This window comes from Hemiscyllium ocellatum, chromosome 13 (assembly GCF_020745735.1).
Source record: "Hemiscyllium ocellatum isolate sHemOce1 chromosome 13, sHemOce1.pat.X.cur, whole genome shotgun sequence".
Lineage (NCBI taxonomy): Eukaryota > Metazoa > Chordata > Chondrichthyes > Orectolobiformes > Hemiscylliidae > Hemiscyllium > Hemiscyllium ocellatum.
The window spans coordinates 12,232,791-12,286,881 of record NC_083413.1 but is presented as its reverse complement, the minus strand read 5'-3'; the positions used below and the strand labels follow the sequence as shown (position 1 = coordinate 12,286,881).

The window sequence follows — 54,091 nt, the reverse complement described above, 5'->3', positions numbered from 1 at the left end:
TATGCAACTTTAAGACAATTAATACAGGAGGAAAGAGTTGAAGCTCAGCTATTGAATGGTGGAGCAGAGTCAATTGGCCAACTGCATTCTCATGCCATATAGTCTTCCAATTCACATTTAATCGCCCGTTGTTATCATCATCCAATGATACTAATGCTTGTGAACACTGATGAGAAACATCAGATTTTTAAAGAGCATAAAATAATATCCTGATTGGGTGAACTCCAAATATACCAAACTTCCAAACCTTATTATGGTTAAAGTCAAGTTTTGTTGGGCCTTTTCCATAGGTTTATTCAATAGTCACGAGACTACATCAGTATCTATGGAATAGCTTTTGTCAGCCATTTTACATGGACTTACAACTCTCTTCAAGTTGATGTGTAACCATCACCCAATCTAAACCAAATAGTCCTTCAATATTCTTTAATCTTACAGGTTTCCTCACTATTTAGTGATTTATGGTAATATATTCTGTTGAAATGCAAGCACTACTTAGTATTGCACAGTTAAGTGGGTCAGCAACCAACATTTTTATGACAGGATTCGTATGGAAGTTTTCTCTTCTGTTGGCATAACCAGGTTTGATTGTGTTGATGCATGTGTCAAGCACATGGGGATTGAGACCTTTTTGAGTCCTCCATTCTTTGTTTCATCATGGAATGTCTGACTTACTCCACAAGAGCTGAAGGATAACTTCCCCCTGGAATTCTCTCAAGGCAGCAGGCATCTGACCCAAGAGGACCTGCCTCTCCAATAAGTGAATATAAATGAATATAAAAAGGGTCTGTACACCTTAGCCCAACACTGGTGCTAAACTAGGGAAGTTCAGGTCGAATGCTATCAGTCTTTTATACCCTGAGATGATAAGACATAGGAGCAGAATTAGGTTATTGAGCAAGCTCACCATTCAGTGAGATCTGATCTGATCTGATCATTCTCATTGTGTGGGTGGCACGGGTGGTGCAGCGATTAGCACTGCTTCCTCACAGTGCCAGGGACCCAGGTTTGCTTTAGCTGCGGTGACTGTGTGGAGTTTTTATGTTCTCCCCGTGTCTGCGTGGGTTTCCTTTGGGTGCTCCAGTTTCCTGCGGGTGCTCCAGTTCCCTTCCATAGTCCAAAGATGTGCAGGTTAGGTGAATTGGACATGGGAAATTGCCCATAGTGTTCAGAGATGTGTCGTTAGATGCATCAGTCAGGGGAAATGTAGAGTAATAGGGCTAAGGGAATGGGTCTGGTTGGGATACTCTTCAGAGGATCAGTGTGGACTTGTTGGACTGCATGGCCTGTTTCCACACTGCAGGGATTCCATGATTTCAACTCCGATTCCCTACCTTTTCCCATAAATCTTGATTCCCTTCATGATTAAAAATCTGCCTATCTCAGCCTTGAGTACACAATGACCCAGCATCAAGAGCCCTCTGTGGCGAAGAATTCCACAGATCTACTACCCTTTGAGAGAAGAAATTGCTCCTCTGTTTTACATAGCCATCTCCTCCCTATCATACAAATCGATGCATTTCAAGGAGAGTTTTGGAGGGTCTGCAGCATCTTCAGAGATTGATAGATTACTGTTGTCTCTAGGAATTAAGGGCTACGGGGAGAACGCTGGTAAGTGGAGTTGAAATGCCCACCAGCCATGATTGAATGGTGGAGTGGACTTGATGGGCCAAATGGCCTTACTTCAACTCCTATATCTTATGGTCTTATGGTCTTATCTTCTTTGCCCTCTTCTGGAATGCTGACCATCTGAACATTGAGAAAATGGGGCGTCAAATATCTGTCATCGTTGATTTTGAGGGGACTGTGACTGAATACTTCTGCAGCTGGCTTCCGGAGGACACTATAACCTTGTGACCCAACAACCGCAGCATTAGTCTCAATGTATATGAGGCTCAAGTGAACAGCCAGCTCTTGCCCACGATCTGCACACTGTTAATATTCAATGGACAAAAATAGTCAATGTGCTTGCCTTGAATTGGGGATCGCCAAATTAGATTAGATTACTTACAGTGTGGAAACAGGCCCTTCGGCCCAACAAGTCCACACCGACCCTCTGAAGAGTAACCCACCCAAAATCATTCAGGGTGAAAGTGAGGACTGCAGGTGCTGGAGATCAGAGTCGAAAAGTGTAGTGCTGGAAAAGCGCAGCAGGTCAGGCAGCATCTGAGGAGCAGGAGAGTCGACATAAGCTCTTCATCAGGAATGTCATCACCAAAAACAGGCATCTTCCCTAAGGTTTGCTGTGATAGAAGATCAATTATTGCAAAATGTTAAGCGCCATTTGGGACTCCTCAGATACTGAAGTAGTCCATGTTCAAATGCAACAAGATCTAGGCAATATCCAGGCTTGGGTTGACAAACGACAAACAATGTTCACGCCACACAAATGCCAGACAATGAACATCTCCAATAAGGGACGATCTTATCACTGTATTCGCCCACTGTCAATATCCTTAGTTATTATTGACCAGAAACTCAACTGGACTCACCACATAAACACTGTGGCTACACATCAGAGGCTAGGAATACTGCAGCGAGTAACTCACCGTCTGACTCCCCAAAGTCTGTTTATCATCTACACGGCACAAGTCAGGAGTGTGATGGAATACTCCCCACTTGCCTGAATGAGTGCAGCTCCAACAACACACAAGAAACTTGACACCATACAGGACAAAGCAGCTCACTGAATTGGCAATATATCCACAAGCATCCACTCCCTCCGCCACCAGTGCTCAGTAGCAGCAGTCTGTACTATCTGCCCGATGCACTGCAGAAATTCACCAAAGGTCCTTAGGCAACACTTTCCAAAACCATGACCACCTCCATCTAGAAGTCTACCCACAACACATGGCCAGCAGTGGTTAAAGAAGGCAGCTCACCACCACCTTCTCAAGGGCAGCCAGGGACAGGCAATAAACGCTGGCCCAGCCAGCAACGCGTAGGTCTCATGAACGGATTTTTAAAATTTAAAACTGTGTGATGCAAAGGAATGATTATATTTGGTGTCTTTGTCATTTTTAATTGATTGAATTTCTGAGAGTACTCACAAAACAGCAAAAGGGGACCATTCTAGTTCAGGAAATACAAATGTTTGAGTGGTAGAAATATGTTTTCTTTATGTAAAACTGCTTAAGTATACAGAGTTAGCATTCAAATGGAATACTGCAGGAAGTATCACTGAGTCCTTCTGCGTTGTGAGGGAGGGCATTGTTCTGGTGGATGGATTAAAATGGTTTATATGGCCTTCCACAACCTTTAAATATTTTCTGAGCGTTGCTATGAGCCCTGTGGAGGCGCATAAATTTTAAGAGACATGAAATCCCTCGCAACCACTGGAACAAATTCCATAACAATAGATTAAATATTCCTTAATAGGCACTAATAACCTAAACCACAGAAAACCACTTCCTATTAACTCATTCACTCAACCAAAATACTTTATGACCCATTTGTATGTTACACCACACTGTCAGCAGATACATAGCCCTGCACATCCAACCCGAAACTTCTCACCAATTTTCAACATGCTCCATTCTCCCATTCACCAATCTTCCTACATCCTTTGAGAGTCATTTCATTCAGACTATTCAAACAGAAAATCAACTTCCATCAACAAATTGCTCAATAGCAAATATAAAACAGTCTTTTTCTGTTATGCTTATCGACAGCTCTTTTTGGTCTCTTTCTCTCATTTTTTGAATCTGAGTCTATGTCCAGAGGTAAACTGATCTTCTTTTGTGTCCATGTATGACAATTGGCAGTTGATTTGCTGTGGGATTTGGGCTAGGCCTCATTCCCCTGACAACCAAGTCACATGGGCCTGTCTCTTGGCAGAATTATAACATTCACATCATCCTCCTTTCAGAGTGTTCTAAAGGAGAACGGAGGTATTGACATGATGAGGTCAATTCACTTCAACTATTCACCTAAATCATGACTGATATTCTACCTCAGTACTGTTTCCTTGCATGACTTTCATTTCTCTTAATATCGTACCCATCTTTGTCTTGGATATATTCAACACCCCTCTTGGATTCCAAACATTCACCCTTCCTCATCTCGGTCCTCAACTGACTGCCTCTTCTGAGATTTTGTCCCCTAGCTCTTAGCTCCACAGCTTAGGGAGACATTCTTCTTACAAAATCCTTGAAGATATTGACAAGATATGCTTCAGGGAGATCATCTCTGAGTCTTTCTAAGTGCTACAGAATACAGACTCAGTCTCCTGACTTCCCCCTTAAAGGGAAATCCCATCATCCTAGGGAACAACCTGGTAAGCTTTCTTTGCATTCCTTATATGACAAGTATATAAAGTCCTCCCACTGATGAGGAGATCCAAACTGTACACAACGCTCCAGGTGTGACCTCACCAAGACTACCTACAAACGCAGCAAGGAATCTTTACTCCTGTACTCAAATCCTCTTGCAGTTAAGACCAACATACACCATTTGCCTTCCTAAATTGCTTGCCTTCCCTGTATGTTTTACCTTAAACTGGAACAAACTGTTTAAAATCCGACGGTCGTATGAAGTCTCACATTCGCGACAGCATGCTAGAAAAGTTGGACAGAAGCCTATATCTTGCCATATATTTTATCGTCTTTTTGTGTGCCTCTCTGTGCCTACGTTTTTATAAGTGGGCGTGTTGTGTGTATTGTGTAACTCTTATCTGTGAAATCAACCACTGCAACCAAAAATGGATGAGATTAATAACAGTTCATCGCACTCAAAAGTTCTGTTTGATTTCCAGCAAAGAGAGGCTTCAGATTTCTGTGTGTGCTTTTTACCTTCACTAAACAATTATTTAATCTCACAGCTTTTGTGGGTTTGTTATTATCAGAGGATTTGATTTGTGATATAAACAACATTCAAATTATCTCAGAGATAATATTTGTATGAGTTCTTTTTATGAAAAGCTACATAAGTGCTTTATAGGTAAATATTGTGTGGATAATAATCACAAGTAGTTCCTTTATTCACTAATCTTAAGCTGTGCTGCACCCACTAGAGGTTCCATCTAATGGCTTTCAGGTCAGGCATGTGGGATTTTCAGTTCTTTTCCTGCCTTTATTTTCAATTCATGATGGTGACCAGCTGAAAATATAGCTGGGTGAAACACTGTTTGAATTGTGACACCAAAAGTTATACTTGAGGATCTAATTTCTCCTGACACCACTGACAGCAAACTGTTCATGCTTCCTGAATGGTGTGGTGGATAAATCCACTGTTTCACAGGGTCCTGAGCTGTACTATCTGAGCAAAAACTACATTCCAACCCCCCCCTCTCAGTCCAGAGTGAGTTCTCTAATCTCAGAATGGGCCAGGTAAAAAAATCCTTCCAACATCAAGAGCACGAACAATGGCCTTAGTATCTCTCAGCTGGGAAAAGGCTGAATAGTCACCCACCTCAGCCTTCAGATTCCATTTTTTTATGTTCACTCGTGGCACAAGGGTATCGCTGGCTGGGCCAGCATTTTTATTGCCCATCCCTAGTTGCTCTTGAGCTGCCTTCTATGTGCTGTAGTAGATCTACAATGCCATTAGGGAAGGAATTCCAGGAGTTTGCCTCAGTGACTCTGAAGGAACAGCGATATATTTTCAATATCAGGATGGTGAGCGGCTTGGAGGGGAACTTGCAAGGAGTGGTTTAGATTAGATTACTTACAGTGTGGAAACAGCCCCTTTGGTCCAACAAGTCCACACCGACCCGCCAAAGCGCAACCCACCCATACCCCTTACCTAACACTACAGGCAATTTAGCATGGCCAATTCACCTGAGCCGCACATCTTTGGACTGTGGGAGGAAACCGGAGCAACCGAAGGAAACCCACGCAATGAATGTGCAAACTTCACACAGTCAGTCACCTGAGGCTGGAATTGAACCCGGGTCTCTGGCACTGTGAGGCAGCAGTGCGAACTGCTGTGCCACTGTGCCGCCCACTATGGCATTCCTATGTATCTGCTCCCCTTGTCCTTCTAATGGAAGTGGCTATGGTAGGTGCTGTCTAAGGAGCTGTGGTGAATTTCTGCAGTGCACCTTGTAAATGATGTAAGTTGATGCTTGAGGGTGCTAATTAAAATGGGTTGTCCTGGTTGATGTTGAGCTTCTTGAGTGTTATTGGAGTTGCACTCATCTAGGAAAGTGGGGTGTATTCCATCACAGTCCTAACTTATGTCTTATAGATTGTGGAGAGGCTTTGGGGAATTCGAGATGAGTTATTTTCTGCTGTATTTCTAGCCTCTGACCTGCTCATGCAGCCACTGTATTTATGTGACTAGTCCAGTTCAGTTTCTGGTCAACTGTAACTTCCAGACTCAGTAGTGGTAACACCATTGAATGTCATAGGGTGATGATTAGACTCTTTGTTGTTGGAGATGGTCATTACATGCACTTGTGTGTTGTTATGTGGCAACCCAAGCCTGGATGTAGTTTGGATTTTGCTATTGTTGGACTGGTAAAGACTGCATCTTGCTATTTTTCGTTATTTCTGACTGTGGGCGATAATGGGGCAAAGGATATTTTAGATCTGAAGGGCTGTTGAGGAGATTACTGCATTTTTTTCTAAAGGCAAGTCAGCTGACTCTCATTACACAGCTTCTTGTTCAAGCTGTGGGGAGAGGACTACAGGTAGTCTGGAGCAAGTGGGTGTGGACAAAGGGAGATTCAACTGGTAGCAACAAGCTGATTGGTTGGTGGAATGATGACCAGATATTTTGCCTGCCAACAGCTGTATGATTGGCTTTTAGGTAACTAAATAGCCTTGGGGCATGAATGTTCAGTCTGAAGCCATTAGAGCTCCAGAAAGGGTCTCGGCAGTAAAAATAAACCCAGTTCAAGTTTGAATAAGCCAGTTTATTTCTCCTCATCAGTTATTGTGAACTGTGACTTTAAGCAGTGAGTTAGAGACTTAAAAAATTTTAATGTGAAGCAATCGCTCTGTGTTTCCTGCAAACAAATGGAAGTATCTAGAGAAGGAAGATTGAGGGGCAGCAGGTTCTGATAAACCAAGAGGAACCCTGTGGACAGGGACCATTGAGCTGGGATGGCACGGTGGCTAGTGGTTAGCACTGCTGCCTCACAACACCAGGGATCTGAGTTCCATTCTATCCTTGGGTGGCTGTCTATATGGAGTTTGCACATTTTCCCTGGGTCACGTGAATTTCCTCCAGGTGCTCTAGTTTCCTTCCACAGTTCAAAAGATGTGCAGGTTAAGTGGATTAACCATGAGGAATATAGTGTAGGGTGTGGTCTGGGAGGGGTGTTACAATTCTTTGAAGAGCTAGCATGTAGGTTAAACCAGGGAAATCCAGTGGATGTTATCTATGTAGACTTTCAAAAGGCCTTTGATAAGGTGCCTCACAGGAGGCTGCTGAGTAAGGTGAGGGCCCATGGTGTTTGAAATGTGCTACTGGCATGGATTGAGGATTGGCTGTCTGACAGAAGGTAGAGAGTTGGGATAAAAGGTTCTTTTTCAGAATGGCAGCCGGTGACAAGTGGTGTCCCGCAGGGTTCAGTGTTAGGGCTGCAGCTGTTCACTTTATATATTAATGATCTGGATGAAGGGACTGGGGGCATTCTGGCGAAGTTTTCTGATTATACAAAGTTAGGAGGACAGGCAGGTAGTTCTGAGGAGGTGGGAGGCTGCAGAAAGAGTTAGACAGTTTCAGAGTCGTCCAGGAAATGGCTGATGAAATTCAACGTAAGCAAACGCGAGGTCTTGCACTTTGGAAAAAAAGAATACAGGCATGTTTTCTAAATGGTGAGAACATTCATAAAGCCAAACTACAAAGGGATCTGGGAATGCTCATCCAGGATTCTCTAAAGGTTAACTAGCAGGTTGAGTCTGTGATTAAGAAAGCGAATGTAATGTAGTCATTTATCTCAAGAGGGTTGGAATATAAAAGTAGCGATGTGCTTCTGAGACTTTACAAAGCTCTAGTTTGGCCCCATTTAGAATACTGTGTCCAATTTTGGGCACCGCACCTCAGGAAGGACATACTGGCACTGGAGTGTGTCCAGCGGAAATTCGCACAGATGATCCCTGGAATGGTAGGCCTAACGTACGATAAACGGCTGAGGATCCTGGGATTGTATTCAATAGAGTTTAGAAGGTTGAGGGGACATCTAATAAAACTTACAAGATACTGCATGGCTTGGAAAGGTTGGATGTTGGGAAGTTGTTTCCATTGGGTGGGGAGACTAGGACCCATTGGCATAGCCTTAGAATTAGAGGGGGTCAATTTAGAACGGAAATTAGGAGACATTTCATCAGCCAGAGAGTGGTGGGCCTGTGGAATTCATTGCCACGGAGCACAGTGGAGGCCGTGACGTTAAGTGTCTTCAAGGCAGAGATTTAAATTCTTGATCTCGCAAGAAATTAAAGGATACTGGGAGAGTGCGTTGAAATACCCATCAGCCATGATTGAATGGCAGAATGGACTCGATTGGCCAAATGGCCTTTCTTCCACTCCTATATCTTATGGTATATGGTCTTATGGGAGGACTTTAGCTAATCAGTGTGGACTTGATGGGCTGAATGGCCTGCTTCCACACTCTAGAAATTTTAAGAACTGCTATCCCAGTTTTTCCTGCCACCCATTACATTCTTTTTTATTATAATGTTTTATGAATGTGTTAGCATTTTAACTCATGGAAATATGTGTCAACAGTTCATAATTGTGATAGGGTTAGGGTTACTTATCTGTGCGAAATAGTAACCCTTGGTAAGTACAGAGGTTCATCCATCTCTCAACTTGGGTCTAAGAGGTAAGTTAATTTGAGAGTTTTACTTATTTTTATAATATTTTTTGAGGTGAGACTTAAGGAATAATGGGGCTTTATTTCCAGAATGCTGCGTCAGTGAGGTGTAGCAATGTGGACTGTATCAGTATCAATGGAACAAACATCCCTGTTTCTGATATTATGATGGAGGGTTATTGATGAGGCAGCTGAAGATGGTTGGGCCTAGGACACTACCCTGAGGAACTCCTGCAAAGATGTCCTGGAGCTGAGATGACTGACCTCCAACAATCAAAAGATCAAAGGAAATGGATAAGAAAGCAGGAACAGGAGACTCAGCCATGATCATACTGAATGGTAGAGTAGGCTTGAAGCACCAAATGTCCTACTCCTGCTCCTACATTTGATGTTTCCGTCCAAAACCATGTTAAGACCATAAGACCATATGAAATAGGAGTGGAAGTAAGGCCATTCAGCCCACCGAGTCCACTCCGCCATTCAATCATGGCTGATGGGCATTTCAACGCACTCTCCCCGTATCCCTTAATTCCTTGCGAGATTAAGAACTTATCAATCTCTGCCTTGAAGACATTCAATGTCCCGGACTCTACTGCGCTCTTTTGCAATGAATTCCACAAGCCCACCACTCTCTGGCTGAAAAAATGTCTTCTCATTTCCATTCAAAATTGACCCCCTCTAAATCTAAGGCTGTGCCCACGAGTACTCGTATCCCCGCCTAACGGAAACAATTTCCCAGCGTCCACCCTTTCTAAGCCATGCATTATCTTGTAAGTTTCTATTAGATCTCCCTTTAACCTTCTGAATTCTAATGGGTACAATCCCAGGATCCTCAGCGGGGAATTGTATATTAGGCCTTCTATTCCAGGGATCATCCATGTGAATCTCCACTGGACACACTTCAGTGCCAGAATGTCCTTTCTGAGGTGTGGGCCCCAAAAATGAACACAGTATTAGACCCCAAATGGGGTCTAACTAGAGCTTTATAAAGTCTTAGTAGCACCTCACTGTTTTTACATTCCAAACCCCTTGAAATAAATGACTACATTACATTTGCTTTCTTAACTACAGACTCAACCTGCAAGTCAACCTTCAGAGAATCCTGTACTAGCACTCCCAGATCACTTTGTACTTTGACTTTATGAATTTTCTCACCATTGAGAAAATAGTCCATGCCTGTGTTCTTTTTTCCAAAGTGCAAGTCCATGCATTTGCTCACATTAATTTTCATGTTCCTTTGTGCTGTGTATGTTTGGTACGTATCTTTCATGGCTTATATGGTGTAAACCTTAAATTATTTCCACCACGATTAGGGGTGCAAGTTGTTGGACAGCTGTTAAATGACTGAATTCAGACTGAAAAGTTTCTCTAATAAACTTAACCATTGACAGGAACATACAGCATGTTGATAGCCTTCAACTTTCATTTTGCCATGAAACACTAACACTTTTGCAAAGGACCTAGCAACACACAAATTATCAGCAACCTCCAAAATATGCTACACATTGCAATCTTTCAATCACTATAAATCGTGCTGTATGAATGTTTCAGGAAAGAAATTAATTGTACTATATCACATGACAGGCAACAAGAGTCTAATTATGAGCTCCTGAACTTGCTTGGTCGCTCATTTGGAATGACTTCAGATTGCTTTGATCTAATCGTCACTGTAAGTTGCTATCATTTTGTACACATGGAGAGTGCTCTCAGTACAGAGTTACCCAAATACACAGCAGCGATTGTGTGATTTGAGTTGCCCCACATTAAACCAATTTCATTAAAACAAATTAAAAGGAGACAAGACATTCTGCAAACAATCCGACTAGAATTCATTTAATTATTAAACTCTTGCCCAGTCTGAAATTGCAAAATGTACGGTAGGCCATGATTACAGCTGTATCTCGACGGTTTTATTGCTTCATGGTTTAACATAGCATAATATAGAGATTACAGCATGGTAACAGGCTCTTTAGGCTAAACAGTCCATGTTGATATTTATTTTTCACATAAGCAGAAGTCCTAATCCCGCATATCTATCCTGTTCACATTTCCTTTTATTCCCATTTCACCAATTTATAAATGATTTTACCTCTGCTTCAATTGCTACCTCTACAGTACAGAACTCGCTGCATTAAGAACATGGTTTATGATGATATCTCTAGGGTCCACAGCTCTCAGTCACTGACAGCAGCTGGCTTCTATCTGCTTGGGGTGGTGATGGTCTGGTGGTATTGTCGCTAGACTATTAGTCTGGCATCCCTTATCATGTTCTGGACACTTGGGTTCAAACCCTATGATAGACATCTGGAATTAAGAGTCCAATGATGACCATAAGATGATCGTCAGGTAAAAAATCATCTGGTTCACTAATGCCCTTTAGGGAAGGAAACTGCCTTCCTTACCTAGTCTGGTCTCCATGTGACTCCAGACCCACAGCAATGTCATTGACTCTTGACTGCCCTCTGGGCAATAAATGCTGGCCTGGCCAGTGAACATTCACATTCTGTGAAATGAATAAAAACAATTTTTTTAAATCACTTATCATGTTTAAATGCCCACAATTGAAAATTCCATAGTGTTTTCATATTTAATGAAAAAACCCCCAGACACTTTCCATTGATACATATACACACAAACAGCGTCCACACTGTACTCTCTCTCCAACCTCAGTCTCTCTGCAATCCTCTGATTCCACCTTCTGATTTTCATTGCTCCGCCACTGGCCACCATACAGTCAGCTGAGCTGTGAAAATCCTCCCTGATCCTTACTGCCTCCCTCCCTCCCTCTTTGCTCCTTCCAGACATTTCTTAAGAGCTTCCTCTTTGACTCAGTTGTGTCAGTTATCCTATCATTGCTTGTTTGCAAACATTATCTGATAATGCTGCTGCAAAACACCTTTGTTGGAAATCTGCATCCCTATTAAACTGACTCTTTCAACTTTTTCCGACTTAGCATGTGATTTACCTGCTAAAGCAGTTACTTGCTTTCACTAAATCATAGATTGAGAGAGTCATAGAGATGTACAGCATGGAAGCAGACCCTTCGGTCCAACTCATCCATGCCGACCAGATATCCTAATCTAATTTAGTCCCATTTGCCAGCACTTGGCCCATATCCCTCTAAACCTTTCCTATTCATATACCCATCCAGATGCCTTTTAAATGTCATAATTGCATCAGCCTCCAACACTTCCTCTGGCAGATCATTCCAAGGAGTAGCAAGAGGGCAGATGGTGTAGAGGCCCAGTGCGAAAGTAGCTGCTAATGGTAATGACAGAGAATAAGAGATAGGTTCAAATTCAGTTGTAAAGCGGAGACAATGGCAACTCCCTGCTCTGCAAAAAGGATATAAACAGAACCTTCCAAACCTGGCCTAGTAGGACCAGGGGAACAGATACATATTCCCCTCCAAGCTTTCACTGTCTCCACTCGCAAATATATCACCATTCCTGTTGACAAGTGTTGGCCTGTCAAGAAGTATCAACATGTGTCAAGCTGTGTATTTATCAATGGCAGTGCCTGTCTCAATAGAGTGTCAGTCTAAGTGACAGAAATTTAAGTAATATATGGTTTTCCCCTATGGAAATTTGTTCATGGGATGCGACATTGCCGGCTAGGTCAGTATTTATTGGCTGTCCTTAATTGCCCTGAAAAAGATGGTAGGGAGCTAGCTGCCTTCGTGAACTGTTGCTGTCAGTAGGTACACCAGAATGCTTTTTGGGAGGGAATTGCAGGATTTTGAGTCAGTTTTATGAAGGAATAATAATGTGTCATGGATGGTGTTGAGATTTGTGAGTGCTGTTGGAGCTGTACTCATCTGGATACTCAATTAGTTAGCATGGTTAGTGATAGGTGAATGGGTGTAGGCTAGAAGTCAGCACATTGGTTCTAGGACCCATGGGGTATTGATAAAACATGTTATGTTGTATGTGTTGGCGCAAGGGGACTGTGAGAGTGAGAAGGATGGGAAGGGTAAAGATTAGAGGAATGTTTTATGTTTGGAATGTACACCTTTGCAAATGGCCCTGAGACACCATTGGCTTAGGTAAGGTATGGGTGGCACAGTGGCACAGTGGTTAGCACTGCTACCTCATGGCGCCAGAGACCTGGGTTCAATTCCCCCCTCAGGCGACTATGTGGAGTTTGCACATTCTCCCCGTGTCTGCGTGGGTTTCCTCTGGGTGCTCCAGTTTCCTCCCACAATCCAAAAACGTGCAGGTTAGGTGAATTGGCCATGCTAAATTGCCTGTAGTGTTAGCTGAAGGGGTAAATGTAAGGGAATGGGTCTGGGTGGGTTGCGCTTCAGCAGATCGGTGTGGACTTGTTGGGCCAAATGGCCTGTTTCCACACTGTAAGTAATCTAATCTAATCTAAACTTTTGGGATTGTGAAAAAGGAATGTCTGCATGATTGCACACTGTTCAGCACCATTCACAACCCCTCATACACTGAAGCCCACATCCAAATGCAACAAGATCTGGACAATATCCAGGCTGGGGCTGACGAGTAACAAGTAACGTTCGCGCCACACAAATACCAGGCTAAAACTAGCACCAATAAGAGACAATCTAACCACTGCCCATTGATATTCAATGGTGTTACCAACACTGTATCCCCCACTGCCAAAATCCTGGGGGTTATTATTGACCAGAAACACAACTGGACTCACCACATAAACACAATTATTGCAAGAGTAGGTCAGAGGCTACAAATACTGTGGTGAGTAACTTTCTGACTCCACAAAGGCTGTCCACCAACTACAAGGCACAAGTCAGGAGTATGATGAAATTATCTCCATTTGCCCGAATGGGTGCACTCCCAACAACACTCAAGAAGCTTGACACCATCAAGGACAAAACAGACCACTTAATTGGCACCAAATCCACAAGCATCCACTCCCTCCACCATTAGTGCTCAGTAGCAGCAGTGTGTACTATTTGCACGATACACTGCAGAAATTCACCAAAGATTCTCAGACAGAAACTTCCAAACCCACGGCACTTCCATCGAGAAGGACAAAGGCAGCAAATACGTGGGAACACCACAACCTTCACGTTCCCCTCCACTCACCATCCTGACCTGGAAATATATCGCCGTTCCTTCACTGTTGCTGGATCAAAATCCTGGAATTCCCTTTCAAAGGGCATTGTGGATCACCCCACTGCAGGTGGACTGCAGCTGTTCAAGCTCACCACCAATTTCTGAAGGGCAACTAGGGACGGGTCAGTCAGCGATGTCCACATCCCACAAATGAGTAAATAGTAAAAAGGAAAGTGCATCGGGACTGTCAAGGTGGAGTTAAAAACAAATGCTAGTTATTTCAGACCACTTGCTTCCACTTGATGGACAGCTCCAACTGCTTATTTAATGGAAACATTTGTTGACGTGTGGTATTAAGCGCTTGAGTGAGATGGTGATGTAAGGGATTAGATGAAGCAATTTCAGTATCTTGATTTTTATTTCAGTAACAATTAAAGTGCATTTTTTTCATGAATGACATAATCAATAGGCTGGAAACTTTATTGTCTGTCAGAATGTCTCCTGAGTAATGCCCATGTTCGGTAATAGATTCATACAGCAGAGAAAAGGCCTTTCGGCCTATCGAGTCTACACTGACATAATTACATTAAAAGCGTGCTAATCCCAATTTCCTGCACTTGTTCTATTTCCTTGCATGTTATGATATTTGAAGCACTCACCCAAATATTTTTGAAAGGTTGTATGTTTTCCATCCTCCATTACCGTCCCATTCCAGATTCCAAGCATCCACCGAGTGAATAAGTATATTTGTCCCAAATCTCACTAAATCTCCTCCCCTTCACCCTAAAACTGTCTCCTCTCATGATTGGCCCCTCAGCCAAGGGGGACCAGCTGCTCTCTGTTCACCCTGTCCATTCCCCTCACAACCTTGTATACCTCAATCATGCTCCTCCCTCAACCTTCTCTGCTTTAAAGAAATCGTCTAGATTAGAGTGGTGCTGGAAAAGCACAGCAGGTCAGGCAGCATCTGAGGAGCAGGAAAATCGACGTTTCGGGCAAAAACGAATTCCTGATGAAGGGCTTTTACCCGAAACGTCGATTTTCCTGCTCCTCAGATGCTGCCTGACCTGCTGTGCTTTTAAAGCACCACTCCAATTTTGACTCTAATTTCCAGCATCTGCAGTCCTCACCTTTTGTCTTGAAAGAAAATGTGATGTGGAGATGCTGGTGTTGGACTGGGGTGGACAAAGTCAGAAGTCACATGACACCAGGTTATAGTCCAGCAGGTTTATTTAAAATGACAAGCTTTTGGAGCACTGCCCCTTCATCAGGTGAAGTGACTATTACCTGGTGTCATGTGACTTCTGACTGAAGAAAACAATCCAAACTTCTCCAGTCTCTCCTTGTAGCTTAATTTCTCCATCTCAGGCAACATCCTGGTGAACTAAGTAGGTGATTTAGCATGGGGTTGGAAGGGCAAATGCTGTTCCATGGAGGATATAAGATGGGGTTGAGTTAGCATAGTGGCTATAAAGGGTCAGCTGAATACTAGAGGTATATGGGGCATGAGGAGTATTGGAAGATGGATAGCTTTGTATATAAGTGGAGAAATTGCAGAAGGCTGCCTCATAGAGGGACTTAGGGGAACTGTTGCATGAAATGCAGAAAGCTAGCGCACAGGTGTCTTACTGCAGCTGTACCAGGTGCTGGGGAGACCACATCTGGAGTAATGTGAGCAGCCTTGGCCCCTTTTTTCAAAAGGAAAGGTGTCATTTCATTGGAGGCAGTTCAGATAAGGTTCACAAGGATGATCTCTGATTTGGAAGGATTGTCTTATGAGCAAAGGTTAAACAGTTTGGGACTCAACTCACTGGCATCTAAAAGAACAAATTATGATCTTATTGAAACATACAAGATTCTTCAGAAGCTTGACAGGGTGAATGTTGAGAGGATGTTTCCCCTCATGGGACAGCTAGGACCAGAGTGCTCAGTCTCAGAATAGAGGAACACCAATGAGTAGGATGAGGAAGAATTTGTTCTCTCAGAGGGTTGAGAGTCTTTGGAACTCCCTGCTGTTGAGGGGTAAAATCCTAAGGTATAGTTAAGACCATAAGACCAGAAGACATGGGAGTGGAAGTAAAGCCATTCAGCCCATTGAGTTCACTCTGCCATTCAATCATGGCTGATGGGCATTTCAACGCCACTTACCGCACTCTCGCTGTATTCCTGAATATTAAAGGAAGAGATAGATAGATTCTTGATGAGTAGAGGATCAAGGGTTACAGAAAAAGGGCAGCAAAGTGAACGTGAGGAATGTTGGATCACCAACTTAATGAGTGGTGGAGCAGATTTGAGGGACCGAATGGCCTATTCCAATTCCTGTTTATTGGCATTGATTTGCATTTACTTTGTTTTTCTTTTGTCAATTTCACTATCAAAGTTACATCCTGCCTTCCTTTGGAGTTCCTTTATGCATTTTACTTGTTTTAGTACCACCTCCAAATTTGAACGTCACTCCTTACAGCATCATATCCGAAAGATTCTCCCCCCTCCCCAGTGAACCATACAGACTAGGACAGGGCCTATATGACACTGCTGGGCACTCCCAGTCACACTGAAAAGCTATCTTTACATGGGTTTTTCTATCCATTCAATCAACCTGCAATTGCCTTCTTTCTAATTCTGTCTCCTCCACTGCCTTGGGAAGGCAGACATCATCATCAAAGACCCCTCCCTCCCCAGTTATCCTCTCTTCCACTCTCTTCCATCAGGCAAAATATACAAACGTTTGAAAACTTATATCAACAGATTTAAGAACAGCTTTTTCCCTGATGTTATCAGGATTATGAATGGACCACTCATATATTAGAGTTGACCTTTTTCTGTACCTTCTCTGTAGCTGTAGCACTATATTCTGTATTCTGTTCTATTACCCTGATGTTCTGATGTAAAGTAGGTTAGCACACAAAACAATACTTTTCACTGTATCTCGGTCTATGTGACAATAATAAATTAAATCAAAGTGAAATTAAAATCAAATCAGTGATGGCCTGTCAGTGATGTATGCCATTTCCGCTGCCGTTTCTCTATCAGCTAATCCCGATGCCTCCTCAGTTTATTATTCTATATGATACAATTATACTCATTGATAACTGAGCTTCAGAGGCTGAAGGCAGTTGCTGGCTTCTAGAGGATGTGAATGACCTTATTTCGTAGAGTCATAGAATCATAGAGATGTACAGCTTGGAAACAGATCCTTCGGTCCAACTGTCCATGCCGACCAGATATTCCAACCCAATCTAGTCTCACCTGCCAGGACCTGGCCCATTTCCCTCCAAACCCTTCCTATTCATATACCCATCCAAATGCCTCTTAGATGCTGCAATTGTACCAGCCTCCACCACTTCCTCTGGCAGCTTATTCCATACACGTACCACCCTCTGCATGAAAAAGTTGCCCCTTTTATATCTTTCCCCGCTCACCCTAAACCTATGCCCTCTAGTTCTGGACTCCCCGACCCCAGGGAAAAGATTTTGTCTATTTATCATATCCATGCCCCTCATAATTTTGTAAACCTCTATAAGGTCACCCCTCAGCCTCTGACGCTCCAGGGAAAACAGCCCCAGCCTATTCAGACTCTCCCTATAGCTCAGATCCTCCAACCCTGGCAACATCCTTGTAAATCTTTTCTGAATCCTTTCAAGCTTCACAACATCTTTCCGCTGGGAAGGAGACCAGAATTGCACGCAATATTCCAACAGTGGCCTAACCAATATCCTGTACAGCCGCAACATGACCTCCCAACTCCTGTACTCAATACTCTGACCAATAAAGGAAAGCATACAAAATACCTCCTTCACTATCCTATCTACCTCTGACTCTACTTTCAAGGAGCGATGAACCTGCACTCCAAGGTCTCTTTGTTCAGCAACACTCTCTAGGACCTTACCATTAAGTGTATAAGTCCTGCTCTGATTTGTTTTCCCAAAATGCAGCACATCGCATTTATCTGAATTAAACTCCATCTGCCACTTCTCAGCCCATTGGCCCATCTGGTCCAGATCCTGTTGTAATCTAAGGTAACCTTCTTTGCTGTCCACTGCACCTCCAATTTTGGTGTCACCCACAAACTTACTAAGTGTACGTACCTCTTATGCTCGCATCCAAATCATTTATGTAAATTACAAAAAGTAGAGGGCCCAGCACTGATTCTTGCGGCACTCCACTGGTCACAGGCCTCCAGTCTGAAAACCAACCCTTCACCACCACCCTCTGTCTTCTACCTTTGAACCTGTGCTGTATCCAAATGGCTAGTTCTCCTTGTATTCCATGGTATCTAACCTTTCTAACCAGTCTCCCATGGGGAACCTTGTCGAAAGCCTTACGGAAGTCCATATAGATCACATGTACCTTTCTGCCCTCATCAATCCTCTTTGTTACTTTCTCAAAAAACTCAATCAAGTTTGTAAGACATGTTGACTATCCCTAATCAGTCTTTGCCTTTCCAAATACATGTACATCCTGTCCCTCAGGATTCCCTCCAACAATTTGCCCACAACCGAGGTCAGGCTCACCTGTCTATAGTTCCCTGGCTTGCCTTTATCGCTCTTTTTATACAGTGGCACCACGTTGGCCAAACTCCAGTCTTCCGGCACCTCACCTGTGACTATCGATGATACAAATATCTCAGCAAGAGGCCCAGCAGTCACTTCTTTAGCTTCTGATCAGGTCCTGGGGATTTATCGGCCTTTATGCATTTCGAATTACATTTTCACAGAAAAACTGAAAGAACTGCAGATGCTGGAAATCAGAAACAAAAACAGAAATTACTGAAAAAGCTCAGCAGGTCTGGCAGCATCCATGGGGAGAGATCAGAGTTAACGTTTCGGGTCCTGTGAACTCACGTTTTTATGTAGTTTGTTGCAGACGTATGGCAATTTTACACATCTGTTATGTCTCCGGATTTAGTAAAACGGTTTCAAACCTTATGAGCTGCCAGAGGAAGTGGTGGGAGGCTGGTACAGTTACAGCATTTAAAAAGCAACTGGATGGGTATATGAAAAAGGAAGGTTTTAGAGGGATTTGGGCCAAATACTGGCAAATGGGACTAGATTAGGTTAGGATATCTGGTCGGCACAGACGAGTTGGACTGAAGGGTCTGTTTCCAAGCTGTACATCTCTTTGACTCTAAGTGGTTACAGATCGAAACATAGACATTGAAACAGAGCAGAATAGAGGAACAGGAGTAGGCCATTTGGCCCTTCTGCCCCAGAACATTGACTTTCCTGCTGCTCGGATGCTGTCTGACCTACTGTGCTTTTCCAGCTTCACATCTATTGACTTCGGCTTCCAGCATCTGCAACCCTCACTGTCTCCTGGTCCTTCAAGCCATCTCTGCCATTTAATGTGATCATGGTTCGTTGTCCAACCCAGTGTCTCCTATTGTAGCTTTTGCCCCACACCCTATAATCCCATTAGCCCAAAGACCTACATCTATCTCTTTCAAAACAATTCAGTGTCTTGACCTCAACTGCTTTCTGTAAGAGAGAATTTCATTACTCTCAGGGTGAATGAATTTCAACTCCTCTCAATCCAAAATGATATCCCTATATCTTCAACCCTGACATAAATATGAGGTAAGTTTTCTGACCTCCAGAGTTTGGGCTTTTTCCTTGAACCTTTGAATTATTTTATGCAAAGCTAGATAGATTCTTGAACAGTTAAGGAATAATGGGATACGGTGAGAGGGTGGGTTAGTGGAGCTGAGTCCATTGAAAAGATCAGCCATAATCTTATTAGATGGTGGAGCAGGCTTGAGGGGCTAGATGCATACTCCTGCTCCTATTTCTTATTTTTTATGTTCCCTGAATTCAAATTGTGTATCAACTTCATAAGATGTAAACTGGGAATGCCATACAATTGGAATTGAGAGTTTGTGGGAGTGATTTTTTTTTGCTTAGTCAGGTCCAAACCTTTCAGTTTTACAGATTATGAGTGTGGACTGTGATATCCTATGCATCACTGGGGCCACTGTTTTCAATGGCATATCTGAAAAGTTTATTCTAGCAGAGACACACCCGTGTAATCGTAAGTATTTAATGACCCACAAGCTAACTAAAACACAATTCCTCATTTGCAAGATGACTACTCAAGAGTTAAACAACAAGGCAGGTGTTCCAAAGGCAGAGGAGAACACCAAGTGTTCTGGAAATTATGCCCGGTGCATTGGCATCACTCTGATCCCTCTTGCGATTTTATGTTTTTTGGCTGACATTGTGCTCTATTTCCCAAATGGGGAGACAAAGTTCGCAGAGAGAGACCAACTCACCTCCGTGGTGTGGTTTTTTGAAGGAATCGGTGGAGGTGGAATATTGGTGGGTATCTCTTGTAGAAAGCCTTTGACTGAAGCCAATGATGGGTAAGCGGGGTTAACATTTCATGTCCAGTGAGCCTTGATCAGAACTGTTAGCAGCTAGGAAAAGGTAGGTATTTATGCTATAGACCAAGTTGAGTGAGAGAAGGGGGGAGGTGAATGGATAGGTGGAGATGGAGCCGAAAGAGAGAGAAAGAGAGAGGCAAGTTGGCTCAGTGGTTAGCACTTCTGGCTCACAGCGGCAGGGACTTGGGTTTGATTCCAGCCTTGGATGACGGTCTGTGTAGAGTTTGTACTTTCTTCCAGTGTCTGTGTGGGTTTCCTCCAGTTTCTCCCACATTACAATGTTGTGCAGATTAGGTGGATTGGCCATGGGATATGCAGGGCTACAGGGATAAGGCAGTGTAGGTGGGGTACTCTTTGGAAGGTTGACAAGTGGCCTGCTTCCACACTGTCGGGATTCAATGATATGAAAGGGGTAGGTTAACAAGGATATTAAGGATAGCAGGCCAGGACAGTGAAAAAGTGGGATAAGTGATAATAAGACTCAAGAGTAGGAGAAAATGGGTGAGCTGTGCTGATTACAACCATATCATGTGGTGGTGGACCTGGGATTAGGTGAGAATGGGTGACTGTGTTAAAATCAGCCCATATCATAACAGGACTGGGTGTAGGGGTGATTAAAAAAAAGGAATCAGGCTCTAAAATGATCATACTCGATGTCGAATCTTGAAGGCTGCAGGGTCCCCAGTTGGAAAATGAAATGTGCTGAGGCTTGCTTTAACACTGCAGCAAGCCCGGGACAGAGAACTGGGTGGGTGTGTGTTGAAGCAACTGAAAGCTCAGGGTCATTTTTGCAGACAGAACGTAGGTGTTCTGCAAAATGGTCAGCCAGAGTGTTTCATTTCACCAATGTAGAGGAGAACACAGTGTGAGTGGGGAATACAGCAGACTGTGTGAAGTGCAGGTAAATCATTGCTCCACCTGGAAGAAGTGGCTGGGACCTTGGAGAGTGGGGAAGGAGGAAGTCAATGGGCTGCTTGTGACGGCACCATTGGGTTTTCGGAACATGAGGGGAATAGAGGAGGAATGGACCACTGAGACAGAGGGAATGCTCTCTATAGAAGGCAGTTAAGGGAGGTGGGGGGGGGGGGAGAATATGTGGCTCATAGTGGCATCTGACTGCAGCTGACAGAAATGGCGGCTTTCATTCCTCGGGCGGCACGGTGGCACAGTGGTTAGCACTGCTGCCTCACAGCGCCTGAGACCTGGGTTCAATTCCCGACTCAGGCGACTGGCTGTGCGGAGTTTGCACGTTCTCCCCGTGTCTGAGTGGGTTTGCTCCGGTTTCCTCCCACAGTCCAAAAGATGTGCGGGTCAGGTGAATTGGCCATGCTAAATTGCCCGTAGTGTTAGGTAAGGGGTAAATGTAGGGGTATGGGTGGGTTGCGCTTCGGCGGGTCGGTGTGGACTTGTTGGGCCGAAGGGCCTGTTCCCACACTGTAAGTAATCTAATCTAGTCTTCAGCACAAATACCATATTTTCCTAGCTTTAACAGTTCTGATGAACAGCCACCATTAACTCTTGCCTATCTTCCCACAGATGCTGCCAGAGCTGCTGAATTTCTCCAGCAATTTCTGTTTTTGTTCCAGATCTCCAGCATCTGCATTTCTCTGTTTTATTTTAGAAAATTAGAAGACGCATTGTAAAACGATTTATGTTTCAAATGGAAAGGTTGCATTGATTTTGGAGGTCGTAAGTTAATAAATCATCTATCTTTCCAATTAAGATACTAACCTGACTTACTGTGCATTTCCATCATTTGCTGTTTTTACTATTTAACGAGAAAACATTTTGCTGATTTAAGAGAGTTGGTGCAGGAACCATAAGGGAGTGTAAATTTTAATTGTTATAATTTGGTATGTGTTATCTGAAAGAGTCTTGCAATAGTAAGTTTTAAATGGGAATCAAAAATATTCTGGAAAGGGAGATAGAAATAGCAAGACTGTGAAGACAGAGCTGGAGAGAAAATGATACTAATTACATAGCTCTTTCAACATTCACCTATTGTACTCTATGCTACTTTCTCTCCACCCCACCCTCCTCTCATTTATCTCTCCACCCTACAGGCACTCTGCCTCTATTCCTGATGAAGGGCTTTTGCCCGAAACGGCAATTTTCCTGCTCCTCGGATGCTGCCTGAACAGCTGTGCTTTTCCAGCACCACTCTGATCTATCTCCTTCAACATGCTAGCATGTGATCACAATGGGCTGAGTGATCTCCATCTCTACTGCGTAATTCAATAATTTGCCTATCCCTTTCTTTGTCATTGCTGGATTCACTAAACCAAATGGGTACTGTTTGAAAAACAGTGCTGTCCTAGTTTGGATATTTTGTTGGACCAATTTTGCTCCACCCAGTTAGTTCATTAAATCCAGGAGAGGAAAGCAAGGATGAAAAGAAAATATTCCTGTGAAGTTTCATTTGTAATGTATTGCTTGATGCAACTTAGGTATTTTAATTCTTCAGCATTGCTATTTAAATAAGTTGCTCTTCTTGTAAGCACTATGGTTAATCACAGTCCTGTACAGGATTAGAGTGGTAATGGAGATGCCCCATTCAAAACGTTGCTGTTTCATTGCACCTTCTTTACAGAGCAGTTTGTAAGATATGCTTCATGTGTGATGATGGAACCCAAAACCACCGTCAGTCTCTGATAATGGTTCATTGTTAAGTTGCTGACTAATGCTTTCTCATCCCCTGTTTCCCCTCCTCTCCTGAAGGTGCGACCTCAGCACGGGGTTTCAGTTTCCATGACAACATTTAGTCCATGCTTAATCTGCTCAGAGGAACAGATGTCTCTCAACATAAAACGAGATTAAACATCCACAGTTTTCATGTGCTGACTTTTCAATGTATTCAATTAAGTGATGGGGTTCTTCCTTGGATGAACCGTTTTGATGCTGAACATTTCCATCTGTTTTCATAGACATAGCATCCTTACAGTGCAGAAAGAGACCAGTCAGCCCATTGAGTCCTCACTGACCCTCTGAAGACCATTCTAGCCAGACTCATTCCCAACACTATCACTGTAACCCTGCATTTCCCATGGTTAACCCACCTAGCCGGCAACTAAACTGTCCATCTTTGGACTGTGGGAGGAAACCAAAATCCCCAGAGGAGACCATCGCAGATACAGGGAGAATGTGCAAACTCTACACAGGCAGTGACCCAAAGGTGGGATCAAAGCCATGTCCCTGGCTCTGTGAGGCAGCAGTGCTGAACACTGTGCTCTGTGCCGCTGTATTGCCCTTTTTTCTGAGAACAATGTGCTCTGTTTATTCTCTGAGGGTATTTCAAACATGATTTCAATCCAAAGATGATTATATTGATGTTCCTTTCAGTGAAAGATCCGAACATCTGTATCAATAAGTGTGAAACTATCAGTGATGGAACACTGGATGATTGGTTAGAGGAATAGCAGAGTTGGAGAGTGAGGCGGTAACTGGATTAGAGAAATAAGGGGTTATTGGGTAAGAGAAAAAGGGAGTAACTGGGTTAGAAAAGTAAGGGGCGACTGGGTTCAGAGGAAGAAGGGGTAAAAAGGTTAGAGATGTGAGGGGTAAATGTGTCAAGAAAGGAAGGGGTAACTGGCTTAGAGAAATGAGTGGGTAACTGAGTTAGAGGAAAGAGGAAGGGGGTAGGTGGGTTAGAGGAATGAGGAAGGCAGTAGGTGGGTTAGGGGAATGAGGAAAGGGTCAGTGGGTTAGAGGAATGAGGAAGGGGTCAGTGGGTTAGGGAAATGGGGAAGGGGGTAGGTGGGTTAGGGGAATGAGGAAGACATAGGTGGGTTAGGGGAATGAGGAAGGGGTTAGGGTAGGTGGGTTAGGGGAATGAGAAAGGGGGTAGGTTGGCTAGAGGAATGAGGAAGGGGGTAGGTGGGTTAGGAGAATGAAGGAGGGGGTAGGTGGGTTAGAGGAATGAGGAAGGGGTCGGTGGGTTAGGGAAATGGGGAAGGGGGGTAGGTGGGTTAGGGGAATGAGGAAGGGGGTAGGTTGGCTAGAGGAATGAGGAAGGGGGTAGGTGGGTTAGGGGAATGAGAAAGGGGGTAGGTGGGCTAGAGGAATGAGGAAGGGGGTAGGTGGGTTAGGGGAATGAGAAAGGGGGTAGGTGGGCTAGAGGAATGAGGAAGGGGGTAGGTGGGTTAGGAGAATGAAGGAGGGGGTAGGTGGGTTAGAGGAATGAAGGAGGGGGTAGGTGGGTACAGGAATGAGGAAGGGGGTAAGTGGGTTAGAGGAATGAAGGAGGGGGTAGGTGGGTTAGGGGAATGAGGAACGGGATAGGTGGTTTAGGGGAGTGAGGAAGGAGGTAGGTGGGTTAGGGGAATGAAGGAGGGGGTAAGTGGGTTAGTGGAATGAGGAAGGGGGTAGGTGGGTTAGGGGAATGAGGAAGGGGGTAGGTGGGTTAGGGGAATGAGGAAGGGGGTAGGTGTACTAGAGGAATGACGAAGGGGGTAGGTGGGTTAGAGGAATGAAGAAGGGGGTAGGTGGTTTAGAAGAATGAGGAAGGGGGTGGGTGGGTTAGGGAAATGAGGAAGGAGGTAGGTGGGTTAGTGGAATGAGGAAGGGGGTAGGTGGGTTAGGGGACTGAGGAAAGGGGTAGCTGTGTTAGGGGAATGAGGAAGGGGGTAGGTGGGTTAGGGGAATGAGGAAGGGGGTAGGTGGGTTAGGGGAATGAGGAAGGGGGTAGGTGGGTTAGGGGAATGAGGAAGGGGTAAGTGGGTTAGAGGAATGAGCTGAAAAATGTGTTGCTGGAAAAGTGCAGAAGGTCAGGCAGCCTCCAAGGAGCAGGAGAATCGACGTTTCAGGCTTAAGCCCTTCTTCAGGAATGAAGAGGGTGTGTTGAGCAGGCTAAGATAAAAGGTAGGGAGGTGGGACTTGGGGGAGGGGCGTTGCGAATGTAATAAGTGGAAGGGGGTTAAGTTGAGGGTGATAGGCCGAAGAGGGGTTGGGGGCGGAGAGGTCAGGAAGAAGATTGCAGGTCAAGAAGGCGGTGCTAAGTCCAAGGGTTGGGACTGAGATAGAGTGGGGGGAGGGGAAATGAGGAAGCTGGAGAAATCTGCCTTCATCCCTTGTGGTTGGAGGGTTCCTAGGCAGAAGATGAGGTGCTCTTCCTCCAGGCGTCGTGTTGCCATGGTCTGCCGATAGAGGCGGCGAAGGACCTGCATGTCCTTGGCGGAGTGGGAGGGGGAGTTAAAGTGTTCAGCCACAGGGCAGTTGGGTTGGTTGGTGCGGGTGTCCCAGAGGTGTTCTCTGAAACGTTCCGTATGTAGTGGCCTGTCTCCCCAATGTAGAGGAGGCCACATCGGGTGCAGCGGATGCAGTAAATGATGTTTGTGGAGGTGCAGGTGAATTTGTGACGGATATGGAAGGATCCCTTGGGGCCTTGGAGGGAAGTGAGGGGGGAGGTGTGGGCGCAAGTTTTGCATTTCTTGAGGTTGCAGGGGAAGGTGCCAGGAGTGGAGGTTGGGTTGGTGGGGGGTGTGGACCTGACGAGGGACTCATGGAGGAAGTGGTCTTTCCGGAACGCTGATAGGGGAGGGGAGGGAAATATATCCTTGGTGGTGGGGTCTGTTTGGAGGTGGCGGAAATGACGAAGGATGATACAATGTATCTGGAGGTTGGTGGGGTGATAGGTGAGGACCAGTGTGGTTCTGTCCTGGTGGCGATTGGAGGGTCGGGACTCAAGGGCGAAGGAGCGGGAAGTGGAGGAGATGTGGTGGAGGGCATCGCCAACCACGTCTGAGGGGAAATTGCACCTTTGAAGAAGGAGGCCATCTGGGTTGTTTGGTATTGGAATTGGTCCTCCTGGGAGCAGAATGAGGAAGGGCATAGGTGGGTTAGGGGAATGAGGAAGGGGGTAGGTGGGTTAGGGGAATGAGGAAGGGGGTAGGTGGGTTAGGGGAATGAGGAAAGGGGTAGCTGTGTTAGAAGAATGAGGAAGGGGGTAGGTGGGTTAGGGGAATGAGGAAGGGGGTAGCTGGCTTGGAAGAATGCTGCTGGGTTCAGTTGGAGCTCATGAGGCATCGGGTGATGTTTTGGTGCCTCTAGACTCTATACTTAGCCTGACTTCATAACCCATGGACACTAACTCCATGATCCAGGAACAGATAGCAATCTCCTTCATAGAGAGGACAGAATGATTAGTTTCAGGGAATGGAAACACCACTTGGTCCAAATGGAGAGGGCTGCTGATACTATCAATTCCATTGAATATATTGTTCTGTTTTTATTTTGCAGATGATTTTTCCAATCGTGGTGTTCATTGGCTTTGGGAATGATAACATCTATGGTCACTGTCGAACGAGAATTTATGGCAAGAGCCGTGTGGTAAGAATTCCCTTAGTTTATTTTGCCTTCATTGGCAGAATGTCGGATTGCTTTGGCTAAGAGTATTGCTGAATTATTGCCTTTTCTCTTTCAACCAGGTGCTGACCGTGGTTATGGTGTCTTTGATCGGAATGGCTGGTGCTGGATACTGTTTCAATGTCTCTCTTCTGGGTTTATTAAAGGGCCCGTACTGCCTCACAGATCTGGGATGGAACTATCCCTTCAACAGCACGAGTGGAAGGTGAAAAAAACCCCAAATAATTTAATTTTAACATTGCCACATTTGAAAGGAAGACAGGGTGATAATATTTTGGGAGTAAGAATAAGGAGAGGCAATATATACTGAACTATACAATTATAAACATTTACCAGAATGGAGAGGCTGGGGGGTCACAACAGTATGGAAACAGGCCCTTCAGCCCAGCAAGTCCACACTGATCCTCTGAAGAATAGCCCACCCAGACCCTTTCCCCTATCCTATTATCCTATATTTGCCACTGACTAATGCATCTAACCTACATGTCCTTGAATACTATGGGCAATTTAGCATGACCAATTCACCTAAATTGCATATCTTTGGATTGTGGGAGGAAACGGGAGCACCTGGAGGAAAGCCATGCAGACACGGGGAGAATATACAAACTCCACACAGACAGTCAACCGAGGGTGTGAGGTAGCAGTGTTAACCACTGAGGTACTGTGCCACCCCCGGACATTGATATTGTCCAGGTCTTGCTACAGATGGACATTCACAGCTTCAGTAGTTGAGGTGACATGGATGGTGATGAATCATATTAAGTGCAATACTTTTTGAAAATTAATGGGCAGGTTGTTAAGGCTGTTTTTTTGAAAAAAAACCTCAGGATTCTTGTAAGATTGCCAACTTTCCTCTGAGGTTTTAATGCATCCCTGGCCCACGTTCCTGTTGATAGATTAATACGTCCCATCCTGGTGACAAGCCAAGCTCTCACACCAGGGGAAATTGAACTGTCTCTTTGTAGCTCAGTTGCATGGTGCTCAATTTAATTTCTGTTGGCTCTCGGATAACTCTAAAAGATTAGAGCTCTGTAATAATGATGAGGTACAAAATGAGGGAAGTTACGTTGAGCTAAAATTGCTGGTCAGGCCTCACATAGATTAATATATAGTCGTATCGGTTTACAGCAAGAAAACAGGCCCTTTGGCCCAACTTGCCATGCTGTCCAGTTTTCACAACTAATCTAGTCCCAGTGCCTGCATCTGGTTCACGTCCCACCATGGAGGAGAAAACAAGGATTGGAGATCAGAGTCAAGAGTCTGGTGCTGGAAAAGAACAGCAGATCAGGCAGCATCTGAGGAGCAGGAGAATTGCCATTTGGGGCATAATGAAGGAATTATGCCCAATATGTCAACTCTCCTGCTCCGAGGATGTTTTCTGACCTGCTGGGCATTTCCAGCACCACATTCTCAGCTCATATCCCACCAGCACAATCCCATCCATGTACTATCCAGACATGTCATCCTTGGAGAGGATGCAGAGGATGTCCAGTAGAATTTTCTGCATTGTACATATTTGGTACAATAATTATGACTATTGATGTGTTTTCATTGGATGAGGCTTTTCTTTACGTGAGAAACTATTTCTGAAGAAGGGTTGCTGAACTTGAAATGTTAGCTCTACTTTCCCTCCATAGATACTGCCAGACCTGCTAAGGTTTTCTGTATCTGTGCACAGTAAAGGTGTGTTCTACAAAGCACCATCGAAACAATGAAATATAGTTAGATCATTTTAATCGCAGTGGGTCATTATTACCAAGTGTTAAATATTATATATTGTACGATGGAAAAATGATGCGGAGAGATGATGTGACGTTAGCAGTAGAATTTTGAACCTTCTGTGATGCATTGAACAGAGGAGTATGTAGCATTTGTGAGCTGTTTAGTGGCTCAAGCAGTCTAAAAATTCTCCTCATGAGGCATCGTTACATCAATTCACTTCCTCAGAGATGTGACAACTTTATTAAGACTGGATATCAGACAAGTGAGTTTTCTTCAAATAAAAACAGAAATTGCCGGCAAAACTCAGCAAGAATGGCAGCATCTGTGGAGAGAGAGCAAAGTTAGTAGTTCAAGACCCAAAGACCCTACTTCAGAACTCAAAACATTAACTCTGTTTTCTCTGCTGTTGAGTTTCTCCAGCGTTTTTTACTTTCTGTGAGTTTCAGTTCTCCAGCATTGGCAGTTCTTGGTTTTATTATATGAATTAGTTTTCTTGCTCTGTTCTCTGAGCCCCAAGTTTAATTGGGTACAAAAGGATCCACCTCTGTGATCAATTCCGTTGACATGTAATCATCAACCTCTTCCTATATTTCATAACAGTGCACGGCTACACTAAATAGGTTTGTAGAGCATGGTGGGTTGGGTGAAGGATGAAAAAACACTTAACATGTCTCACATAAAGACTGCCAGTTAACTTCAGGAGGACATTGGACTGTATTGTCATTGAACTTATAATGTGAACACCAAACAAGGAGCTGATTCTGCAACCTCCTGTGAAACTCCAACTCCAATGCCCTTCCTAAAGCTCTTCATTTCAGCTAAATTCTAGAGGAGGTGAGGCAAATACCTTCACCCTGAGGCTAGAGGGCATCTAGAACTCACTACCTGAAAAGTTGGTCGAGGCAGAAACCTTTATACTATTTAAAAAAAGACATGTTAGAAATACTGCAACTTATTAAACTGCAGACCAAAGGCTGGAATGTTGTATTTGTTGAATTTTATTCATTCATGGAATGAGGACATCACTGGCTGGCATTTATTGCTCATCCCTAATTACCCAGAGGGCAGTTAAGAGACAACTGTATCGCTGTGGGTCTGGAGTCATATGTAGACCACAACAGGTAAGGATGGCAGTTTCCTTCCTGAAATGAAGATGGGTTTTTCCAACAATTGATAATGTATTCATGGTCATCAATATTCTCCTAATTCCAGATTTTTATTGAATTCAAATTCTAACATCTACCATGGCAGAATTCGAACCCAGGTGCCCAGAACATTACCTAGATGTCTGGATTAACATTCCAGTGATGATACCACTATTGGCCGGAAACATGCCATGTGCAGAATGGCCTCCTTTCGTGTTATAAATGTTCTCTCTTTCTCTATCAACTTTACCTTCTCAAGGCCTACCTTCACTGACCTTTCCTTCAGTTAACTCTCCTACTGACTCTACCACCATCTTTTGGTTTAAAGCCCCTTTAGACATTAAGTTAATGTGGGTGCATGGTGCGACATGGTGCATTTGAAGCAAATGGCACGGGTGTGCTGAGGGGATGATAAATTTGAGGGAGAAAGGAACTTTGAGATGTGAGATGATATGGTTAATCATGACCACCAGCATAACGCTACTCAGCTAAATGCCTGCTTATGTATTGTGCAATTTGATGTCAATCTGTATAGATACAGTGTCTAGGGCTGAAGTACAGTTTGTCTGAAATGCATTCAAATATTGATCTTTTAGTGTTGACTTGGTGGGATGTTTAAAGAACACAAATCTTTTTTTGTGATATGTTTCCTTATCCAGATATCTCACTGACCTCACCACATGGAGCCAGTGCAGAGAACCGAGCCACATTGTGGCGTGGAATGTCACACTGTTTTCCATTCTGCTAGCACTCAGCGGCCTTCAATTAGCTTTGATTGTTGCTCACGTCATAATCGGGTTGGCTACAGGAACCTTGGGAAACTGTTGTCACCGTAAAGAGGTAATCAAGCATTTCGGTTTCCGTTTGGGTGTAGAATGTCCACTTCATTGTGGCTGGTTTTTGTGCATTTCACCCGAGTTCCATGTAACCTTGGAAGAAATGATGATGGGGTTTTAACCACATGAGGAATTTCCATGGTTTTGTGCACTGTTGTCTGGACAAGCTATCGTCATCTGCTTTAAGTGTAGGAATCCCCAGGGCCGAGTGTCTATTGTGGCAGAGGAAAGCCACTTCCTGGTCTAACTAAAAGACTGTCCAGCTATAGAGTCACAGATTCATAGAAATGTACAGCACAGAAACAGACCCTTTGTTCCAACTCATCCATGCTGACCAGTTATCTCAACCTAATCTAGTTCCATTTCCCAACACTTGTCCCAGATCCCACTAAACCCTTCTCATGCAGATAACCATCCAGATGCCTTTTAAATGCTGTAATTGTACCAGCCTCTTCCACCATTTCCTCTGGCAGCTCATTTCATACACACACCACCCTCTGCATGAAAAAGTTACCCATTTGGTTCCTTTTAAATCTTTCCCCTCTCACCCTAAACCTGTGCCCTCTAGTTCTGGACTCCCCCAGCCCAGGGAAATGACCTTGTCTATTTATCCTATCCATGCCCCTCAGCCTCCGATGCTCCAGGGAAAATAGCCCCAGCTTGTACAGCTCTCCCTATAGCTCAAACCCTCCAACTCTGGCAACATCCTTGTCAAGAAAGTTTATTGTTTGCCCCAACTAGTTATAGATTACCTTGATATGATGAGCATTGTTGTGAAGCCAAGGAAGAGGCGAAGAGGTGAGAACCTACTCCTTCAACTGCTCTGCCCATGACCATATTGGCATCATCAAAGTAAGTGGTGCTTAAGGTACATCTCTACATTAACCCTTTCAGACAACCATGCAACATGCTTTGGCTCTTGTGATACCGTTGTAGTGTCCATATTTCTGAATTAGATCTCACCCGCTCCAGCAGTGTCATGACACCTTTTGAATGTGTTGGTTAAAAATACTTACAACGTGCACCAACTTTTAAACATATGCCTAAAGGAGGTTCCATCCATGAAACCAGTCATCCTCCCAGGCTTCATCAATCACCAATTGATTCTGCTCATGCATTCGTTTAAGATTACATTTCTTAAATTTAAACTAGTCCTTTTTGGGAGAATGACACTAGGAGGCAGGTTTTAAAAACCTTTGATTATAATTCTTTGAAATTTGTTTTATGGCATTCATGAATGTGGGCATGACTGGCAACCCCAGTATTTGATGCCCATCCCTAATTGTCAGTTATGAGTGCCTTCCTTGAAGGTGGTGATGTAGTGGTCATGTCACTGAGTTAGTAGCCCAGTATTCCCTACGCTAGGTTCGTGGGTTCAAATCCCACCACTGCAAATGATGGAATGTAAATTCAATAAATATTGGAAGCTATGCAAGTGGTCATGCAACTTCTGTTGATTATTGTAAAAAAATTATCTGGTTCAGTACTGTCCTTTTGGGAATGAAATCTGCCACTCTGACTCTACATGTAACTCCAGACTCACAGATGTAGGTTGCCGCTGAACTGCCCTCTGGGCATTTGTGGATGGGCAGTAAATGTCAGTCTACCCCAGTGATGCCCACATCCCATGAGAGAAAAAAAATAAAGATTGTGAACCGGATAGAGCTTTACTACTACTTATAGTGGCTTCATGGTCACTATCTCTCAGGTTAGCTTTCAATTCAATTCTATACCTTTTAAAAAGTTGAATTAAAGTCTGTAGGGTCTGAATCATTGGTCCCAGAGTATTAGCCTCAGCTTCACCAGCATACACCATTGAACCCAAGAATCAATCTACTACACCCCAATATAGTGAATGTTCAGAAATTTGAAATCAGGTTACATTCAGGTTAATGATTGACATTGTGTTTAAAATGCTTACTTTTTAAAATAAAGCTGTTTTAAGCTACATTAATCAAATCTTAACAATTTATTACTCTGATGGACAAAGAAAAAAGGCTGTGCTTTCTTCCAGCCAATTCACCTGCTTCTTCTCAACTTCCTAACTCATCCTGCACATTTACTTCTGTCTTTTGGTTTGTCTAGAACTCCTTTCCTCTCCCTCTTTCTGCTAGTCATCCTCTCCTCAAAAGCTGTACGGCAAACTTAGTTCTAACTCTTTCCTTTTCTTTTAAAACCAAGTCCAAGGAGTGCACCGAGATTGACGTCAGTGTTGGAACAGTGTATCAGGTCAGTAATAAATACCGAAATTGGCAGGGAGAGGCTGAGAGTAAAGAGATGGACTTGGCGGAGCAGGGAGTTGTTTGGTGGGGTGGTGTTGGACGGTGAGCACTGGGAATAATAGTGGGAGTGACTGGAAATGAAGTTGAGGAACATTGAGAGGGAGGGTGAGATCAGGAGCATGTATATGGGAAGGGATATAGGGGCTGGCCGCTTGAGATGAGGGGAGGAAGATAAACTAGCACCAGGTTGTATTGGAGAATGAGATGCACGCCAGGGATTTTGGAACCTGGTGGTGAGTGATGTGTTCTGGGATTTGAAATCCCACTGGGGGTGGTGGGGCGGGGTTGGAATGCTGGTTGGGATCTATTTTAGTAGGAGACCAAATGCCTGAAATGTACCATACAATCTTACAGCCTCTCGGTTTAGAGTCACACTGCAGCAGTGAAGACTGAGTACCCTCAGGGCCTGGTTTACAAGCAGAATCGAGAGATGTTTAACTGAGATCACTGGGAGTATTGATGCAGTGAATGTGCTAGAACTCCTAGGCAGGAATACGGCTTGAAGGTCAAGCTGTAATGATGGCAGGACCTACACCATGACTTGCACCCCCTTCCAGTGAGAATGCGCAATAAGAGTGGGCGGCATGGTGGCACAGTGGTTAGCACTGCTGCCTCACAGCGGCAGAGACCTGGATTCAATTCCTGTCTCAGGCAACTGTCTGTGTGGAGTCTGCACATTATCCTCGCGTCTGTGTGGGTTTCCTCCGGGTGCTCCGGTTTCCTCCCACAATTAAAAATTTGCAGGTTAGGTGAATTGGCCATGCTAAATTGCCCATAGTGTTAGGTGCAGGGGTAAATGTAGGGGGCTGGGTTGTGGGTCGGTGTGGACTTATTGGGCCGAAGGGCCTGTTTCCACACAATAAGTAATCTAAAAGAGTCCTGCCCGGCTAAATATATCCATTTATGAGCAGCCTCAAGGGGAACCTTAAGGATTTTACACATTTTATTAATCGATTGTCCACAGAGCATAGCATTGAGAGCACTGATTAATTTAGTCTAGTTACGAGAGTTTTACTCATGTTTTACTCATCTTTTGCCAGCACTCATCTTGTCTCTCTTTACAGAACCATGGGGCAGTATAAGACACAACTGACTTGTGCCAATTGGAAGAGAGTGAGCGCCTCGTTGGTGGGCCTCATTGCTTTGTTCACTGTCTGGAATCATGACTCTGAATTTCCTCAAACTTTTCTCCCTTCAAGTTTCCAAAGCTTGAAACAAACTGGGTTCCCCACAGGCTTCTATCAAAGTCACAGGAGATCAGCTGCAAACAGCCCGGGGAAGTTCAGAGCCTGTGTAATACTTTGATTAGGTCTTATTCTCATCCCAGTGTTAAGTGTTAAATGTATAGAAGATGTACGCACTCTGTAAATGAAGTAATGATGAACATTGATATCATGTACGGCCATGGAGTTCCCAGCAACAATTAGGTTCGGTCAAGGATTAAAACCCTAAAATGGTTTAGAATATTTGACTGAAAACTGTACATTGAGGTGACAATTTTTTAGCCACTTCCTGGTATTTTCCTAATTGCCTGCCCCCTAAGGTTGGTTTAGTTCTATTTTGGGCTGCTGTTTATTTGCTTGCTACCAGTGGTTATCCTGATGAAAGTTGATGGACAGTGCAATCCATGTTATTGTTGCTTAGCGATAGAGCCGGTCGCTGGGGAACTCTGCATGGTGAGATTATCGCGGTTATAATACGCTTCTATAACTCAGTGACATTCAAACAGGAGTTCTATCATTAATTTGAACATGTGTGTCTGAAATCTTGTTTACCTGGCTTTGTTTCCATATCCCTTGATAGCTTTGCCTAGCAAAACATATTGATCACAATTGTGAAATTTTCAGCTTATCCTTAAACACAACAGGAATTTGAGGAAATGGCTAAAGTGCTCCAATCTCTCAACTCTTAAACTGTACCCAGTTCATTCACCCAACTGCACCCTCATTCACTGACCCAAACCCACAATCACTCACACCCATCCACAAACCCATTCACCTGTTCAAAGATCCATTTATGAATAGCCACACGCACGCACGCCCACACACTCTGACTCACCTCCACAATCATTCATACCACTCACACATCCATTAACTCAACCACACCCTCATTCACTCATTAATACATCCATTCACTCACACTCAGCCACATCTGGTTCATTCTTGTTATATTCAGTGAAAAAAAATGAAAATTCCTTGAAATGGCTTTCCTTCCTTCTCCCATGTGGTATCACTCAAGGATCGATTCTTGATCCTTCTCCTATTTCCATCTAGATGTTACTCCTCAGCAATATCACCTGTAAACACATGCCAGATTCCATATGGTGACACCCAGCTCCACTGACACACCACTGCTGACCCCTCCACTTCTTCCCTGATGTCATGATGCTTGCCCAATATCTGGGATTGGATGGACTGTAATGTCTTCCTATTAAATACTGACAAAAGTGGTGCCATTTGCTTTGGTCAGCACTCCCCATTCTTTTTGCTGGTCATGGCCTAAAACTTAGTCTGACTCTGCAATCTTGGCATCCCACTTGGCTTTGACCTAGTGTCCTCTGGGATTGCATCACCAAGTGCATCTCTGCCCTATCCTCAACCCATCTGTGCTGAAACTTAGCTGTGTTTCACTTAGATCCACGCTTGACTATTCCAAGGATCTCCAATCCCAGGGCACTAATAGAAGAAAGGATATGTGATATCTGGCCTACGTTTGTCCTTCAAGCTTGCCATTAAAAATATATGCTGAAAATGTGTTGCTGGAAAAGCACAGCAGGTCAGGCAGCATCCAAGGAACAGGAAATTCGATGTTTCGGGTATAGGGCTTATGCCCGAAACGTCGAATTTCCTGTTCCTTGGATGCTGCCTGACCTGCTGCGCTTTTCCAGCAACACATTTTCAGCTCTGATCTCCAGCATCTGCAGACCTCACTTTCTCCATCAAAAATAGATAGTTTGGCCATTTATTTCATTGATTTTTCTGGGACCTCAGCAAGCACAAATTACTGGCCAGTTTGCTAAATTACACATGTATACAATGAAGGTACACTCTCTCAAAGCCAACTGTTTAAGAACTGGAGGTGACAGGAAATAAAACAGCCATTTTTGGAATGAGCCATGAATTTTCAAAAAATGCATTTGCTTGATTAAAAGGAACTTATTTGGATAGTTCAGCTAGATACCCCCAGACTTGTTCAAGTTCTGAAGAAGAATCCTCAAAACGTCAACTGTGTTTCTCTCTCCACAGATGCTGCCAGCCCTGCTGAGTTTCTCCAGCAATCTCTGTGTATCTGATTCCCAGCATCAGGAATAGTTTGGCCTTATTGGTATTGTTTTGTGCTGGTTATCTCTGCCTGCCTTCCATGTAGACCTTGACCCCCCTCTGACCTGGAGTGGCTTGAACATGCCCCCACACACAACGCAGGGCAGGAGCTAATTACTGCGGATGCTGGAATCTGTACCGAAAGCAAGAAGTGCTGGGAATCACAGTGGATCAGACAGCATCCGTGGAGAGAGAGAGAGAGAGAGAGAGAGAGCTACTGTTTTGAGTCTTGATGATTCTTCATCAGAGCTGACCTCTTACATAACACCCATGGGCTGGAGGCTGTTGCCAGTTTAGAGAGGGAAGTAGCTTTGTATCTTTGTAAAAGTTCTTTGAGAAGTTCTGAGATTACTAAAGATCTTTAATAAATGTAAATACTCTAATTTGCACAAAATCTTGAAGCTCTACCGATCATTTTTCACTACGTATGAAATTCTGAGAGGTTCAATTCCACAAGGAAAAGAGGCAGATGGTAATTTCTTTACACCTGCTGCCTCTGACTCTATTGCCCTGAATTTGATGAATGGTCTTTTTTTGGGAAACTGAAATTGAACAGACTACAGGGTTATTTCTGGGAAAATGTTGATGCCGTCTGTGTCTGGTACATTACATTTGAATTCTGAGTGACTTGACCTCCTGGCATTAGTGTGATTGTCCAAGTTCATTTAGATAATCTTAGTTTCACAAATATCACAATAAAATTGACCTATCTGGTGAATGACATCATCAGTTAAGTGTTGCCAAAGCCAACATTTCTGAAAAATTAAACATTTTACTACAATTTTTAAAAAGTTTATTCGTGGGATGAGGGTGTTTCTGGCTAGGTAGCATTTATTGCCCATCCCTAATTGCCCAGAGGGTAGATAAGAGTCAACCACATTATTGTGGGTCTGGAGTTACATGTAGGCCAGACCAGGTAAAGATGGCAGTTTCCTTCCTTAAAGGACATTAATGAGTCACAGGAGTTTTTTTTTGTAGGCATCTAGTTAATTATTTTGTTTATTCTTCTGTATTTTGAGCCAAACAGAATAAATGAATTTGTGATAAACACAGTTTTGAACTCTTAAAATTCTCTGTGCCTTGTACCTTTAGCATTTTATTGAAAGTTTCATCATCCCAAAATTTCCATCTATTAGGTTTACATAGTTTCCACTGGAATGAAGTTGGCTTTTATCCCATTTGTATCATGTAGCTCAGAGGAATTCTGTCACTTTATCCCATTCTTTCTTATCATCAACATTTAAGTGATAGCATAACAATAATGAAACACTAGTGTAGATAGAGACAAGGGCAGAAGCCGTCATAGGAGTTTTCCTGACAATTGGCAATTATCATCATTAAACTTTACTCCAGACTTTTTAATGGAATTCAGACTTCACCATCTGCTATGGTGGGATTTGAACTTAGGTCCCCAGAACATGACTTAGGTCTTTGGATTATTAGTCCAGCAATAATATCACTAGGCCATCACCTCCCCTTTCTAAAACTGCTTTTAAATTTACATGATACTTCTTTAGTCAATGAGGGGTTTTATTGTGGAACATTCCATCCCGTGGAGTAGTTAAGGCCAATAGTAACATGGGGATGCAGGAATAGAAGTAGACCATTCAACCCCTCAAGCCTGTTCCACCACCCAATGAGATCATGGCTAACATCTGTGGCCTAACTCCATATACCTGCCTTTGGCCCATTTTCCGTTAATACCTTTGCTTAACAAAGAAATATCTTACTCAGGTTGCAAAATAAATAACTGATCCAACATCCACTGCTATTTGTGGAAGAGAGTTCCAAACGTCTACTACCCTATGGGTTTGGAGTTATTCCTAATCTCTCTCCTGATGGTCTGGCCCTAATTCTCAGACTATACCCTCTAGTTATAGAATCTCCGCCCTGTGGAAATGATTTCTCTTTATCGACCCTGTCTTTTCCTGTTAATATCTTGAAGATTTCAATCAGATTACTCTTAATCTTCTAAATTCCAGAGAAAGTAGGCCTAATTTGTATAATTTATCCCTATAACTCAACCCCTTAACTCCAAGTGTCATTCTTGTAAACCTACACTGTACTCCCTCCAAGGGCAGTATCCCTCCTAAGGTGTGGTGCCCAGATCTGCACCAAGTGGGGTCTAACCAGGGTTTTGTATAACTTCTGCATCCTTGTGCTCCAGTACTCTAGCTATAAAGGCAGGCATTCCATTAGCCTTCTTCATTATTTTCTGCATCAGTTTGTGACATTTTAGAAATCTATGTATCTGAACCCCCAAGTCTCTTTGAACATCCACTGTATTTCACTTCATACTATGTACAGGTAGACAATCCTTTATGCAAAATCCTTGGGGCCAGTTGTTTTTTGGACTTCGGAATTTTTTGAATTTTGGACTAAATGGCATTTTCACAGTGAAATGAAGAGTACAGGTAGACAATCCTTTATCTTAAACCCTTGGGACCAGCTGTCTTTCAGATTTTGGAATTTTTCAGATAAGCGATTAAATGACATTTTCATTGTAAAACAAAAATTACTGAACAGCAGACGCACCTGCCATTAGTACAAGCCCTGAGACAGAATTGATGCCTGCCAGTGCTGGACCACACCGCTATGTCACATCTGAGTGACGCGGGTTGCGTGGGTGTGGAGTTGGGTTAACTGTTTACAAGCCAATCTACCTGGTTATGGAGAAAAAAAAACTTGGTGGGTTGGTTGTTAGCACTGCTGCCTCGTAGCACCAGGGACCCAGGTTTGATTCTAGCTTTGGGCAACTGTCTGTGTGGGATTTGCACGTTCTCCCCATGTCTGCATGGGTTTCCTCCCATAGTCTAAAGATGTGCAGGTCAGGTGGATTGACCATGCTAATTTGCCCAATAGTGTTCAGTGCATGAATCAGAAGGGGGGATCGGTGTGGATTTGTTGGGCCGAAGGGCCTGTTTCCACACTGTAGGGGAATCTAATCTAACCCACCTAATCTAGGCATCCCTGAACACAATGGGCAATTTAATACGACCAATTCACCTCACCTGCATACCTTTGGACTGTGGGAGGAAACTGGAGCACCCAAAGGAAACTCACGCAGACACGGGGAGAATGTGCAAACTCCACACAAACATGTCACCCAAGGTCGGAATCAAACCTGGGTTCCTAACGCTGTGAGGCAGCAGTGCTAGCCATTGAGCCACTGTGCCATCCCACGGGGCTGAGGTAGAAAGGGAATGGGTGACTAAAAGACAGAGAAAGAGCAGGAAGGCAGTGCAGATGTCTCCTGTATTCATCTCCCTCCAAAATAGGTATACCATTTTGGATAGTGTTGGGGGAGATGGCTCACCAGGGGAAGGCAGTAGTAGTCAGGTTCATGGCACTGTGGCTGGCTGTGCTGTTCAGAAGGGCGGGAAAAAGTGTGGAAGGGCTATAGTCATAGGGGATTCAATTGTAAGGGGAGTAGATAGGCAAAAACGAGACTCCCGAATGGTACGTTCCCTCCTAGGTGCACGGGTGAGGAATGTCTCACATTTGATGCAGCACATTCTGAAAGGGGATGTGAACAGCCAGTTGTCATGGTGCATATAGACACCAATGATATAAGTAATAAATGAGATGAGGTCCTACAAGCAGAATTTAGGGAGTTAGGAACCAAGTTAAAAAGTAGGACCTCAGAGGTAGTAATCTCAGGATTGCGACCAGCGCCACATGCTCATCAGAATAGGAGCGATAGAATAATGTGTGACTTGAGAGATGATGCAGGAGGGATTTTTGGGGCATTGGGACCGGTTCTGGGGGAGGTAGGACTATTACAAATTGGATGGTTTACACCTGGGCAGGACTGGAACCAATGTCCTTGGGGTTGCTTTTGCTAACGCTGTTGGGGAGGGTTTAAACTGATGTGGCAGGGGAATGGGAACTAAATGAGGAGGTTAGTGGACAAGAAGGAGGTAGTAACTAAAGCCTGTAAGGAACTTGATAATGAAGTCAACATGACTAAGGGGGAGAGTAGGCAGGAAGTGGAGGAAAAACGTAAAGGGACTGGTGGTCTGAGGTGCATTTGTTTTAATGCAAGAAGCATAGTAGGTAAGGCAGATGAACTTACGGCTTAGATTGGTACCTGGGAGTATGATGTTATTGCTATTACTGAGATTTGGTTGAGAAAAGGGCATGATTGACAACTAATATCCCAGGGTGTTGTTGCTTCAAGCAGGATAGAGTGAGAGGTAAAAGGGGTGGAGGAGTAGCAGTACTGGTCAGAGAGGATATCACAGCTGGGCTGAAGGAGAGCGCTATGGAGGACTCAAGCAGTGAGGCAATATGGGCAGAGCTAAGAAATAGGAAGGGTGCAGTAGCAATGTTGGGATTATACTACATGTCTCCTAACAGCGACCGTGAGATAGAGGTATAAATATGTAGAGAGATCATAGAAAGATGTAGGAACAACAGAGTAGTGGTGATAGCAGATTTTAATTTTCCCAATATTGACTGGGATTCGCTTAGTGTTCGAGGTCTGGATGGAGCAGAATTTGTAACGAGCATCCAGGAGAGTTTGCTAGAGCAGTATGTAAATAGTCCAACTTGGGAAGGTGCCATACTGGACCTGGTGCTGGGAAATGAGCCTGACCGGTTGTTTGAAGTTACAGTAGGGGATTACTTTGGAAATAATGATCACAATTCCATACATTTTAGAATATTCATGGACAAAGATGAGAGTAGTCCTAAAGGAAGAGTGCTCAATTGGGGGAAGGCCAACTATACCAACATTCGGCAGGAGCTGGGGAATGTAGATTGGGAGCAGCTGCTTGAAGGGAAATCCACATTCGATATGTGAGAGGCTTTTAAAGAGAGGTTCATTAGAGTTCAGGAGAGATATGAGAGATAGAAATGGCAAGATTACGGAACCAAGGATGACGAGTGGAATTGTGAGACTAGCTAAGAGGAAAAAGGATGCATACATAAGGTCTATGCAACTGAAGACAAACAAAGCTTTGGAAGAATATCGGGAATCTAGGATCAATCTGAAACGAGGAATTAAGAGGGCTAAAAGGGGTCATGAGATATCCTCAACGAGCAGGATTAAGGAAAACCCCAAAGACTTTTATTCATATATAAGGAGCAAGAGGGTAACTAGGAAAAGGTTTAGCCCACTGAAGGACAAAGGAGGAAAGATATATGTGAACTCAGAGAAAATGGGTGAGATTCTTAATGAGTACTTTGCATCGGTATTCACCGACGAGAGGAACTTGATGGATGTTGAGGTTAGGGATAGTTATTTGATTACTCCAGGTCAAGTCGGCATAAAGAGGAAGGAAGTGTTGGGTATTCTAAAAGACATTAAGGTGGACAAGTCCCCAGGTCCAGATGGGATCTACCCCAGGTTACTGACGGAAGCGAGAGAGGAAATAGTTAGGGCTTTAACAGATATCTTTGCAGCATCCTTGAACACGGGAGAGGTCCCAGAGGACTGGAGAATTGCTAATGTTGTCCCCTTGTTTAAGAAGGATAGTAGGGATAATCCAGGATTTACAGACCTGTGGGCCTGATATCAGTGGTAGGGAAGCTACTGGAGAAGATACTAAGGGATAGAATATATACCCATTTGGAAGAAAATGGGCTTATCAGTGATAGGTAATATGTGCAGGGATGGTCATGTCTTACAAACTTAATAGAATTCTTTGAACAGGTGACAAAGTTGACTGATGATGGAAGGGATGTAAATGTCATATACATGGACTTTAGTAAGGTGTTTGATAAGGTTCCCTATGGTTGGCTTATGAAGGAGGTGAAATCACATGGGGTCAAGGGTGTTCTACCTTGATGGATAGAGAACTGGCTGGGCAACAGGCGACAAAGAGTAGTAGTGGAAGGGAGTTTCTCATGGTGGGCGGCACGGTGGCACAGTGGTTAGCACTGCTGCTTCACAGCACCGGAGACCCGGGTTCAATTCCCGCCTCAGGTGACTGACTGTGTGGAGTTTGCACATTCTCCCCGTGTCTGCGTGGATTTCCTCCGGGTGCTCCGGTTTCCTCCCACAGTCCAAAGATGTGCAGGTCAGGTGAATTGGCCATACTAAATTGCCCGTAGTGTTAAGTAAGTGGTAAATGTGGGGTATGGGTGGGTTGCGCTTCGGCGGGTCGGTGTGGACTTGTTGGGCCGAAGGGCCTGTTTCCACACTGTAAGTAATCTAATCTAATCTAAAAATGGAGACCTGTGACTTGTGATGTCCCACAAGGATACATGGGACCACTGTTGTTTGTGATATACATGAATGATTTGGACAAAGGTGTAGGTTGCCTCATTAGCAAGTTTGCAGATGACACTAAAATTGGTGGAGTAGAGGATAGTGAAGGGGCTATCAGAGAATACAGAAGAACATAGATAAATTGGAGAGTTGGGCAGAGAAATGACAGATGAAGTTCAATCCAAACAAATGTAAAGTGATGCATTTTGGAAGATCTGATTGAAGAGCGAACTATACATTAAATGGAAAGGTCCAGGGGAAAATTGATGCACAGTGAGAGCTAGGTGTTCAGGTCCATAATTCCCTGAAGGTGGCAACGCAGGTCAGTAGAGTGGTCAAGAAGGCATACGGCATGCTTTCCTTCATTGGACGGGATATTAAGTACAAGAGTTGACAGGTCATATCACAATTGTTCGGCCACATTTGGAATACTGCGTAGTGTTCTGGTCACCACATTATCAAAAGCATGTGGATGCTTTGGAGAAGGGGCAGAGGAGGTTCACCAGGATCTTGCCTGGTATGGAGGGTGCTAGCTATGAAGAGAGGTTGAGCAGATTAGGATTATTTTCATTAAAAAGAAGGAGGTTGAGTGGACCTGATTGAGGTCTACAAAATTATGAGAGGTGTAGACAGGGTGGATAGCAAAAAACTTTTTCCCAGAGTGGAGGATTCAATTACTAGAGGTCACGAGTTCAAAGTGAGATGGGAAAAGCTTAGGGAAGATATATGTGGAAAGTTCTTCACACGGAGGATGGTGAGGGCCTGGAATGTGTTGCCAGCGGAGGTGGTAGAGATCGGAATGATAACATCATTAATGATGTTTCTACACAGATACATGAATGGGCAGGGAGCAAAGGGATACAGACACTTAGAAAATAGGCAGCAGGTTTAGTTAGAGGATCTGGATCAGCACAGGCTTGGAGGGCTGAAGGGCCTGTTCCTGTGCTGTAATGTTCTTTGTACTTGGATGCCAGCAAGTGCTAGGCCACGCCACCATGTGACATCTGAGTGACATAGTTCGAGTGGGTATGGAGTTGGGTCACCTTTCGCACGCCAAAATTACTTTTGGATTTCGGAGCTTTTTGGATTTCGGATACAGAATTGTGTACCTGTAGAAAGAACACTGATCTAGCCTTTCTCGGTCCAAAATGGATGTTTGAGTGTTTTAAAGGGAAAATAGATAAGTGCATCAGGGAGAAAGGAACAGGAAATTATATTAACAACGTTCAATGGAATATGGTATGAGGAGGCTTCGATGGTGTAAATACAGTCTAATTAGGCCAATTTCAGAGTGCTGTTATTTCTGTCATTCAAATTATATGCCATCTAATGAGAAAGGCAGAACCACTGGGAGTAATTTCCATCTCAGTTAACTTTTGTAGATTTTTTTGTCTTTATTTTTTCATGGGATGTGAGGGTCTCTGTCAAGACCAGCATTTATCATCCAGGCTAAATGCCCTCGAACTGAACAGCTCGTGCAATATTTTCAGAGGGCAGTCAAAGAGTTAAATACCTCACTGTGGGTCTGGAGTTACATGTTAGCCAGACAAGGTAAAAGTGACAGATTCTCAACAACACGATTGAGCCAAGTGGACTTCTATGACTATCATCAACAGCTGGTAAGGTCGCCATCACTTAAGATGCCACTGTTGCCATTACTGAATTATTTACTGAGTTCAAATCCTGCCAGTTGCCATGATGGTTTTGTACCCACATCACCAGACCATTAACTTAGGTCTCTGCATTGTCAGCTAAGTGATATTACCATTTGGTCACTGTCTCCTAACCCAAACCAAAAGCAGAAAGACCTCTTGAACCATTCAGAATGCAATTATCTTATAGAGACATAGGGTCATACAGCACGGAAACAGACCCTTCGGTCAACTGGTCCATGCCGGCGATAATCCCAAACTAAACTAGTCCCACCTTCCTGCACTTGGCCCATATCCCTCCAAACATTTCTTATTCATGTACTTATCCAAATGTCTTTTAAACATTTTAATTGTACCTTCATCCAGCACTTCCCCAGGAAGTTCATTCCATACATGAAACACTCACTGTATAAAAAAAATTGCCCCTCATGATTTTTTAAAACCTTTCTCCTCTCACCTTAACAATATGCCCCCTAGTCTTTAAATCCCCCACCCTTGGGAAAAGCCACCTGCCATTCACCTTATCTGCACCCCTCAAGATTTTATAAATCTCGGGAATGTTTCATTAAGCACTTCGCAAGTTATCTACCACGGTAGGATTTGGCACAATCATTATTTTGAGAGAAGATGATGAAAGTAGAAACCTGCTTCACTATTTTCACTGCATGTGCCAGTTTCCAATGCAAGATAGAGTCAGGAGGACTGAAGGCTCAATTATCAGCAACACAACAATATCAGAATTTTCTGTACCTGAGCTTATGACTTGTGTGACTCACAACATCATATATTAAGGCGGCAACATGCATTCACTTCATTACTTTTATGTCATAAAATATACTGAGGTGCTTCACAGGAGAATTATCAAAGTATATTCAACACTGGTGACTGTAAGAAGACAAGAAGAGAGCTAATCAAAGGCTTGTGTTCAAACTGGTAGGTTTTAAAGACAAAGAACCAAGGAGCAAAGTCAAAGGGTTAAGGTAGACCCAGGGTTTAAAGCCTAGGCAGCTGAATGTACAGCTGTCAATGCTGAATTCTTTGAAATTAATGATTGGCCAGAGTTGGAGCAACTCAGGAATCTGGGAAGGTGGTGCTGCAGTGCTATCACCACCACTGAACTTGCAACACCCTGATTGCTTTGTCACATGCACACCATGTGAACTGAAGCCACGTGTTCCTGTATTGGCATTGATGTCATCATCACTTAATTTGAGAGGCTGTTGGGGTACTGTGGTAGAGTCCCAGGTTCAAATCCCACCTATCCTGTCTGAACAGATTTACGAAAATAAAAGGATTCACCACCTAATTCACTGAGTAATGGGTCGTAGCGTGATTGGCATCAGGATGCAGGCAGGGATTCATTTTTTAAAAACTTCATTGGCATCTGGGAATGACTGGCTGAGCCAGCATTTATTGAGAAGGTGGGGGCTGAGCTGCCTTCTTCAACCACTGCAGTCAAGTGCTTAGGTAGACCCACAATACCTTTAGGGAGGGAATTCTAGGATTTTGACCCAATAACTGTGAAGGAACAGTGGCATATTTCTACATCAGAATGGTATATGGCTTGGAGGGGAACATGAAGGTGATGGTGCTCCCATGTATCTGCTGCCCTTGTCCTTCTAAATGGAAGTGATCTTGGGTTTTGGAGGTGCTGTCTGAGGATCTTTGGTGAATTTCTGCAGTGCATCTTGTAAATAGTACTCACTGTTGCTACTGAGCGTCAGTAGTGGGGTGCAGTGGGGGGGAGGGGGTTCTGTAGGAGCGTAGATGTTTGTGAATGCGATGCCAATCAAGCGGGTTGCTTTGTCCTGGATAGTGTTGAGCTCCCTGAGTGTTGTTGGAACTGCACTCATCTAGGCAAGTGGGGAGTATTCCATCACACCCCTGACTTGTGTCTTGTTGATGAGATATAGGAGTCAGTTAGTGAGTTACTAGCCTCTGACCTGCTGATAAGACTAGTCTGATAAGTGGTAACCCCTCAGGAGGTTGATAGTGTGGGGACTCAATGATGGCAATGTTATAGAAAGTCACAGGACAAAGGTCTCTCTTTTTGGAAAAGGTTGCTGCTACATTTTTACTTCATGGATGACACCTGTCCCTTGTCATCCAGGGCCTGTTTATTATCCAGGTTTTGCTGCATTTGAACATGGACTGCCTTGGTATCTGGGGTTTTGTGAATGGTGCTAACTGTTGTGCAATCGTCAGCAAATATTCTAACCTTATCATGTTGGGGGGGGGGTCATTGATGAAGCAGCTGAAGATTGTTGGACTTAGGACACTATCCCTGCAGAGATGTCATGGAGCTGAGATGACTGACTGCCAGCAATGAAAACCATCATCATTCGTGCCAGGCATGACTCCAATCACAAGAGAAGTTTCACCCTCGTTCCTACTCATTCCATTTTTGCCAGAGCTCCTTGATGTGACATCCAGTCAAATGTGGCCTTGATGTCAAGGGCTGTCATTCTCACCTCACCCTCTGGAATCCAGCTCTTTTGTCTATGTTTGAACCAGGGCTGTAACGAGGTCAGGAGCTGAGTAGCCCTGGTGGAACCCAAACTGGGCATCACTGAGCAGGTTATTGCTAAGAACGTACAGCTTGCAGGCCAATGTTGATGACACCTTCCATCATATTGTTGATGATCGAGAGCAGACTGATGGGGCCCGAATTGGCTGAGTTGGATTTGTTCTGTTTTTTGTGCACAGCACATACCTGGGTGATTTTCTCCTTTGTTGAGTAGGTACCATGGTTCTGGTTACACTGGAAGAACTTGACTAGTGGATTTGCAAGTTCTGGAGCACACGTCTTCAGGACTTTTGTTGGACCTACTTATTATCTTTGTAATGTCCAGTGCCTCCAGCCATTTCTGATATCACATAAAGTAAAATGAATCAGCAGAAGACTGATATCTGTGATGCTGGGAACCTCTGGAGGAGGCCAAGATGGATTATGCAATTAACCCTTCCAGCTGAAGATTGCTATGAATGCTTCAGCCTTGTCTTTTGCACTGATGTGTTGGGCTCTTCCATCATTGTGGATGAGGATATTTGTTGAACCTTTTCCTCCAATGTTTTGTTCAATTGCTCACTGTGCATGACTGGAGCTAAGATCTGATCTGTTAGTTGTGGGATCACTTAGCGCTGCCTATCGCTTTCAGTTTGCACTGTTTGCCATGCGAGTAGTGCAGTTTTGTAGCGTTACCAAGTGGGCACCTCATTTTTAGGTATGCCTGGTGCTGCTTCTAGCATACCCTCCTGCACTGTCTATTGAACCAGCATTGATCCCCGGGCGTGATGGTAATGATACAGTGGGGGATATGATGGGCTATGAGGTTGTAGATTGTGCTGGAGTATAGTTCTGCTGCTGTTGATATCCTGCAGTGCCTCATGGATATGCTAGAAGATTCAGCCAGAGGACATGACTACTTAGACATCGAGATGTTATTCCTCTGACCACCACATTTGACTGAAATGCATTGGATAATGTACATCGTACCGATAACCAATGCATATAGGCAGCACTTTATTCTTTATTCACTTTATTCCCATCTATTTGAAGCTGATCTGCTTCACATAATTCCTTTCACAGACACACTTCCACTGACAGGTTGTATTGAAGCTGATTTCCCAACCCTGATTAAAATTACTGGAATACTCTGTATTTGGTTGTTGGTAATTTAACGTTACCCTTTAACAGAAACTAAGCCTGCCTCCTGAAATAGATTGTGTCCCTTGATTGCATAAGATAATTTCTAAGGTTGCACAACGAAAATTGGGATCCATAGTGTTTGTTAAGGGTAAATTGTAAACCCTAAAGCAAATTCCAATGGCCTGAACTAGCTAAAGATTGCAGAGGTGTGTGTAAACAATTGCACAGAGCACCAAAGCAGCTATAATACATGTGTTTTTAGCTCTGATATTGGCACAGGGTGAACTGAGGAGAGACTGAGACACTGTCTAATGTAGAATGCACAGCGAGAGAAACATGCCATTGAACATTTTCCTAAATTACCGCCCCGGTTTCTTGTGGTAATTGCCATCTCTACCAGCCTGTGATATCAGGTCAGGGTGATTTGAAAAAGTTCGGTGCTTCCTTAGTCTTGGATCTATTTAGTGATTAGTGCTAGATAATCCACAGAATAGACAATTTTCATAGATAACATGAAGGTTTATTCCACAACTGCAGTAAATAAAATTACATTTAGTTGCATTTAATTATGGGGGCCTTAAGGAGCTTGACTGGTGGAGTGGCAAGTTCTGAATGTTTCAGTGGAACACATATCTCTACCCCTGGACTATGTGGAATAGAATCGGAATGGGTAGAACCAGTGTAACGTGAACATTAATCCCTTTGAAATCAACACCTCATTGAAAAGACCCAATTGGACGATGCTGGTGAGTGACATCACTCAGCCTCTTTAAAGAGCCCATCCCACCATTTTCTGTACAAGTGTCTCTCAGATCAAATCCTACGTAATACAGGATTCCAAGGCTCATGGTGATCCTTTCTAATGCCACCAAGCAATCTGTTAAAGGACAAGGTGGAGGAAGGGGACAAGGGAATGGACTGTGAGCAGAGCCCAAGGCCAGATCACTGGCTGATCGAGAGGACACAGCAAGTGGAAGGGAAGAGGAGCCATTTGAATAGGGCTCATCAAAGGGTAAGGATGGAAACCTGATTGGAACTGGATATAGATTTGGACGTGAGATCACATTGAATCACTTTAGAGGGAGAAACGAGATCGGCGATGGAAAGAACCTTTGAAGGCGATGGTTTTGGGGGAGTTGTGCAAGGCGGCAGTAATAAAATGGTGGGGGGTACAGTGAAACAGAGGATGGGTAACCATTTACAAAGTCAGCGAAGGGCAGGGAAGGGAGGTTGATGGGTCAGCAGCAGTTTAGTTGGACAGGTTCATGAGAGCAGCTGAGTCAACAGACAGGCGGAGTTTATAAACAGCATGACCTGAGCTGGTTGTGAAACTAGAGAAAGATGTGGAACAGAGGCTGAGCGAAGGTTTAGCCTGCTAAATGGGAAGAAGGGTGAAAGCAGCTGAACAAATGATCCAAACCATGTAAACAAAGAGATGCTTGATCTCCTTGCACGTACAAGCAAGAAGAGAGGGGTTAAGGAGAGGGCTGGAAGTGGAATGAAGAAGAAAGGGATTAGCTTTGGATTCAAAGATAATGCTAGAGAAGTGAATATTTCTGGTTAAAAATGGAAACCCAACAACACGATGTGGTCCCAGCAAGCTATGGGACAGGGATCTGCACCAGTAAAGTCTTGAATGACCACAGACAGGATCCATTTAGGGGAACAACCAATAAAAGAAAAACTAAAGATTTTAAAAGGAATAATCTAACAGAAAGATGAGGGGAGATGGCCCAACTGTGTTATCACTAAACCATTTATCCAGAGACCCAGGTAATGTTCAGGGACCCAGGTTTGAAGAATGGATCTTGAATTCAATAAAAATCTGGAATTGGATTTAATGATAACCATAGAATCATTGTTAAAGGAAAAACATCTGGTTCACTAATATCCTTTGGGGAAGTAAATCTTGTCTAGCCTACATCTGACTCCAGATCCACAGTGATGTGGTGATTCTTAATTGCTCTCAAGGGCAATAAGACAAGACTTTATGAGCTCACCTTTGTCTGTGTGGGTTTCCACTGGGTGCTCTATTTTCCGCCCACAGTTCAAAAATGTGCAGGTTAGGTGGATTGGCCATGGGAAATTGCCCATAGTGTCAGGGAGCTGCATGCTGGGTGGATTAGCCATAGTAAATGTGGCATTATAGGGATAGGGTGGGGGTTGATGTTATGTGGGATGCCCTTTGGAGGGTCAGTGCAGGCCCTTTCCACAGTGTAAGGATTCCAGATCTGCACCTCAAATGACCTAAATTCAATCTTCATCCACCATCAACTGAGCTAGTTAATTCTTTCAATGGGTCTCATGGTTAAAGTACTTCTTATTCCTGTCATCTCAGTAAGACACGAAAGAGATCATAAATTGTTTTCAGAAACTTGTTTATATGACTTTATCTTCATAGATGAAAACGACCATCACCACTCTCATGAGAGAAGATGTCTACAATTATGGAAAGTTCCAAAAGTGGTTACAAAAACAGAGCTTAGACATCATTCTCCAGGAATCTCAACCTCAAACCATGCGAATTGTTGGCTAGGCCATTGTTTATTTCTAAGATCTAAGAGTCAACATGACTGCTATGGTTGTGGAATCATATGTCGGTTAGACCAGGTTAGGACCACAGATTCTTTCTATAAAGGAATCAACAGTTTTTTTGACCCTTCCTCAGAAAGGTCACTGGACCTGAAATGTTAACTCTGATTTCTCTCTACGTGTGCTGCCAGACCTGCTGAGTTTTTCCAGCAATTTCTGCATTTGATTTTAAACCTGGGTATCTGGATTAATAGAGCCAGTGATATTATTGATTAGATTAGATTAGATTAGATTACTTACAGTGTGGAAACAGGCACTTCGGCCCAACAAGTCCACACCGACCCGCCGAAGCGCAACCCACCCATACCCCTACCCTTACCTAACTCTACGGACAATTTAGCATGGCCAATTCACCTGACCCGCACATCTTTGGACTGTGGGAGGAAACCGGAGAACCCGGAGGAAACCCACGCAGACACGGGGGGAACGTGCAAACTCAACACAGTCAGTCGCCTGAGTCAGGAATTGAACCCGGGTCTCAGGCGCTGTGAGGCAGCAGTGCTAACCACTGTGCCACCGTGCCGCCCACATTGGAAAACGAGTGCAGCCATTATCACTTAAGACAATTTCACAAAACTATTTCTGAAAGAGCACAAGGCTAATAGCCCCACCTGGGCAGCACGATGGCTCAGGGGTGATGACTGCTGCCTCACAGAACCAAGTCCTGGGCTCGATTCCAGCCGCAGGTGACTGTCTGCATGGAATTTACACATTCTCCTCATGTCTATGTGGGTTTCCTCCGAGTGCTCCAGTTTCTTCCCACTGACCAAAGATGTGCAAGTTACATGGATTGGCCACGGTAAATTGCCCCATAGCATCCAGGGATATGCAGCTGTGGTGGATTAGATGTGGGGAATGCCGGGATAGGGTGGGATTGGGGGGGGGGGCGCGGTTGGAGGTGGTGGTGCTTCGATCTGGGTGGAATGCTCAATGTGAACTTGATGGGCTGAATGACCTGGTTCCACACTTTAGGCATTCTGCGATTCTATCTCCGAATTACTGTTTAAGAAGGGCGGTAAAGACAAGCCAGGGAACTATAGACCGGTGAGCCTGACCGCAGTGGTGGGCAAGTTGTTGGAGGGAATCCTGAGGGATATGATGTACATGTATTTGGAAAGGCAAGGACTGATTAGGGATAGTCAACATGATTTTGTGCGTGGGAAATCATGATTCACAAACTTGATTGAGTTTTTTTGAAGAAGTAACAAAGAAGATTGATGAGGGCAGAGCAGTAGATGTGATCTATATGGACTTCAGTAAGGCATTCGACAAGGTTCCCCATGGGAGACTGATTAGCAAGGTTAGATCTCACAGAATACAGGGAGAACGAGCAATTTGGATACAGAACTGGCACAAAGGTAGAAGACAGAGGGTGGTGGAGGGTTGTATTTCAGACTGGAGGCCTGTGACCAGTGGAGTGCCACAAGGATCGGTGCTGGGTCCTTTACTTTTTGTTATTTACATAAATGATTTGGATGCGAGCATAAGAGGTACTGTTAGTAAGTTTGCTGATGACACCAGAATTGGAGGTGTAATGGACAGTGAAGAGGGTTACCTCAAATTACAACAGGATCTGGACCAGATGGGCCAATGGGCTGAGAAGTGGTAGATGGAGTTTAATTCAGATAAATGCGAGGTGCTGCATTTTGGGAAAGCAAATCTTAGCAGGACATATACACTTAATGGTAAGGTCCTAGGGAGTATTGCTGAACAAAGAGACCTTGGAGTGCAGGTTCATAGCTCCTTGAAAGTGGAGTCACAGGTAGATAGGATAGTGAAGAAGGCGTTTTATATGCTTTCCTTTATTGGTCAGAGTATTGAGTACAGGAGTTGGGATGTCATGCTGCGACTATACAGGACATTGGTTAGGCCACTGTTGGAATATTGCGTGCAATTCTGGTCTCCTTCCGATCAGAAAGATGTGAAACTTGAAAGGGTTCAGAAAAGATTTACAAGGTTGTTCCCAGGGTTGGAGGATTTAAACTATAGAGAGAGGCTGAACAAGGCTAGGGCTGTGTTCCCTGGAGCGCAGAGACTGAGGGGTGACCTTATAGAGGTTTACAAAATTATGAAGGCAATGGATAGGATAAATATGCAAAGTATTTTCCCTGGGTTCGGGGAATCCAGAACTAGAGAGCATAGGTTTAGGCTGAGAGGGGAAAGATATAAAAGAGACCTTAAGGGCAGCTTTTTCATTGCAGAGGGTGGTATGTGTATGGAATGAACTGCCAGAGGAAGTGGTGAAGGCTGGTACAATTGCAACATTTAAGAGGCATTTGAATGTATATATGAATATGATGGGTTTGGAGGGATATGGGCCGGGTGCTGGCAGGTGGAACTAGTTTGGGTTGGGATATCTGGTTGGCATGGACAGGTTGGACCGAAGGGTCTGCTTCCATGCTGTACATCTCTATGACTCTATGACATTATGACTCCTTAGCCAGAGGAATAAGAACTAATTAAGTTATAGCTTGACTCATTCAGGCACCATATCACATGACCAAAACTCCTCTGATCTCTGAAGAGTTTAATAGTAATATCTGGACTCTTTTGCCTCATCTTTTTACTATCCAGTGATCTGCCAGTGAACCACATTTCTGCACATGAATGTCATATTGTTCCCCTTTATCAACTTTAAAATGAACTGAGCAGCTCCTACCTGTGTTCCCTGAAACTGAATTATCATAGAATCCCTACAGTGCGGAAATAGGCCCTTCGGCCCAACAATGACTCTCTGAAGAGTAAGCAACCCAGACCCTCTCCCTTACTATACATTTACCCCTGATGAATGATAAACACCCTTGATCACTATGGGCAATTTCCCATGGCCAATTCACCTAACCTGCATATCCTTGGATGGTGGGAAGAAACAGGAGCACCAAGACGAAACTCGCGCAGACATGGGGAGAACATGCAACCTCCACACGGATAGTCACCCAAGGAGGGAGTTGAACCCAGGTCCCTGGCGCCTGTGTGGCAACAGTGCTAACCACAAAGCCACCATGCTGCCCCAGTGCACATGGAGAAAAACCTTAATAGGACACTAACTTTCTGGACTCTGACAATCATGTGAATTAATATCAGTATGTTTTTAAAGTAATTGTAAACTCTTTCCTTTCCTTTGGTCCTCCATGTATGCTTTTGTGTGTTTATGTGTCATCCCCCAGGGTTTGAAAACATTATCAAACCACTCTTCCGCTGTTATCCCTAAAATCAAATCTGTTGCAAGTTGACTTTAAAAATTAGACTTGACAAACAGAGAGGCTGAGGGAAACACCACAGACCATTTCAAACGAGACAAAGGAAATGAACCACCCCATATGTGTATATTTTTGTACAGTCAGACACACATGCTCACTTCAGAACCACAGTCAATGCAAACACAATAGCTTCTCACTGTCTCTTTGCAAATTATTGTGTTAACTGTTGCCCCATTTATTCTAAGCTGAGGTGGCGGAAATGGCTACAGTTACAATTTCACGGGTATATGAATAGAAAGGGATTGGAGGGATATAAGCCAAATGCAGACAAATGAGACTAGGTCAGATTGGGATGTCTGACCAGCATGGAGAATTGGGCCAAAGAGTCTACCTCTGTGCTGTATGATTCTCTCACTCTGCTACGAGAAAGTGAGGACTGCAGATGCTGGGGATCAGAGTCGAAGAGGTTGGTCCTGGAAAAGCACGGCAGGTCAGGCAGCATCGGAGGAGCAGGAGAATTGATGGTTTGGGCATAAGTCCTTGACAAGCTTATGCTCGAAACATTGACTCTCCTGCTCCTCGGATACTGCCTGACCAGCTGTGCTTTTCCAGCACCACCCTCTTCCGCTCTATGACTCTGCTTACAGACATAAAAGGCAAAGAGGGTGTAGTGATTGGAACAGGTGGATCTTGTAGACTACAAGATTTTTGGTCAGTGTTGTTAATACAGGCCAATCAGGAAACCCTGGCTGACCAATATAAACTGGAGGAAAATATCAGCACGACCGCAGTTAGGCGGTAATGTGGGGGTTTAAAAAAAAAAACCCAGAAGTTACGGGGCACTGCTTGTCACTGGATCGCTCAGGCGTAAAAAGAAAAAAAAAGAAAAGAAAAAATAAACAGGAAGTAAAAATAAGCACTACTGCAATTAGGCGGTAGT

The 54,091-nt window shown here is 43.9% G+C and overlaps 1 protein-coding gene across 1 annotated transcript; it reads left to right on the top strand.

Moving 5' to 3' along the window:
* The first annotated feature begins 19,880 nt into the window (after positions 1-19,880).
* tm4sf18 (transmembrane 4 L six family member 18) lies at positions 19,881-49,895 on the top strand. The gene is made up of 5 exons (XM_060834379.1): positions 19,881-20,114; positions 26,414-26,503; positions 26,602-26,744; positions 30,066-30,246; positions 49,761-49,895. The coding sequence occupies exons 1-5, from the start codon at positions 19,881-19,883 to the stop codon at positions 49,893-49,895; spliced, it is 783 nt and encodes a 260-aa protein (XP_060690362.1).
* Positions 49,896-54,091: the final 4,196 nt, after the last annotated feature.

Excerpts from the sequence above, each read along its gene's own strand:
- tm4sf18 (XM_060834379.1), top strand. The coding sequence starts at position 19,881 with ATGACTACTCAAGAGTTAAACAACAAGGCAGGTGTTCCAAAGGCAGAG. Across the intron at positions 20,115-26,413 it reads TCGGTGGAGGTGGAATATTG|ATGATTTTTCCAATCGTGGT; the intron begins GTGGGTATCTCT and ends TTTATTTTGCAG. Across the intron at positions 26,504-26,601 it reads TTTATGGCAAGAGCCGTGTG|GTGCTGACCGTGGTTATGGT; the intron begins GTAAGAATTCCC and ends TCTTTCAACCAG.